This window comes from Sander vitreus, chromosome 8 (assembly GCF_031162955.1).
Source record: "Sander vitreus isolate 19-12246 chromosome 8, sanVit1, whole genome shotgun sequence".
Taxonomy (NCBI): domain Eukaryota; kingdom Metazoa; phylum Chordata; class Actinopteri; order Perciformes; family Percidae; genus Sander; species Sander vitreus.
The window spans coordinates 31,306,357-31,378,445 of NC_135862.1; the positions used below are offsets into that span (position 1 = coordinate 31,306,357).

Consider the following 72,089-nt stretch of genomic DNA (forward strand, 5'->3'; position numbering starts at 1 on the left):
CAACTGCCAAACAAATACAACCCCCCCCTTCATAAACTCTGCCCCCCCCAGATTCAGGAACATATAACTACTGGACGGTACATTCAAATGCTCCATCCAGAACATTTATGTAAGCAATACAATTTTTAAATGTATTCTAAACTTAATGGGCAACCAGTGCGATGATGCTAAAATTGAACCTCCTAGATTTAGTCAATAATCTGGCTTCTGAATTCTGGATAAATTGCAATTGTGAGACTGAATGGGAGTTTAAACAGTTTAAAGGAGTTTAAAAAAGTAAAAAGAGAGTTAGAGTGGTCCAGGCGTGACGATATAAAAGTGTGCATGATTTGTTTTGTCATTAAAATTGAGCATGTGTCTAATCTCGGAATTGTGTTGTAGGTAGGACTGCGAAGATCCAAGACTTAGACAACTTCTCATTCCCTCCCCCCCTTCTGCTAAAGCCCAAAATGGTCTCCTAAGCCCCTCCCGCCACAAGGGAGAATGAATGCATGTGCATGAGCAGTGATTGACTCACAGTTAGACAGTATGTTCACAAGGTAGATCCAAGGTATCTGTAAATATACCTGTGCAAAAATAAGAACTAATAGCAAAAAGATGCAATAGTCGACACATGGAAGGAATTTAACACTTTAAAACGCAATTTTAAAACACATGAATCAACAGGTTTTGCGTGCGTAACAGGAAGTGAGGTAACATCTAATTTGAACCCAAACCACAATCTTTTTCTAAACTTAACTAAGTAATTTTGGTGCCTAAACATAACCAAACTGTGACCATTTCACAATGTTAAAGACGTGTTTCAAAACCGTGACCGATGTTCTCTGGTTTAGATATCAAGTGGTATTTCCGACACCTCTTGGGGTGTTATTATATTATACGCTCCTGTGGGTCGTATTAGAGGGTAGGAACAAACAACGGATATAGTCATATGATTTGAAGGACTTGTTGATATTTTTCATCCGTAGGCTATACAGATGTTCCAGGCTGATAGGCTTTGAAATCCTAAACACATCCTACCAATATACTGTAGCTTTATTCAGTGGTTTACAACTTGTTCCCTGCCCGGCTTGATCCAGATAGAAGTTAAGCTTACCTGAGTTCAAGGCATTAATAATCTAGCTGCTGCTGGCTCCATTAAAGATTTAAAGATTTCAGAAAGTAACATTTGTGATATTGCCCTTTCTGCCTCGCACAACTATCTCAGCCTCCCCTTTGATTAGGCATAGCATGCTGAGATTGAGAGCCAGTTCGTTGCGTGCAAACGAGAGAGTGGGCATCGGCTTGTGGAATAATTGGGACCAGACACCATTTTGCCGACTGCGTCCATGCCTGCTATGTCAATGGCTCCTAAAAAGCTCGTGGTGTAATGTCCCAGTGTTGCAGTCCATCCTCTGCCTCTTTGCTTTTCTCTTTGTGTTCAGTCACCCCCCCACTTCTCAGAGATGTATGACATGTACAAGCAAGCTGAAAGCAGCGATCACGCTCCCCAATAAATAAAAAAGAGGGCAGATATGAAGCAGGGGGCATTAGCTGTTTTCCTCCTGCTTACATTTCTTTGAGACAGTGGGGAAAAACATACTGTACCTTAGGCAACGGTATGACGCAATGAAAATGCATGCTCACATGAACCCACCTTACGAGAGGGTCTCAGGAGGGAAGCCAATGATCAGACAGCGCATCCCACTGATGCCTGGTTAACCCTGATCCCTCTGTGCTTACCTGGCATGTGTGTGTGTGTGTGTGTGTGTGGGTGCACGTTTTGTTCTGGAAGAGTGCCTCTGCCTCCTTGCGAGCTAAGTGTGTGTGTGTGTGTGTGTGTGTGTGTGTGTGTGTGTGTGTGTGTGTGTGTGTGTGTGTGTGTGTGTGTGGGGGGGTGCCGTTTTGTTGTTGTAACTGAGATTTCTCATCTGAGATGTTCTTTTTAGCTGGTGACAAACCCCAGTGTGTCTTTGTACATGAGTGCATCTTGAAGTATGTGTATGCATGTACTAGGCTGTGTGTGTTGCATAAAATGTTATTCACACATTCTCTCCGCAACTTGTTTATAGTTTAATTGTTACTTTAAGTAGCAGATTTCAGTCCATTTTCAGTCTTAACACGTTGAATATTTTGGGTTGGGATCTTTACACTTTCTGGGAAAATGTATATAGCAGTTCTGAAATTAAAGTGATACATAAAAAAATAGGGCTGTCAATCGATTAAAAAATGTAATCGAATAAGTACATACTAACTAGTGATTAATTAATCGAAATGAATCGCATACATTATTAACGGTGCCTGAACCGGTCACACAGGTGACACAGTCAAACTTTACACCGTTTAGCGTTAGCTGTCAGCATTTTAACCGTGTTTAATCCAGCTACTAGCTAGCGGTAGGCTAACGTTAGCTGCTGTCGAGTATAGTGTTAATTAGCGTCACGTGCAGCGGTGTTTGTGTTGCCTGTATCGTCTGTTTCAGAGCATCAGAGAGAAGTGCAGACATATCAGTGGCACCAGATTTCGGTAGCCAGGGTTGGCAGGAAGAAGATTTTTACAAGTAAATGTTCCAATTAATGATCCAGGCAGCAGAGTCTCGTCTCCCTCCTTCATTTTACAGTCAAATGGTGGCTAGAACGGCTCCGGGTCAAACGTCAATATGGAATGGATTAATCTGCGTTATTTTTTCTCAGATTAATTAATCGAAATTAACGCGTTATTTTGACAGCCCTAAAAAAAAAGCTTTACATGGCAGTGAAGCCAGGCCTTATTATCTGCAATAACAACATGTCCTTATACCTAAACCACACAATAGGTTGATTGTCAATGACTCCCAAAACAACATATATCGCGATTGCAGCGTTTGCGGTTTTAAACACGTGAGCGTAACACGTCCACGGTGGCAGGTTTTATCATGTGAACAGTCGCAGTTTTAAACACATAGTTAACGTTGTGAAACAGAACTAGATAGGTTTAGTCAACAGAAATGAGTGGATAGGGTTTGGAAATGATCAGGACTTGGCTTAAAATGAGTCACAGATGCAACTACTTCGAGTCACCAACGTAACTATGTCATAGACTTAGGTCTGTAACAAAGTCAGTTAACCCTTGACTTTTGGTTTCAAACGGTAAATACCAAACCTGCCTTCTTACGCAGAGTTTGTCGCTCTTAGTTTGTCACCTTACTTCCTTGTTTGCTCCCACCCATAATTACTATGGCCACTAGAGGCTGCCGCCTAACAACAAATGTAAATATAGTTTATTAGAAGCTGCTTGTACAATCGACCTATAGGGCCATTTTCAGGGTGAGGACAGTCCGTTAATAAAAGTGGGAACTTTTGAGGTGCTCAGGTACTTTCAGATGCCTGGCAAGCATTTGATGATTTCTGTTGTTGTTGTTGTTCTTGTTGTTGTTCTCCTTTAATACACAATTGCTTTTCAGAAATGAGCAAATAGCACCTCTATTTATCTTTATCTTTATATATATATATATATATATATATACAGTGGGGCAAAAAAGTATTTAGTCAGCCACCAATTGTGCAAGTTCTCCCACTTAAAAAGATGAGAGAAGTCTGTAATTTTCATCATAGGTACACTTCAACTATGAGAGACAAAATGAGAAAAAAAATCCAGAAAATCACATTGTAGGATTTTTAATGAATTTATTTGCAAATTCCTCGGGAAAATAAGTATTTGGTCACCTACAAACAAGCAAGATTACTGGCTCTCACAGACCTGTAACTTCTTCTTTAAGAGGCTCCTCTGTCCGCCACTCGTTACCTGTATTAATGGCACCTGTTTGAACTTGTTATCAGTATAAAAGATACCTGTCCACAACCTCAAACAGTCACACTCCAAACTCCACTATGGCCAAGACCAAAGAGCTGTCAAAGGACACCAGAAACAAAATTGTAGACCTGCACCAGGCTGGGAAGACTGAATCTGCAATAGGTAAGCAGCTTGCTGTAAAGAAATCAACTGTGGGAGAAATTATAAGAAAATGGAAGACATACAAGACCACTAATAATCTCCCTCGATCCAGGACTCCACGCAAGATCTCACCCCGTGGGGTCAAAATGATCACAAGAACGGTGAGCAAAAATCCCAGAACCACACGGGGGGACCTAGTGAATGACCTGTAGAGAGCTGGGACCAAAGTAAAGTAACAAAGGCTACCATCACTAACACACTACGCCGCCAGGGACTCAAATCCTGCAGTGCCCCCTGCTTAAGCCAGTACATGTCCAGGCCTGTCTGGAGTTTGCTAGAGAGCATTTGGATGATCCAGAAGAGGATTGGGAGAATGTCAGATGGTCAGATGAAACCAAAATAGAACTTTTGGTAAAAACTCAACTCGTCGTGTTTGGAGGGGAAAGAATGCTGAGTTGCATCCAAAGAACACCATATCTACTGTGAAGCATGGGGGTGGAAACATCATGCTTTGGGGCTGTTTTTCTGCAAAGAGACCAGGACGACTGATCCGTGTAAAGGAAAGAATGAATGGGGCCATGTATCGTGAGAATTTGAGTGAAAACCTCCTTCCATCAGCGAGGGCATTGAAGATGAAACGTGGCTTGGTCTTTCAGCATGACAATGATCCCAAACACACCGCCCGGGCAATGAAGGAGTGGCTTCATAAGAAGCATTTCAAGGTCCTGGAGTGGCCTAGCCAGTCTCCAGATCTCAACCCCATAGAAGATCTTTGGAGGGAGTTGAAAGTCTGTGTTGCCCAGCGACAGCCCCAAAACATCACTGCTTTAGAGGAGATCATTGCCAACAAAGGGTATATAACAAAGTATTGAGATGAACTTTTGTTATTGACCAAATACTTATTTTCCACCATAATTTGAAAATAAATTCATTAAAAATCCTACAATGTGATTTTTCTGGATTTTTTTCTCATTTTGTCTCTGATAGTTGAAGTGTACCTAAGATGAAAATTACAGGCCTCTCTCATCTTTTTAAGTGGGAGAACTTGCACAATTGGTGGCTGACTAAATACTTTTTTGCCTCACTGTATATACATTAATACATAATGAAAAAAGTGTTATTAATTTTTTTTCCTGTCTTCACAGAGAAACGTTAACTTCTTTTCCCATATACTACAGCCATCAGGCAGGAAGACAGCATGCATGTTCAGTCTGTCCCCAAAACAAACATGTCCTGATCACTGAGGTTCGGTGGCTCACAGCAGCTATACTTAACAGAGGACGTTTGACTCAGCGTATGGGGAGAAGGCTCCGCTTGCTGAGCTCTTTCTTGTGCGCTAGTAGGTGGGGACGATGTGACTACTGTACTGTTGCCAGACAATGGAAGTGCTGCAGGCAGAATTTAGTATTCTTTAATTGGAAAATCGCAGTGGGAGGTGTGATCTAATCGTACGGTATCTGTATGTATGATAAACTGCATATTTAGAAAATGATCTGTTCAAAATTGTTTTTTAAATAGTCAGCCTTAGTAAAAGGAAAAAAAAGTCTTTAGAAAGGCTTTGTGAACAAATGTGGACAGACATATGGTTATTTCTAATTTTGGTGTAGAGTCCCTTCAGCTGTCTTACTGTAAACAGCAGAGGTTACATTCTGGTCTTCCCAAAGGCTTTGCCTCTTTTCTTTAGGTTGCCTTCTCTGTCACAGCATTTTTTTTGTTATAATGAAGAGCGCACAGCTCTACGAAGCTATGTTTCCTTTAGAGTTCCACATCTGCAATTTTGAGAAGCTGTTCATTTTAAAGTGAGGCTCTCTCTGTGACTTAGTTGAGGGACCTCCTTTGTGCTTTAACTCAGAGTCTGTGCTGCTAATGGGAATTGAAACCCAGGTACAGGTCGAATAAATACTGAATGCAAATTAGCCAATTTTCTTGCCCATGGGCTCAGGCGTTGTGCTGTGGCAATGATTCCACCTACATCTATTTTACTTTTCTATAGAACTAATATCAACCAACAACAAAGTCTATTTAAGCCTATATAATGCCATATCATGTATTTCTATCCCCTGTATGTACAGTCAGTATTATGAATAGGCCTGCAAGTAGAAAAATGTATACTTCCTTTCAGCATTCACACCTAATTAGCTTACGAACAGCACACTTTAGTGCAGTGACGACAATAGGACTCTTTCCAGACAATATGCCAACTAACTAAAGCCAAATTCCTCTCCACATTACACTGGCTGTAGATTATTCTGTTATGATTATGATTAGAGGAATGTGTCTGTCGCATTAGCTTTGATTTGATTATTTTCTTTCTGTCCTTCTTTACCCCTCAAAAGATTAACTTTGGTGATCTCAATCCTAAATGTCACAGCAGCAATACGCAGCCTCAGAATCTGAGGCTAGAGAGCATCATAGGCTAGCAGGCAGGCAGGCAGACAGACAGACAGACAGACAGACAGGCGGACAAGCGGACGGACGGACAGACGGCAGTCAGGAAAGAAGATAGGCCTCGTGGTCCAGAGGCAATGAATATACAGTATGCTTGTTGTTTAATCTCTGCTGAGCACAAACCAACACACACACACACACACACACACACACACACACACACACACACACACCGAGACACATGGACAAAGTAGGTGTGTAGTGGCAGCTTGCTCCTGTCTGTCAGTCCAGTTAAACTGCAGTCAGGCTAAAACAATGAGCTCTGTTCCCCCTGTGTGCCTGTGACAACCTCAGACAGCTGCACACGCACGCACGCGTGCGCACACACACACACACACACACACACACACACACACACACACACACACACACACACACACACACACACACACACACACTCACACAAACGCACACACACACACACACACACAAACTGTGGTCGGAAAAAGAGCAATGTGGTCATGAGAAGGAGAGAGGAAATGGTGATTTGAATGTGTGGTGACATATGTATTTAAATGTATGACAGAGAGAGAGAGAGAGGGAGAGAGAGAGAGAGGGAGAGGATGTGGCTCGTCCCCTTTATCCTGCATCTGAGAGAAGTCCTTTTGGCCTGTCATTCACCGTCAGCTTGTATTAGAGGCTGAAGGAACCCTCTGGGAGAGAGACACAGCAACAGAGAGACAGAGAGGAAAACTTCAGGAATGACAGAGGGGAGGGAGGGAGGGAAGGAAGAAGACAAAGACAGGGAGAGAAGAGACAGTAGAAGGTAAGGAGAAAGATACCACGAGAGAAATATCCTGTAAAGAGAGAGGGCGGGGACAGAGACAAGGAGAAGAAATGGTGGGAGGAGTAAAAGTAAAAAAGAAAGAGCAAAAAGGACTGACAGAAAATTAATAAATGGAGTAGAAGTATGTGGTGGCATATCAAAGTGTAGGATCTGGTTGTCTTCCCCTAGGGTTATTATGAGCGTCAAAGACTTCATTTCCTGCATTCTGATACACGTTTATGCACCAATTTATGGTGGGAATACATTTATTTATGCTGTAAGAAGGAAAACACAGATGACATTCAAAATATATCAAAAATATAATGGAATATAAAGCAGTAAGGGGGCGTTTACATCAGGGACCTAAACCCAGATCACAAAAGTTGACCTCAAAGCAAAGAGGACAAAATGAAATAGGCTGCTTATATTTCTGTTAAATGCAAGGGGGTAAGCTTCTCCTCAAAACGCATAGCTCCTATGGCGCCATTTTGATGCTAACAAGCACTCACACCCCGTTAGCATCCCATTGACTGCCATTCATTTTGACGTCACTTTGACAGCGAATAACTTTACATCTGAAGCGTTTAAAGACTTTATTTGTCCATTGTTTATTTCTAAAGAAACACGACAATGTACAAAAGGCTCCATTACCTTGTATCTCACGTTATGGCTCTGTAGCAGACGTTTTTGTAAAAATAGGCTAACGATTGTGTCATAACCACGGGACTTACTGTCGCATAGTAGAGGAATTACCGTACAGTACAGGAGAAGCTCGCAGGCAGTTTCGACTTACATTAGCTGTTTAAGTTTAATTAATGTGAACTAGCATTTTAGTTAGCAATAATTAGCCTGTGCCTATTGTTATCTCCTTACATATACCTACGCTCTCCGTCTCTGCAACATTGGGAATGATTGAGATTTCTCTTGGCACAGCTACCAGAAGACTTCCAACTTTCAGACAGGTCGCTCACGTCACATCTACGTCGTCTCTCTCAGTTGGAGGCTGCGCAGTAACGCTCAGCTATCACCGTAAATGTGCAGTGAAGGGAGGATACTGGTGTAATGGCGTCAGGGTAGGCGTAACATTTGGGCCCAGTCGCTACGCACACACTACCCACTGCGCTCAGCGAGGAGCAGGCCAATTAAAGATGAGAAAAGTCTCTCTGCATGTTCTGCAGTGTTAGTTTAGTTTGCTGTCAAATTACTTGACCCAGTATTTGTGAATACAAATATCTGACGTGAAAGTTCTGTCACAAAACTATGCGTATCATTGCACATTTTGAACCCTCCTGTTGTCCTATATCATTTTTTTTCAATTTATTTTTTAAATAACGTGGATTGTTCCATACAACGCTCTTGACAAGTAAAAAATTGTTAAAAGAATGTTGAAAAAATTGAGAGAAATGTCAGAAAAAGTTTCAAAAAAGCGCAGCATTTTGAATTTTAAACTTTGACCCAGAAAAAGTAAAAGTTGCATGGTCGACGGGAAGACAACACAAGGGTTCAGTGGGTATATGGAAATCCTGGAGATTTCTTAGTGGGTATACTGCGTATACCTGCGCAACACGTAGACTACACCACTGCCTAACCCTTACCCTATCGAGGGTAACTGTAAAACTGAAAATGTCCCTACAGTGCTATTGCTGATGGTTAGATTTAGTCAATAACATTAATGGAGAGTATACTACAGAGCCTAAAAAAACAGTTACATAACATTTATTGTGGCTCTACGGGGAACTTTTTTAAGACCGAGAAAATAACTCAAGTTACATCACTTAATAAACTCGTTTTCGGGCTTTGACACTACACATTTGCAACTGAAAATCTGTGTGGAGGTTCGAAAGACATGGGTGTTAAAGCTAATAAAGATGCGGTTGAGTTGCATCATGGGAAGTGAGGGATACAGTGTTTCTGCAGCTCGACCCAAGGAACCAAAAGTCAGGATATTTCGCACCTTCTGCTGCATCAAATTTCACCATTATTATAGTAAAATACTGATTCATGGGAATACTCCTTTAAAAAAGACCTGTCATGTTTGTGTGTCTCTGATGGTTTGGTTCCCAGTGGGGCTCATTTGGCACACTTTCTGCATTGCTGCACCTCCCTGTGGTATCTTTTTTTACGGCTGCCACCATTTACTAAGTACATCACATCACATCACATCACTTTCTTCAGGAGGCATTTGCACACCCTGGAGAGGTTTCATCTCCCCTTGCTGGTTACAAAGCAATTTACAGTAACAAGTCCGTTTTCAGCCTGTATTTTACTTGAATGATGACGATAATGATGATAGTGGTGATGATGATGATGTTGACGAGCAGAACACGTCTTGATTGTGGACTGTGCTTATGATGTGTGCGCGTCTTATATAGATCCGCCTTCATAAGGAGTGCTGCTGCTTGGTTTACCTGTAAGATACCAGAGGGGAGAGAGAGAGAGAGAGAGGGAGAGAGAGAGAGAGAGAGAGAGAGAGAGAGAGAGAGAGGACAGAAATAATATAGACTATGACTATAGATATAGATAGATAGATAGATAGATAGATAGAGAGATCGAATATGTGTAGGCAAGGGGAGGGAAAACAAGGAAAGGAGAGAGCAAGAGAGAGAGAGAGAGAGAGAGAGAGAGAGAGAGAGAGCGAGAGAGCGAGAGAGAGAGAGAGAGAGAAAGAGAGAGAGGTGCTTGATAAAGTGGTGGGGCGGGGAGGGGGGCGGTCGGCACGCAGTGATTGGAAAATATCGAAGACGCGCACGCGCTAATCCGATGATGGCTCTCAGTTACCAGGGGGAGGGGTCTGTATAGACCCCCCAAAAAAAAAAAAAAGAAGTAGGACCAGGGCGGGAGCATCTTGCGCCCGCGCGCCGCGTCCCTTCCTCTCGAGCCTTTTGTGTTTGAAACTCTCATATCTCACATATCAATAATTCAAGCGCGCGCGAGAGAGAGAGCAGACGGAGCTCTCCCCCCCCCCCCCCCACCCCGCGCGCTATGAGTTCTACTGCCTCGTCACTCGTCCAGGGCCCCTTCGCACCGCGCGCGACTCCCGCTTCTTGTGTTTCCAAGTGACAGAAAACCTACCGAGAAGTGAAGAAAAAGAGGAAAGGAGCAGGTGAACACTGGCGACTCGAGCGGAGATAACGGTGGTAACAAACTGATTTTTCAAAAAAAAAAAAAAAAAGAGGAGAAGCCTAAAAACAAACCGCCTGTTTTCCCCTCAAAGAGACCGCGAGGGATAAACTGTTTTCAGAGGGCTAATTAAATCCAAGAAAACGGAGTGGCATCTAGTTCATCTGGGGAACACGCGGGGAAACTCTTCCTACCTTACTTTTTTAAAAAGGGGAATAGACCCGCGGCTTCACAAGGTGTGAATACGACCGAAGAAGTTCGCCGTTCTGGTCCGGTATGTTGGCGTTTTGCCTGCTGAGTGCCGTGTGGCTCGCGGCGAGCCCGGCCCACGCTCAGAACGAGACGGAACCAATCGTCCTGGAGGGGAAGTGCCTAGTGGTGTGCGACTCCAACCCGGCCGCGGACCCCACAGGCACGGCGCTCGGCATCTCGGTGCGCTCGGGCAGCGCCAAAGTGGCGTTCTCCGCAGTCCGGAACACCAACCACGAACCGTCCGAGATGAGCAACCGGACCATGGTCATCTACTTCGACCGGGTAGGAGAAATAAATAGGCTATCTATTCTGTTCTATTATATTCTATAGGCCTAGCAACAACAACAAAAATGAATTAAGCAAAGTAAGTTTAAGATTGTTTTCAGTCAGTCTTGTCAGTTTTTTTTTTTTTTTTTAAAGAAACACCAGAACCAAACAAAAAAATTGGCCGTTTTTTTTCTTCCTGCGCCATTGGCTATAAATGACCTTCCGAAGACCAAATAAAAGGCTATGTGCAATGAGGGCGGAACTTTTTTCCCGGAGCATATTGTGTAAAAAATAATATTAAAAACGTCATAAAACCAGGAATCAATGGATAGGCTACAGTGGCTAGATATAGCTTAATCGCGCAGCTGCATCTCGTGCACCTGTGGTAATGGACTGACCGTGGTAACTAAAAGTAGAGCGGAATTGAGGCTTTTTTTTTATAAGCAATTACATGGCCAAAGTGGTTGGGAAAGTAAAGCCTGGTAGGAAAGTTGAATATTTTAACTTTCTGAGCTGACAATATGAAATATGGCAACTGACATCTCGCCAAATAATTTAGTAATGGCAGGTCGCGAGGGCGAGGTCCTACACGCCTGCCGTTAAAGGTTAATTCTCTCTCAAACTGCCGTTCAATTACACGCCATAGTCCGCCTCCAACCATAAAACCAGACATTTGGCCGCAGAAATGTATAATTAAAAATTACATTTAAAAGATTGATTGAGTTCCCTTGCATTTCCCATGAAGTTTGGAAGTTCTGACAAGAGGGAAAAGCCTAGATAAAAGCAGAGTTATTCCACTACATCAGTGAATCTGAATATGTGTTCCGGACCCTTTAGAGTCCCCTATCAAAGATTAAGTGAGATATTAATTTTAATCGGCTATCCTAGAAATTATTCCTAAACAAAAAATGTAAAAGGTGGGCTAAATAGGTTTAATTCTCTCCAAGTAAATTAAGACAGGTCAATACAAAGTGAATAATATATTTTTGTTTGTTACATGAAAACATTTGTGATTTTCTGCTTTTTAAGATGCAGACTATGCCTTTGGTTGTGAAAGCTGTTTGTCAGGATGTTCTTGTAATAAATTATTTATGCACCTCTGTGATCCTGCAGTGTGTGCAAATACTATGAAAGACATAAGCTGGGATTTTATCAATGGAATTTTGTCCTTTCTTTCTTTCTTTCTTTCTTTTAGGTTATAGTAAATATTGGGAATAACTTTGATGAGGAGAGAAGTAATTTCATCGCGCCGCGCAAAGGGATTTACAGTTTTAACTTCCACGTAGTGAAAGTCTACAACCGCCAAACTATACAGGTAGCGCCATTTTGTGTGTTTGTCATGTTTGTCTATGTGTGTGTCTGTGTGCGCGGACCACACCACGCACCCCCTAATATGCTGTTTTTCCCTCACAAAAGTTGAATATCAGCCGCACGGGAAGTCATTTTGTTCATGTTTGAGATGCCTTTCCCGGGAGACAACGATGAAGGCGGGCGTTAACAGATGAAAGCTAGTCGCCCGCCGCCCATCGGCCAAATCATACATAATCAATACATGCAGAGAGGACAGAGTCGAATCAAGTGCGTGTAGCCAGCAGGAGGACGGAGTGCTGTGGTGAGCCGTTTGCTCCAGCTGCTGCATTTTCAGCACCATGGACAGCGCCGTTTCTCTCTCAGTCTCTTCTTATGGAAAAGAGGCAGCAGGCTGACTTAGATTTTTGATTATTCAAAAGATTAAAAACATTAAGTACATTTTGAACAGAGCAAACAGAGACAGACATTTTAATTTTCTCTCTCACACACAACACACTCACATGGGTTTTATGTAGAAATAATAATACAGTTTTCACACTGCCTGCAGCATGCCCCATCACAACTCTCCTTTCATCCTCTTAACAGCTCGTGTTCACGATGCCTTAGACGCAGTCTCCATATTCTTTTGATGTGTCAAGTGATACTTGAAGTACTTCAGCCCATTTCCAGCATTTAACATGCACGTGATGATGCTTTACAAGCCACACAGCGTTAATTACAATGTATCTCTTGCAAATTAAACTGTTGTGTAATTATGCTCTTGGCTCCCCGGGGCTTTGGCATTATGTTTTTGCTACTTATGCTTTGTTATTGGAGTCTTGAATTAATTAGCATGGCAGCTGCAGTAACCACAACAACAACAACAAGGAGGGCGGGCGGGCGGGCGGGCTGGCGGGCGGGCGATATGCGAAGGGGGAAAAGCTATGTCAAGCTCGGCGCATACTCCCAGTCATCTTTGTGTGACTGAATGCAAATAGACCGTGGCTGGCTAACATGGCACTGAGGTAATTAAGTCTGTCATACCATGCAGAACACAATGGTGATAATGCCTGCCACATTACCATTAGTACTGTTATCTGTGCCAATTTGCTGTGTTCTCAATATGAAACTACAGCAAAGCTATGATATATTGTGGTGGACTAAAAAGGAAAACAGATAAACTGTCATTTTGATAAACTGACTTTTACAACCAGACTATTTAAGCTAGAGAACAGTACTTTAGTTTAAATCCTCTAAAGCCCTTTACGCTTTTACATAATATTTCAAAAGGGATTTAGAAACTATAGGTTTGTTCTTTGTTCTGTCACGTTTCTGGCATGAAACAGGTGTAGGTTGTCCTCTCTCCTCCAAGCATCCAACCTGTGTGCTGCTCACCCTCAACCTTTTCCACTCATCCTCCCATCCACCCAGCGCATCTGCTGTGTTGAAAACTCCCACTGTTTGATTGCCTTAGAGGCAGCTACTGTGGTGCATGCAAGAGATGAGAGACAGCAAGGAAAGGAGAGCGGTAGGGATGTAAGGGGTGGGATAGAGAGGAAAGGATGAGAGTGAATGTAAAACGGTGACACGGGAGAAGAAAAGATGGAACGAGGGACAGAGGGGAAGGAAGTGAGACGGAGAAGAATAAAAAGAAAGTGAATAGAAAACGGGGGAACAGAAATAAAGAGTTTACATGGAGAGCTGAAAAGGTTGATTATTGATCAGTGGATGCTGGGTAGATGTACAAAGGGAAGAAAAAACAGTTAGCTACATCTCTCCTCAGTCCTTTCCTGTGCACAGATCTGCCTATCTATCTGTAAGGGGTGTGAAAAGTGATGTGGGTGTCAAAAAGCAGCTACAAACCTATCTCTCTCTTTGCCCAGCAATTAAATATTGCAAACGAAATACAGTATACTAAATAATAAAGTAGTATAATAAAGGGAACTCCATCAAACTCATTCTCAGCTATGCCTAATACTTCCACTAATGGTTAGCTTACTTGCGTTCTTTTTTCCCCTTCTTAAATCACTTACAATATACATACCAAACACTTCCGTTTGTTACAGGGTTTCATTTTGGGTGCAGATGTTTACATTTCCTACATGTGACACTACTTCTCTAGTTGCAATAAAATTGAAACAGATTAATTCTATATCCCTCGGTGAACATGTTGTACCTGGAGCTTGGAACAGCGAGCTCACAGATCAGAAAGACAAACAGATGAGACGCTGGTAGGATATCAACACTCAATGTGAGGTGCTCTCTAAATAGATGGGTGGGCTTTTAAATCACACGTTTGTTTTTGACTGTTTTTTGAAGACCATTATATACTGTCTATGATAGTGGTGTAATAAAAAGTCGATACACTAGAGTATCGCAATATTTTATTTTGCAATACTGTATCAATTTTCAAAAAGGAAATATTGATATTTTTATTATTATTATTATTTTTTTGTAAACGTTCAAAAATGTTCATGTAAGACAGTGGTTCACGTTTATGTTGTGTTTAAACCCCGTACCGCTAGATGGCTATGCTGAGACGCACCACTAGTGTCCTCGCCTAACAGTGTCTGACTTTTTGCTAGAAGCTAACAATGTAGCTATGGCTGAACTTTGGCCTACTTTAGCATATAAACATTAGCTCACTAAGAACCTGGGAACCAATATCCCAAACTGGCAGTTTGATTTTCTGTTTACTGAATTGTTTACCTAAAGTAAACTTCTTTGACTTCTATGAACATCATGTCTTTTTTTAAATATTAGTAAAAATATATTGCAATATATTGAATCGTGACCCATGTGTCGTGATACGTATCGTATCGCCAGATTCTTGCCCATACACAGCCCCAGTCTATTATATTAAGGTATTAGACAGGGGTTAATGTGCCTCCTGTTAAAGAAATGCGTGGCAACTTGAACAGAATCAAAACATAAGCCAGCAGTTTTTACTATTACTAATCGCTGTTATAAAGGGGCGGGGCTAGAAGGGGGGCGCAGGGGTGGCACTGGCCGCCCCTGAAATATGACAGTTTCCAGTGGATCAAAGTGCTGTCACTTGGCTGCCTGTTCTGCCTGTTTTCCCAGCCCTTGTCACATGACCAATTAATGTTTCTATGATGACTATCCACATTTCTGATACTATGGAACTAGCACTGGAATTGTTGTTTTTTTAAACTGAGCCTACAGAAAATCTGTATTGAATTTGTTTGTTTTATTTAGCAGAATTACACTGTGTTGTTCTGTCCTATTCAATATTTACTATATTTCTAATGCTGTGTTCTGATGAAATGAATACCCCCCGGCCTTACCCCCCTTACTGATTATTGCCCCCCCCCCCATCCCAATGCCACCCCACTTAAAAAATCCTGGAATCGCTGCTGCTGTTATGTTGATATTAGTATTGTTTAGGCATTCCACAGAGCATTGGATCTCAATGTCAGAGAAGATAATTCAAAGAAAAAATATATTAGGCCAGGAAATGTAAAGGGAATGGAGAAAAAATATATTTATTGCAGTTTACTGTGGTTTTACAGTATGAATATGTGATTGTTTTATAGCAGTAGTTTTGAACACCTTGGCATTCAGAAATGGCATTCATGAAGCCTTGGGTCACAGCAGCTCTGTAGTGGTTAAAGCTACACAAGGAGCACATCTAAAATGCCTTGTGTGTGTGTGTGTGTGTGTGTGTGTGTGTGTGTGTGTGTGTGTGTTAGGCCTTTCTGTGACTATCATTTTCCCATTGAGAGAAGAAAACCTAGAGGCGCTGCTTCAAGCTGTTGATAGCACACTGCTGATAGGAGATTTTACCTTTTATGTACTGCTCTATGGGTTATGAGAACTTATTTCACATTTAGACCCAGAGCGGCTGCACCTGTCGGCAACAGAGTGGAATCCTTTTAACTCTTTTAGTACCAGTTTGTGCTTTGGTTTCCAATACACACATTTTTATCCTCCAACTTGGGTCACCGGTCACCATTGTGGTAATGAGATATTTCACTCCTGAGAAATATACCAAACATGCTCCGTTTTCAAAGGCTGTGCAGTTCATTCAGAACAGCAAATACTCCCCCTGTAAATTGTTGTGCATACTAAGGCAAGAAGATTGTTAGTAATACTAACATGGTCTAATATAATGTCAATTTACGACAATTATTCCACGCTGAAATGGTGTGTATAAATGTGTGTTAAGCATCAGAGTTCTTGTTAACTATGTCATAATCTACTGATTAAACTCGTTATAATGCAGTTCATTTCGGTAGATATCGATCCTAGACTGTTAACAGCTGCCTAAAGAGTTTTGCTTGTAAACGATGATCATTCTGACGGCAAAAATATACGTACTAAAATATTACTAAATGGAGCACAGATCGTTTTTGTTACATACATTTTTTTTACAGCATACAAACAACTGAAAGGTCTAGAAATACAAGTGACTAGCTACATAATTATATACTTTTTTTTAATTAGCTATAATGAATGTTGTGTGTCATATGAAGCCGCTCTCTGTAAAATGGTTGCAGTGCTGTCACAAAGTGCTTACCCATAAGCACCACTTCATTAAAGTGTTGATGAATTCTGTTTTGAAAACACATACACTTTTTAAAGATTGATACGTGAGATGAAACTCAGCAGAAGCCACATCCCTTCTAGACATCCTTAAATATCATCAAACTGTTTATTTATTATAGTCGGATTCCCTATGCAGCTGTCCACTACAGCCTGCTTAACGCTGGCTAAACACAAACATGTCAAAAAATGTGGGATTCTTTCAATAAATTGTTCCAAAAACAATGGTTCCATACAATGTTCTTTGGTGTAAAATAAATGATCAGTTCAATACTTTCAATTAATTTGGGTATTTATTAGATTTTATAGCATTTGAAAAAAAAATTGATAGGTTGAAAAAAGTGACAAAAATGCTTCAAAAAACGCGGAAATAAAAGAAGAAAAACGTTAAAAAAATCGACAGAGACATCAGAAAAAGTGACAAACATGGAATAAAGTGACAAAAATGCTTCAAAAACTTATAATAAAATAAAATGTAATGTAATGTAATAAAAAATAAAGACACTGGAAAAAGTGACAAAAAAACTTGGCGGAAAAAAAAGCTTCAAAACGTCAAAAAAGCCACAAAAGTGTCGAAAAAGACGACCAAAACGTGTAAAAAAATAATGACCCAAAATTGACCAATAGCTGCGTGGTCGACAGGAAGACAACACGAGGGTTAATAAAATAGTCAAATATATACTCTTTATGTTGCCCTTTAAGACTATATCAAAATTGTATCAGTAAGATTTGTTACATTGTTAGTACTGCGTTAAAAGTAACATATGATGTGCCAAACAGAAAAGGAAAGATCAGAGCAGTGGTTCCCCCACAGCCCTGTCTTCATCAATTCTCAATGTATGTTCCTTATGTATAACAGTATTCAATTTATAAAAGTGGATATTTTTAATTAATAATAATTCATACAATCTATAATAAGATTGGTTTGGTCAGCAATCACACTACTACTAGCCTAGTAGGCTACTACTATTTGGAGTGAAGCTGAATGTTTATCCATTTCTTTTGGCTTGTAGCTATTTTAACCGTTTCTCCATTAGTTTTAGCTTATCATTCAAACTGTTTAATCATTACTTTTAACTAGTTATTTCTACCGTTATTCATTACTTTTAGCTAAACGTCTGGGCTCGCCTGCTAACTAGTTTTCACACGCTCTTATTTAAGTGCAACATGTAGTGTTCAGGTGTTACAGTTGACTTAGTCTCGCATTGCCAGACCTTCCTCCACAGCACTGCTAAGGAAGGTCTGGCTAGTCCACACAGCATTCCGGGATGGGAGAGCAACGTGCTCTGGTTTATTGGCATTCCTTTAAACCAGTTACAATCGTCTTGGGCGGTGCTAAGCGCCGGACGGAGCCACGGTGCGGCTGCAAAATAGCCTCAGGAAGGAACTTATTTTGGTGGAACATGTGTACGTTCAAAAGTTTATTTTAGTCGTGTAACAGAAAACTCAGATTGGACAGATAGTCTAGCTAGCTGTCTGGATTTACCCTGCAGAGATCTGAGGAGCAGTTAACCATAGTCCTCAGAAATCCACCGGAGTTTAAAATTCTAACACAAAGAAAGCGGAAGGAAACGGACATCCAGCGGGAATATCCGGTGGCACCTGAACAATCCCGGAAATGAAACGTCGTCATAATTTCTATTTTTCAATTTAGTTGAGCTACATAAAAATCTTTCCACGTACCCCCTGGCAACTGCAGAAGTACCCCCTGGGGTACAAGTAATCCTGGTTGGGAATCACTGATGAGGACAGAATTCCTGTTTTTACTGTGAAAAAAGGCAACGTATGTTTCAATTACAGCTATAGACTGGGACTGTGATCAGTGTAATAAAGTGACACATAATTGATTGATTCGAAAAAGTGGATTTAGTGACAAAAACACAACATCCCCAATCATTCATGTAGAAAAGTCGGTGTCTTTTAACGCTTTAGGCATAATCTGTGGTCACCTCAATATTACTCATAAGACCAACTGCGCCTCAGAAATTGCACAAAGTGAGAATGTAAGAAATACTAATACTAATGTGTCACCACACTATGTACCACAGCTGAGTGTTTGAGGGAAGTGAGTGGCCAGCAGCGTGGTGATGTGTTGCACACGAAAACTCGTGAATAGAATGAGCAGCATTAATTGTGCAATGAGTGCTACTGGCTCAGACAGTGTTCCTCTTACACAGTGGAGATGCGGGGAAATGAGAGGCAAGTCAAAGCCACATAAATACACACCTTATCTGTTCCTGTGTTCTCTTGCCTTTGAAAATGCTGAAAGGAGAAAGCGGGAGGAAAAAGACTGGATAATGACGGTGGTTTGTAACTTATAGAGACAGTATAGTCTGGGAGTTGTCAGGCCTCACACACAGACACTGTATTTTAGATGAATTAATTGGGAATTTGTATTTTAGCTGCTTGTGTGTGAGCTTGTTTTAAGGACGAATACAGTATAGATAGTTCTTCTGTGCGAAGGTAGAGTCATTTTTAACCGTGTTAGCAACATGGCTTTAGGGATGGCAGTGTTGTCCTGTCAGTCGTACTGGGTGGATTAAATGTTAAGATAAGATGAGATAAGATTTTTATTGTCCTGAAGGAAATTTGTCTTGGACAAACAAATAGTATCTGCTGTTTAAAGAATTCAACACAACATAGTGCAGACATACATACATACATACAAATATACAAGTACACAGACACAGACTGTTGCATCACTCTGCATGGACATGCTCATGTTGCATGCAGAGACTGCCACTAGCCAACAAAATTGCACACTGCCCGTTTTCATTTCATAATACTCATCATAATAGGTGCAGTAAGGGTACGCCGCCTTATCAACATAACATCCTCGTTAAAGAAAAGTAAAAATTGTGTGATTAAAGGAACACGCCGACTTATTAGGACTTTAGCTTATTCACCGTATCCCCCAGAGTTAGATAAGTCCATACACACCCTTCTCATCTCCGTGCGTGTTGTAACTCTGTCTGACACACCCACCCCTAGCCTAGCTTAGCCCAGATCCTAGAGGTAACTGGCTCCAACTAGCCTGAGGTCACATGAGACACAGCCATCTTCTAACCGGTATCCAATATACTGGGAACTATATTCTCAGAAGGCGAAGCACTGCTACTTCTGCTACTTGGGCGGAGTGATTTGCTCGCAGCACCTGATGAGCCCCTTGGTGAGGAGCAGAGAGTTCGCCTGGAGTTCGCTCAGAGTTGGAGTAATAATCACTCCGCCAAAGTAGCAGTGCTTCACCTTCTGAGAATATAGTTCCCAGTATGTATATGGTTAGAAGATGGCTGTGTCTCATGTGACCTTGGTATTTGTAAAGTCCCAATAAGTCGGCATGTTCCTTTAAGATAGTGTTTAGGCTGGCTTGCCATTCAGGGCTTTGATGGACGGGGGGACAAATGAGTTCTGCACGGGGCACTCTGAAGCGTCTGCCTGAAGGGAGAAGCTGGTAATCATTGTGGAGGACATGTGTGGGTTCTGACATTAACTTCTGGGCCTGCCTGAGGGTAGTATTTTCTATTGTCTGTATGTTGTACGGACATTCATGGTCTCCAGAGTAGGGCTGAGCGATTTGGGGTAAAAATGTAATTGCAATTTTTCTGCCAGATATTGCGATTACGATTTGATTTGCAAGTTAGGTTAGCTAAAGTTCAATATTCACTGTGTAACAGATAACAGTCATGGAGCATTATTATATGAGACACCATTAAAACTACTGCTCTATATTCTTATGCAAGGATTAGAACATGGATATGAATTGCCAGCAATGAGTGTTTTTCTTTTAATAAGCATGGAACATTGAATCTGTGATATGTAAATTATTCCAGCATTTATCTTATGAACTAACAGAAAATATAATAATGAAAAGAGGAATAAAAAATGGTAAACCAAACATTCAACTAAATATTGCACATTCGATTAATCGCAGTCTTCACGATTAGCTAATCGCATTCTTTTAAATCGTGATTTTGATCCTCAGCCCTACTCCAGAGGATGAAGCCTACTGACTTTGTCGATTGCTTGACTTTTCAGGCAATCAACTTTTTTCGCAGCTCAAAGTTGTCACTTATCTGACTGGGGACCTGTGTTGCATGTTGAACTCCTCCCTCTCTCCTTGTTCCCTGTCTGTCTCTTCACTACCATCCAGTATAAGCTGAAAATGCGCAAAAATAGTATTAAAGAAATTATGATTTTTTTTTTTTTGCCATATTAGCACTGTATCATCCTTGTTGGGCCTTGTTAGCAAAGGATAACTGAGGATAGTTATATTGGCCAAGAAGGTGCATGTGAGAAGACACTTTAAGAAGTAGGGATGCACCGATATGAACATTTTGTTTTCTTTTTTTCGTCCAGACCGCGGACAATGCTGAATCTTTACTTGAGCATGTAAATCCTGTGCTGTGTGTGCTGTGCCAAAAAAAATGAAAAATCACACAACATATAATATATATAATAATCATAGGTTGTTGACATTGGCCGATGTATAAAAAATAACTAACATCGGCCGATACTGATGTGATTGCCGATATATCGTGCATCCCTAGCATGAAGACTCATTGAAACCTGATAAAAGTAATACTCCACAGGGTTGACCTTTAGCTCACCCAGTAAGAGCGTTCACCCCATGTTGGGTGAGTCCTGCAGCGGCGCAGGGTTCAAATCTGACCTGCTGCCCTTTGTTGCGTGTCATCCCCCCTTTCTGGTCTATCCACTGTCAATAAAGGGAAAAGCCCCCAAAAAATTGTCTTAAAAAAAGTAATACTCCACAGCAGTTCCAGTGTAGAGCTGGGCAACATATCTATATTGTAATATGAGACTAGATACCGTCTTAGTTTTTGGATATTGTAATGCCTTACATTAAAGTGATGTACCTTTCTGAACTTGTAGCTGGTCTATTATTTGCCTTTAGTCATGATATTCGCTTTACTGATGATTATTTATAAAAAATGTCATTGTGTAAATATTTTGTGAAAGCACCAATAGTCAACCCTACAATATTGTCCTCATATTGATATTGAGGTATTTGGTCAAAAATATTGTGATATTTGATTTATCTCCATATGGCCCAGCCCTACATCATGTGACATTACCAATTCAATCTTTGCAAACATGTTTTATGTGCCTTTCTCAGTGAAGTGGTAGTCACTGATGGTCAACCAACACCAATAGGAATCCAGGAATGAATGGTTCCTTTGGGTTACTTTTTAAAAAGTATTCCAAAAGGTAAAAACTTACCCGTCAGTTCTTATTGGTTCCTTTGTCTACCATGACATTTTAATGGATTTATTAGGGGGTAGATACGGTGGTGTGACTGGTCCATTAAAATCATCTATTGTCAGACGTTGAAGGATCTGATTAGACAAATGTGTGTTCTTCCTAAGTGAAGTATATCAAGTCAGGGTGTTAAGCAGAGATAGATGCAAAGACAAAGAAATAAATATACTGAATATATTTGTCAAAACATGTTTCTCCCAATGGTGTAGGTGAATTGAATGTCATTTATATGTACATTCATGCATAAATGATCTAGTGGAGGAGCAGTTGTGTGCCTGTACACTGTGGTTTAATTCTAACAGAGATGAAGCTTCTCTTCTTCTGTTTTTATAATGTATGTCATTGTCTGCACACACACAGACACACACACACACACACACACACACACACACACACACACACACACACACACACACACACACACACACACACACACACACACACACACACACACACACACACGCACAGTAAGAGTCCGCAGATGCTTGCTTTCATTTATCCAACCAGCCTGTGCTCAGTCTCATTCAGTTTGGCAGAACATTATAGAAAGCATAAAAGAGAGGAGCTGTGAGAGAAAGTATTCTTTGAATATGTATTGTCTTTTAATTGAACAAGATTATTACAAAAGTGAGTCATTACGACAAAAAGCCTACATTTACATTTCTTGCCAACTGCTCTTTTGACCTAAAGTAACATTTAACTTAATCACTCGGCTTAGATCAATAATTCAACATAAAATACTTGCTAAAAGTTACACGCTAGACACTTTAGGAAGACAATGCAATAAGTCTTCCTGAAGTGTCTCAGGTGACTATTGTATTGCTTGTAAAAGTTAGTGGAAACCTCATTTGAGTCAGCTTTCATAATGAGTAGTAGTAAAAACATGGTGCTGACATCAGGCTTTCAGAAAGCCTAACAATGTATAAACAGGCATGCCCCTTAAAGGTTGTGCATTTAGTGTAAAAAGCATAGAGAAGTCTTTCAGGTGATCTGTAACACAAATCACACCTGTCCATATATGTGTGCTGCATCACTAGCTGTGTTGGTAAGACAGAGCTGGACTGAACATCTACAGTTTTGCTGAAGAGATCTTATCATCCCGCAATATCCGGAGAAAATCCTGTTTTTAGTAGTCTTTCATCAGATTGTCCCTTCAGTTCTGATTGGCCCTCATTTAATAAGCAAGTCCAACGCTGATCTAAGCTGTGTTCAACAAGTCAGTGTTTATCTCTCAGTCTTTGTGGTACCTCAACCTCTTGCTTGGACAACAGTTATGCTCAGTTCAATGAGCTACATTTTGTGTTGCCTGACAGTAATATGGTATTTAAGTGACTTCTAGTTAGGGCTACCACGATATTGGAAAAAAACTGACATTGTTTATATATTTTTCCTGCGATATATTTTGCGATATAAAAAAAATACTGTAATTTTTACAAGATGACAAAAAAAAAACTCTATTTTGGAAATAAATCATTCTCGACTACTGGGGTGATTTTGTAGGGGAGTGCATCTACCTAGAAAGTAAAAATGAAAAAGTAACTATTTTTATGTGACCCATCCTTTCTTGAACTTTTATGCTTCACAAACATAAAAGCAAGAGAGCGATGTGACTACTCTTCTAAAGTGATTTTGCAGAGGGAAATGAGGTAGTTAAATACACTGGTTGACTCACATGGCACCATTGTTTTCATATAATACTATCAATCCAGGCTGAAGTCAATGATATTAATAATGCATGCATGTTGCTTCCTCTAAATTTTAGGTTGTGGTCGACTAGCGGGGCCTGCTTGGTTTGTTTGATAAATTGATCAACATTGATAGTGATTGGTGGTTGCCTGTGCATGCAGAGCCTGCATGTCACGCACTAGCAACACACTCTGTGTATCCAAGAACCCTTAAATCAGTGTCAATTGCATTATATCAGACGCAGACTTCTGTTTTTAGCTTTGCAGCTCCGAACCGTAACGTAAGTTGGGACAGACCCCTTGATTCTTAAGGCTAACTATATTAGCTTTAGCCTGGCTTTCTGGCAACTCTGCGGTGAAAAATGGCCAGGCGACATAAAACTGACTGCTGTAGGGTCACTACCCATGATAAAGCATGTGCATCACTGTGTCTGTGGCAGCTGCCCCTTACGGTACTTTTCTACGCACGGGAGAGCCTCACTTTCCATAACAAAACCCTGTCGGACTAACGTTGCGTCACATACACACGTTGCCCACATGGCCACCTGTCTGAAAGGGGAAGGGTCGGCCGGTAACAATCATGTCAAAGAAGAAAGGCTAAAGTTTACTTTTCTATCAAGTAGCAAAAAAGTTGTAGCGTTAACATCGCACGTCCTGCGATGTGACTTGCACGCATGGCGATGTAGACGATGAAGCAAAACATCATGCAGCCCTACTTCTGGTGCCGGTCAGGTTCGTCAGACATAAGGGGAAATACTGTATGAAAGGAATAGTTGTGATTTTCTGTGATTGCAAAGCTGGCGAAATGTTATAAAACCTTGTGAACAGCTGCTGGTAAAAGTATTTGCACCAGTATTGGACAGGCTGTTAAGTTCGCTACATCCTGTCTGGTAGTAGTCCACCTAAAAAAAAATTGGGTAACACTTTACTTGAAGGTATCTACATAAGAGTGACATGACACTGTCATGAACACATGACACTGTCATGACACAGTCATGCCACATGAACCCTAACCCTAACTCTAACCCTAACTTGTCATGACAAAAACCGAATGACACTTACTAAAAGAAGTGTTATGTCATAAACGTTAATGACTTGTTTATAATGTGTATGACATGTTCATGACAGTGTCATTGTCACTCTTATGTAGATACCTTCAAGTAAAGTGTAACCAAAAATTGTGTGGATTTCAGGGATTAGGGAACATGGGCTTTAGTTGGTCAGCCTGGCCAAGTGATTTCAATGTACCAGACAGTGGCCCAGAATTGCCATACCTACCCAGCTATTCATCGTTCATTATTCATTGTCAGGTCTTATATATACTATAACTGCAGTCCATTTATCATTTCATATGGTCAGAGTGGTTGGTTCTGATAAAGGAGTTGGACGGAGCTTAGATGACAGTACAATTACAACTGATGACTCTTAAAATATTATTGTATTGATTTTCTACGGAGGGCCATGACGGTTCCCCAGTGCTCAAGCACATACAAGTGCAGACAGTCCAACTGCCAGTGTTAAAGTAAGTCAATGGGTCAACACAAAGGTATCAATAATGGAAAACATCTCTCCGTGCTTCCAGTCAACTGCTGAAACAAAAGCCACACAGCAAGAGGCACACACATGATCAATGTATGTAAAAAAAAAAATGCTATGTTTACTGCCTGGTTGTTTAAGACTACCTATGCAAATTAAAGCCACAGTCTGTCAGTTAGAATAGCTGGAGTGCGGTGTGTGTGTGTGTGTGTGTGTGTGTGTGTCTGTCTACAGACTGTCAGACTACAGATGAGCCAGAGGCCAACGTTTTGTACAAGTTATAAAGCAGTGATGTAACAAAGACAATATTATGCTGAACATTATTTTATAATGATTCATTTTATTATTTGATTCATTTTATTATTTGATTCATTTTCTTCTCAGTTGAGTAAGTATGAAGCACTGTCTTTTTGTATTTGTCTGAAATAATGAACTGCTCTAGGTTTTTTTGGTGTGTTCGATGTAAATGCTATTTAGGGCCATCTAATCTTGTTGAAGTTCTCAAATGACTTATCTTAATACATTTCCTCTTTTGGTGTGTTTTGACATTTGGCAGCTGATCAGGCAGTTGCATGTTTTAAAGACTAAGTATGATAGGTGAAAGCTTTGTCTGGTGGTTTCCTCAAACTAATGATGTTCCTTGAGGCAATACTGATGAGTTATATTGTAAGATGTTTTTGTGCCCTGGTCCATAATGTTAAGAGATGCTACTTTTAAATCTTGCTAGCTTTTCAACATCACCAACCCTGCCTTAAACTAACATCTTTTTAAAACAGGATTTCTTTTCACAATAGAGCTTGTTTTTTACACAGGTGGTAGTAGGGCTGGGCAACATATCGATATTGACATTATATCGGCATCGTTATACTGTATGAGACTAGCTGTCATCCTAAGTTTGGGATATTGTAATATTGTGATATGAAACAAGTGTTGTCTTGTGTTTTACAGTAAAGTGATTTCATTTTTCTGAACTTACTATCTGTTTTATTATTTGCCTTTACCCACTTAGTCATTGTATCCACATTATTGGTGATATCGGCATCGATGTATTTGGACTAAAACATTGTGATATTTGATTTATTTCCATATCGCCAAAGCTCTAGGTGGTACCAATAATATTAACAATGGCTCTATTCCATTGAAGTGTGCCAGTAAGCCATGGCAGTGTGACAGTGAGCCATCGTGAACAAATACCAGGAAAAAAGAATGAGTCCTGAAGCAGGACTCATTCTTTTTTATTTAAACCTGTGCTTTCCCTTCTGTGACATGTCAACATGTCTTCCATGATAAAGGCCTATACACCTACCTATACACTGCTACACTGGATGGTACTGAATGGAAAGCATACCAGTCTGTACTGGTACAGGTACTGGTATGCTTCAAACCAGGAGTCTTAAACATTTTTCAAGCCAAGGACCCCTCAACTGAAAGAGAGATGGAGCAGGGACCCCCTACTACATATTTTTTAGAAAATGAAGTTGTAAATTACGTAAACTGGGCCTACAATTACATGTAGGGTGGCCTAAAACCTTTATATATGCAATACCTTTTTAAGCTATTAAAATAGCCTAATAATTGTTGACATGATTTTATAAATCATGTTTTAATGTTAAACATACATGTGGCTCAGTGAATCTTTAGGATTAACTGGATCTGTGGATGGCTACCTATAGGCCAGTAATCCTATCATCAGTGGGGATTTATATTTGCTAATAATATGTTGAATGCATGTAAAGACTTTTTCATTTTTTTACTTTCAAAAATGAACAATAATAATTATAAAAATATAACAATAATCTGGGATATGTTTTCATGCTAATCGAATGTGTCTCTAGCTTGAAACAAGCTAGCGCAAACTGCTGATTAGCTTATAAAGCTAGTCTTCGGGGCAGAGGGTAAAGTAAAAAGAAATCGCTGTTTCTATACCACTAACAAGGCTCAAAATAGCACCACACTTCCATGGTGGCATAATAATAATAAACAGTAAGACTGCATGACCGCGGTGTTCCATGCATCCTTATAAAAGTGTTTCTCACTGCTGTGCGCTTTGGCCAGTTAGAGTGAAAAGTGAGTCAAAAAAGTGTTTTCAAATGAACTCTTTAAAACGGATGTATTGAGGGAAACATAAAGATTAAAACCTGCCACACTCTGCTAGCAGAGGTAAAGAGGCTGCAGTGATCTCTGCATCACTGATGGAGGATAAGGTCACTAGAAGACTGAAGAAACACGTCTTTTGTTTGCAGTAGCACTCTCTGCAATTGGACTGTAAGATATGGAGCTTGCAGGGAATCTGTTGTAATGCCAGTGATGTACACAACACTTGTCTGAAATGATGATGGCTGTATAAAATATAAATAAATGGCAGATCCTGACTGGAGCTGCCTTGAAAAAAAATGTACTTTTTATTATGTACTTACTAATGCTGTTATGTAATAGTTATTCTCAGTCCCCTTATATTTTCTTTATTCTCACCGCAATGGTAATGTAAAATCTCAGTAATTACAGAGCATCTCACTTCCAACAGACATAATGCACACAAACATCCTATTAATATATTCAGGATATTCAGGCATTATAACATGTCTTCCATTTATGGACTAATTCCATCTCAAACGAGAAAAAATGCTTATTAAAAATGGTTACAAAACAATGGACCGCTGAGAGTTGCAGGGTGGTAATTGCGTTTCTGGATTGTATTTCTAGGAAGCACCTACTGTGGGTTTCCAAAAGGTGGGTTTTCTGCACAGAACAGAAATCTGAAAATCAAAAAGCTTGTAGAAACGACTAAATAGACACACCAAGTTGACCTAAATAAAATCTCCTGGCCAGCACAGATGTTCCGGATTCTAATAATGAGAGAGCCTTAGAGCAGCAAAAGCTTTTTTCCTCCCAAAATGCAAAGCGTGTTGCTAGAAATTATGACTTTCCACATTGAAACTGTTGGCAGCAGGTGACTAGCTGTGTAAAGAAGCACCACTACTATCCTGTGCACAATAGTGCTTTATTGATCACTATTTGCCAGCAGTCCTGTCAATCAAAGAGCCTAGGAACCCTATATAACCAGGGGGTTGTGTCACTTTATTACACTGATCCTAGTCCCAGTCTATAGCTGTAAAAAGAAATTCTGTCCTCTAGTATAGTTCTTATTCTGTTCATTGGAGCTGCTGATGATGAGTAAAGATCCTGCTGATACTAGCTCAAACATTGCATGTTTCAACAATAAATTATTGTTAACGTAACATTAAAGGGTTGGTAAGCCTTTATTGTGAAACAACAATAGAAGGTGGCGACTAGTCAGGTTAGTTTTTAGAAGTTTACAATCTGTACAAACAGTAATTTTGTACTATTTTGTTACATAAGGCCTCTGTGTCACTTTGACTTTGGTGTTGCCATATGGTATAAGACTATTATATACTATATATGTGTTATACTATATGATCTATGTATTTTACATCCATTGATTGCGTCTTTGTTTTCCCCCATATATTAAATATAATATATTTAATAATAATTCCTGTTAGAGGTTTGTGTTTGTATGATCTCCTGAATGACCCTGGAGTAATTTTGCTACAACTTCCACTATAGGAAGCCTGGACAGACGCACCATTATGCACGTATTCATCTCCAGGTCCACGTCTGTGAAGAGAGAGATGGTTGAGGAAAAAAAGTGAGAGGGAATGAGATCAGGAAAGAGAGGTGACATGTAAGAGATCGGAGTAGGGAATGCAAAGGAAACGATCTAACCATGTGAGAAAAGGGAGATGAATCTCTAATGAAAGTAGAGAAAGAGAGACAGACAAAAAGAAAAATACTAGGACAAAAAAACTATCATTGTCATGTCAAGACGGTCGACTGGACAGGAATTGATGATGCAATAGCAGGATGTCATCATGTTCGTTGGCATTAAGTGCTGCACTGACACAACAGAGAACTTCTTTTTTCTTTCAATCGTATCCTCTCTCCCCTTCAACCTTCTCCTGCCATTTCACCCCTTTTTCTATCTCTTTTTTTCCCTCTTTTAATGTATCTTATCTCTGCCACCTCATTCTGTGTCTCTCTCTCCGTTACTCAGCCAGTTAATTGGTGCTTGTGCATTTATGAATGCAGATCGATCCAGGCCTGACACAATGCACAACCCTATTATCATGCTTTTATATTTATGGCTGGTAATTGTAAGGGTGTAGTTGACTGAGTGTGTGTGTGTGTGTGTGTGTGTGTGTGTGTGTGTGTGTGTGTGTGTGTGTGTGTGTGTGTGTGATTGACTGAGGAGGTGGCAGACAGCCCAGGCACAACCACATGTTCTTTATTCATACAGGTGTGTGTGTGTGTGTGTGTGTGTGTGTGTGTGTGTGTGTGTGTGTGTGTGTGTGTGTGTGTGCATGCATGTGTGTGCGTGTGTGTGCGTGCGTGCGTGCTTGCGTGTGTGTGTGTGACCACAGTCTCATCCTTCCAAAGCCACTGTCACAGCTTTATTAGAGCTATACATCACTGGTACACATCACACACTGACCCAGTGTGTGTGTGTGTGTGTGTGCGTGTGTGAGAGAGAAAGATATAGTAATATACGATAGAAAGAGAGATTTGTGTCCCTTTGTTTTCTGTTAATGCTCTGCCAATTTTACATGTTGACAATAATGTCATCCTAGCAATGTTCTATATCGCTTAGATATGAATGAAAGCTGTCACACACACGATTATGGAGTCTAATCAGGAGATGCAAAGTTATAAATGCGGAATTTTGAGCACAGCAGTCATTTTGAAGCAGCAGCTTTAACTTAAAAAGCCTTGTGAGCTACTCTACTTTTGAACGGAAAAAAATGACTGGACTTTGGTACAAGGCCTAAACTAAAGAACTGCTGTACGTGCTCCCTTCACCATATTTAACAGAGCCGCAGTGCAGTAAACAATCTTTTGTCTTTTATATGATACATAAAGTCCTGACATGCTTCTTACATGCCGAAAGCCTAAATTCACACAAGCACCGTGGCTCTGTCTGTCAACAGTCCCGTTATGTCTTAAAGGTGCTGTAGGTAGGATTGTGAAGATCCAGGACTTAGCCGAAATATGTGAACATCAACAACTTCTCAGTCCCTCCCCCCTTTCCGCTGAAGACCAAAACTGTCTCCTAAGCCCCTCCCCCCCCCACAAGGGGGAATGAATGCGTGTGCATGAGCAGTGATTGACATGCAGTTAGACACCCCCCCTGGCCCTGATTGGTGCATCTCAACAGGGAGCGATGGATTTTTGCAAATCACACTACAGGCTGTAGGTGGTGCCAGAGGAACTGGATTTTTTTTTTAAATGACCTGCTTCATGTAGTTCTACTGGAACACAGGGTCAGTTTCAACAAATATGACAGAAAGTTAGTTTTATAAGTCTAACCTACTGCACCTTTAACAGAGCTGGCCCAAGCAATGTTACAGATTCCAGTTCTGACTGGCACTTAAGCAATATAAGCAAGACAACGAGGGAGCGTGTTTAAACGGTGACGAAAAGAAAGAGGGATTGTGTGTGTGAGTAGTGTGTGTTATGTGTGTGCAGGGACAATATGTGTGTCTGGGGAAGGGGGGGAGGTTTGTAAGTGTGAGTTTCACATGGCTGAATGGTTGGGTAGGTGACAGGGTGGATTTTGTCTGCATGGTTTGTGTGAGTGCTGTGCTTGTGTATGTATCCGAGCATAACAGAGTGAGGGATGCTGGTTTCTTTTTTTCGGCCATCCCTGTCTCAGTTTGGAAGCATTACATGCACACTGGACAGGAACCATGTCTCCCCCTCCCTCTGCCTGTCTCCCTCTTCTGTCTGCCTTTCCCTCACTCGTTTAATCCCGCCCTCCTATCATCTATCTATCTATCTATCTATCTATCTATCTATCTATCTATCTGTCTGTCTATCTATCTATCTATCTATCTATCTATCTATCTATCTATCTACAGTATCTATCTATCTATCTATCTATCTATCTATCTATTTATCTAGCTACAGTATCTATCTATCTATCTATCTATCTACAGTATCTATCTATCTATCTATCTATCTATCTATCTATTTATCTAGCTACAGTATCTATCTATCTATCTACAGTATCTATCTATCTATCTATCTATCTATCTATCTATCTATCTATTTATCTAGCTACAGTATCTATCTATCTATCTATCTATCTATCTAGCTACAGTATCTATCTATCTATCTATCTATCTATCTATCTATCTATCTATCTATCTATCTATCTATCTATGCCAGTGCTCTTTCTCTTTCCCCCTCTCCTCCCTTCCCTTTTTGTGATATGATGATCTGGAGGTATGATATGATGATCTGGAGGTTAATGAGGCTAACTTGAAGGCTGTGGTTGCACCTCTCTTTACATACATTGTTCTTTTTAGTGTCCGTCATCTGTATTGTAGGAATATTGTGCTCAGCTTGACATTTTGGGTGGGGGAGGAAGTAGTTGATATTTTTAGACTGGCCTGCTTTACTGTAAGTCGTTCTGCTTGATTTGTTGCAAGAAAAGGGGTGGATGTAAAATACAAATACATGTACTGTATATATGAATCAGTTTTTTTTAACTTAATAGTTACGTAATGACCGCTAAAGGTTGTAAAGAAATTAGATAAACTAGAAATCATTTAAAACACATCCCAAACCCACCCTCCATCTCTTTCACACTTGCTACATTGCCCCTGAAAAGCCTCCACAAAAGAAGTGCCATTTGTTTTAACTGTGCACTCGTTTCCTTCCCTCACCTCTCGAGTGTTATCCGCAGCGATGTCAGTTATTGATGATGGCCGCACCGCAGGACGAGATCCACATCTGGTGTTTTGAATGTGTTGAAGTGATTTGCTCTCGTTTTCTTCGCTGATTGAAGATCCTCGTAAACAGCGCTAATAAATAATAAATCAAGATAGATCCTAATGAAGCAGTGTTTTTTACTGTAAGACGCCTTCATGGATTATTGCAGTTACATTAAAATTGGTGCACTCAGCTGAATTGTCCAGGGAAATTATCGGTTATCCTCAAAGACGTCAATATTGTGCCGCCCTGCAATATATAGTGCAGGAGCTGGTGATAAAAACCAATTGATTTAAACCACTTATTTACACTGCAACTGCTTTGTCAATTACATTATCCACACATTAGCATGTTCAGTCGAGATATTCCTTCAGTTAGGGCTGTGCAATTAATCAAATATTTGACCTCGATTTTGGCTCCTAACGATCACAAAAAAACAAGGCCAAACTCACTCAGCCAATAGTCAGCGAGGTCCTGTTTGTGGTATCTGGTTGCATTAAAAATCAAAGTGAGTAAAGACGGCGGAGGGAAAGACGCTGCGTTCGGTGAGCAAGAAGAATTTCCCAGTTCAAGGTGTTTTCACTGTTGATTTTTTACCTTCAGTCCTTAAATTCACTTTGAAGCTACAAGTACAATCTGAAACTTGCTGACTTTGGTGACCTCTTCTCGTCCATGAGTAGTGGTTTTTGTCACTGTCTTAAAGGCTGTGACTAGTCTGCTCCACACTGCAAAGAGAAGACGGATATGAAGCAGAAGAGGGAGTAAGAAACTGTCAAACTGAAAAGTGGAATGTGAATAAACATGTAGAAATATGAGAGTTATTTCCCCCACAGTATAAGATGTGTTCAGCAGGAGCCAAGTTCAGGTCAGGCAGCCAAAACGAAGCTCTCTCATGGCTCGGCTACTGTACATAAAGATACTGCACATAAATAGTAGGTAGGGTATATAATAGTCTATATCAACGACGTTTCACTTCCAGGATTGTTCAGGTGCCGCCGGAAATTCCACCGGATGTCCCTCATTCGGTCGGATGTCCGTTACTTTCCTCTTTCTTTGTGTTGGCATTCTAAACTTGGGTGGATGAGGACTATGGTTAACTGCTCCTCAGATCTCTGCAGGGTAAATCCAGACAGCTAGCTAGACCATCTGTCCAATCTGAGTTTTCTGTTGTATGACTAAAAAAACTTTTGAATCTGACCATTGCGATTGGTTTTAAGAAATGCCAATAAACCAAAGAACGTTTCTATTCCCATCCCGGAATGCTGTGTGGACTAGCCAGACCCTCCTCCGCAGCACTGTGGATGAAGGTCTGGCTATGCGAGACTAGGTATATAATAATATATAAAATACAGCAAAACCTCTTTTATAGAATCCGTTGCTTACGTAAAGGAACAGTTGACCCCCAAATCAAAAATGCATATGGTCCCTCTTACCTGTAGTGCTATGTATCAATCTAGATGGTTTTGGACAACTCACACCAAAACCACCTAGATTGATAAATAGCACTATGGGGAAAAGGAACAATATGTATTTTTGTTTTTGTGTTTTGAACTGTCCCTTTAAGTAACTACATTTATTTTGCTATGACCTGTGCTGTGTTTCCACCCTGATAATTAAAAAAAAATAGTTTAAGTACAGTCTGAGTGTTTTCATCAAATTCACAGGCTGGCTGTTCAGAGCAACACACACACACACACACACACACACACACACACACACACACACACACACACACACACACACACACACACACACACACACACACACACACACACACACACACAATCACACACATTCAGTCTAAGTCACTATGTTCAGTTCGCTATTAAGAGGAGTGCTGGACCAAGAGAGCTCTTGACTCTGACAGGCTCTCCATCTCCTACACACACACACACACACACACACACACACACACACACACACACACACACACACACACACACACACACACATCCTCTCCCTCTCCTGACCATCAGGTAAAATGAGGTGGATAAGTGTATAATTATGGGATGTTTATGACTGTGTTCCATCACTTAGCAACAGTTTTACTATTACTTACTTCCAGGGGGAATGGAAATATTTTGATGTATTAAGAGTTGTGTCTGAACTGAGCTGCACTGTGGGATGATGGAACTTGAAAACCCTGCATGCTGTATAAATAATGTAAAGAAACAAATGCATTGCCCACATACACTGGGTGAAGTCTGAAAGCATTGCCCATCTAAATTGTTTTAAATCACAGCTTGTTGTCTTTTATAAAATGGCAATAACACACTACTGCACAGAGATTGTTTTTTTTTAAAGCTTTGTTGTGAGGCAGATCTATGAGTAACATCTTTAAGATGGACGTCGGTATGGAACATCAGGGTTTGTAATGGATGTATCTTTGTAGTGGAGACAAGAGTTGTAGGAGTTGTTAGCTTTGCTGTCATTGCTGTTTAGAAAATCACATAAATGTCCCACAAGCCAATGTTTAAAGCGGAAACAGCAGAAAGATTCCAGGTCGTGGACACAGCATTATAAACACCTGTACTATCTAATGCAATCCATCCATCCATGTATGCAATCCGATACAATGAGACAACGTCCTCTCAGGAAGAACAACAGCATCAGCTGTGTCAGGCAACATTTGAAGTGACAAAGCCCTTTAGTGTGGTAACTACGATGGGAGCTCTGTTATCATAGAGCATAGAGAGGAGATCACTGTGGATGGATTTGTCAACAAATCTTCAGACTGAAACACAGGAGTCCGAGTTACAGTAACATAGTTTTTTTTCTTTAGCAAGACTGTGGTCTCCTTTCCTAATAGTGTTAATTTCGTCAGACGAGACGAAACTAAATATGTTCGTCAACAACCTTTTTTTCCATGACTAAGACGATGACGAGACTGCGCCAATGTCCAAAACGCTGACTAAGACTAAATTAACATGCATTATTGTTGACGAAAAAAGACGAGACTAAAATTTTTTGCATAAAATAAAAACTAAGATGAAATCTCTCTTCATTTTCATCTACAATCGTCTCTACTTTTTCATCATGCGATAGACTATTCAGCTGTTACTAGGGTTGGGTACCAATACCCCGTGCTAATACGGCATTGACCGGACCGAATAGCAACGCGGATTACGGTGCCACTTAAATGCCTGCGTTTCTCTCTGATGCTCCTAAACGGACGTTAGAGGCAACCGAAACATCACTGCACGGGACACTAGTTAACACTACACTTGGCATCAGGTAACGTTAGCCTACTGTTAGCTAGCAGCTGGAATAAACACGGTTAAAATGCTGACAGCTAAACGGTGTAAAAGTTTGTCTGTAATTCACTGTGTAGGATTCCAACTAGAGCCCGACCGATATATCGGCGGGCTGATATTATTGGCGGGCTATCGGTGGGCCAATATTATCGGCTGATATTTTCCAAACTATTGGTATTGGCATTTATTCATTCATCAGAATCATTTATAATGACAAATGACAAATTATTCTGATAATTGAATATTAAAAAAATAAAATAAAAATGGACGAAACACCCTTCAACCATGTTATGAGTGTTGGCGTTGCATAGTTTGTCCACCAGAGGGCACTCTACAACATCCCTGTTGGCAACACTCTTTGATTTATTTTGTTGTTATTGTCTTTGTTCAAAGGACTTTAAGTTTCATATTTCAAGTTTGTATTTTTATACATTTTATTTATCAGAACTTTAATATATTTTGATGTTCTTCTGTTGAGACAATAAAACAAACTATTACTTTTAAACTGCATTATCATATCATATATTTTAGTGAGGACTCATAAATAACTACAAATAACTAATGTTAAGGAAATCAGTTTTTTCTGCATTTCTGGATATTATTTAAAAAAACATATCGGCCGATATATCGGAATATCGGATTTTTAAATCATCAAATATTTGTATCGGTATCGGCCTTAAAATTCCTTTATCGGTCGGGCTCTAATTCCAACACTGAGATGTACGACTTGTTGTCTGAAAAACAACACATATGTTGCGTTCACTTGAAAGTCGCCTCGCCAGCCTCGTGCAGCATTCAAAGTTATTGTAAAATACCCTTTTCCCATCCAGTGGTTGTTTTTGTCGTTTAACAGGAATTTACTGGTGAAATAAGGAAGATGCTCGATATTTATATAACTTTATATAATTAATTTTTATACAACTATTTGACTGAAATGGTTATAGAAATAAACTCAGAAATAATTTATTTAAAAAAAGACTAATTATTAATTAATTACTAATAATTTGACTAAGATATACTGAGTTTTCTTTTGACTAAAACTAGACTAAAATGACGAGACTTTTAGTCAACTAAAAGTTGACTAAAAAAAGATATGTGAATGACTAAATATGTAAATACTAAAACTAACAAGGACATTTGGCACGAGACTAAGACTAAATTAAAAATAGGTGACAAAATTAACACTATTTCCTAAACATAACCATGACGACAAAGGTCCCCTAACCTCAACGAAGTACAGTTGTCATTTTTATCCAACCCCCGATGTTTCCTCGACTTTAACTAAGCACTAATTTGAACCCAAACCATGATCTTTTCATAAACTTAAACAAGGTTTTTTTTGTGCCAACACCTAACCAAACCTTAGTGTTACAGCCCTGCCTCCTAAAAATGAGGTTCCCATACAACTAAATTGCATTCCCTGTTAACATCCACCGGGTCACCGGCAATTACTGATACTGACATGTTACATAATAAGCATTTAAACACAAAAGTTCAAAACTTTTGTCAGTATGGACATGCTGTACATAGTTTGATTGGTATCATTGTCTGTAACTCAATCATTCAGTTAATTTTACTGAAACCATAAGCACCAAAGCATTATTCATAATCTTAGTGCTCATGCTATTGAAATAAAAGAAGAAAAAAAAGGACAAAATGATGACGCTTCCCTACTTCTAGGCTGTCCTAAACGTTCAATCCACGTCCATTCCTGTCTTATTCATATTCCTCTAGTCCGTAAGTGTCCACAGATCAAAAGGATAACAAGGGTTTTTCAAAAGAATTAATCCAGGTTATGAATGCTAATTGTCTGCTAACTGTCTAACTTCATTTGCCGATCTCGTAATATATTTCTCCTTGCCCTGCACCATGTTGCTGTTGGTATGTTTGTTTTCTTCAGGTTGCTGCCTACACAATGAAACTATCACCACCTTTTTCTGTTTAGTTTTCACCCCGGGACAGCCCCCGACGTCCAGCAAGCGCTCCCACTGTGGAGCGTCTGTCAATACACTGCGTCATCTCTCTGAGTAGCCATCTTAGAAAAAGCTGTCATTGGCTATCAACACGTCAATCATGGAAATTGTAGCCAATCACATTCCCTTTCTAACGGTATATAGCATTATAGGAACATCTAATGGGAGCCAGTCCAAATTCAAATTCAAATCCAAATTGTTTGAATGAATGTAAAAAGGTATTGTAAGTCATTTTAAGTCTTTAGTATGTTTTTTCTAATAGCATAGAAGTGAGTAAAAGCATTTAGCAAAATGTTGTCACTTGGAGAGGTTTTGGAGAGGTTTTGGCACACCAGTGACACCTGTAATACCAAATACTGAAAACTCCCTAGCTCCCATTCGGTTAGGACTAGAGTTCTGAAACTGTATAGAGGTCTTGTTGACAAGGTGTAGAAGGTATCTGTATGTGTATGTTTTAGTTTTTTTTCTCCAAAACTTAAGTTTTTTTGAACTGCTGTAGTGTGTGTTGTGTTTTAATCACATGCTAATCAAGCACCTTTTCAGAAACTAGAATAATTTAGGTTTCAAATGAAGCCTTATACATGGATTTTGGCCTTGCAGTTCTTCTGTTATCAGCTTTTCCCTTTGGGAAAGGGAAATAGATGAAAATCAAGCAAAAAGAGGTGAATTTGAACAGGTTAAAGGCAAGGCAAGGCAAGGCAAGGCAAGGCAGGTTATTTGTATAGCACAATACAACAATAGAAACACATTGTATGTGCTTTGGTCCATGACCATTCAGTGCTTTATAGACCAACAACAACATTTTAAAATCTATCCTATGACCCACAGGAACCCAGTGTGGAGATTTAAGGAACAGTGTAATATGGTCCGATTTTCTGATGTTACCTTTCAATTATGTTTTGAGGGAAACATATTTTATCCCGTATTACATTTGTTTTTGACGTATCACAAATAAATTTATAATCAAAGTCCGCATAGGAAGAAGGTTGAGGTGGATGAGTGGATCAAACAAACACAGGACTATAACCCAAAAGGCTGCTGTTCATTTCCCGTGTGAAACCAAAAGTCAACATTGACTAATTTTAAATGATGTACCAAACGTACTTATTTGAACCCTAGCCATGACCTTGTCCTAAATCTAACCAAGTAGATGTGTTTCAATTCACAACGATAACCACATGTTTGAAACAAACCTAATCTGCGGCAACATAAGTTTTCCTCAAAACGAACAGAAATTGAGAATTCAGTGCAGTTGAACAGTACGGGAACGTCATTTTTTTAGGAGACAGGGTTGAGTGTTGTCACTAGAGCTGCAAAGATGAATTGATTAATTGATAAGTTGTCAGCTATTAACTTAATCGCCAATTTTTTTTTTTCTTAGATCAATTTTTTATTATTTTTTAGCACAATTTATCATTCAGACATACAGAACACATTCCACAATATGTGCCAGGTAATGTCGGATGGTGCATAGAACAGATAAACAAATTGAACAAGAACAAAAACCCTCTCCCATCTCCCACCCTCTGCGGTTTCGGGGGAAAACAAAAGAAACAAACCAACAAACAGAAATCACACCTTGCCTAGTCGCTCTCTAGTTCTTGTGGCGTTGAGGTCATTAGGTCTGACATTTGTGCTGCTGCTCCCATAGGTTGATAGTTGATGATTTGGCTTTGTTAATCCTTGCTGTAGAGAGGTCAAGCATACTTATGTCTAGAAAATACGCCAACCACTGTTTTATACAAAGCGACTGGGGGAGGGGGGGGAGCTATCATTTTCTTGGTTGCAGTTGAGCTAGCCAAATCTTCCTCTGTCTCTCATCGCCAACTATTTTGATATTCAATTCATTGGTTTGAGTCATTTTTGAAAAGAAAAGAAATTCTCTGATTCCAGCTTCCTAAATGTGAATATTTTCTAGTTTATTCACTCCTCTGTGTCAGTAAACTGAATATCTTTGTGTTGTGGCCAAAACAAAGACATTTGAGGACGTCATCTCGGGCTTTGGGAAACACAGATCAATGTATAATTGATAATCGTTAGTTATAGCTCTAGTTATCACATCATAATATTTTTCAACAGTGATTTGTACCGATTTTGGAAGGCAAAGAGAAATGATGTTGTCTTAGTAAATGGCAAACGGACTGCATTTATACAGCACTTCACAAATATGCCTCTCATTCACCCATTCACACTAATACACCAACCATGCGATCAGAGGACGAGCCACTCTCCCTCATGAGCCACAGCCGCTCCTGCTGAAAAGCACGTCAGATCAGAAAACACTGTGTGTCTATGTGTTGTTCTAGAGAGCACATGCAAACAACCCTTTATAAATAGTCTTTACAATTGTCAATAAACATCTTCCTTCCTCTCTGTATAGTGTGTACACCAGTCTGATGGGATTTGGGACACTTGTGTAGATGTTTAGCTGCTTTACTGTATTGTATTCTCTTTCAGACATATTTGTCAGATCAGTGATCCATCACACATAGTTTTTGCTTTTTGGCACTATTTACCCTTCTTACACCATTTATCACATTTAAAAGGGAATAGGAGCCTCAGTTTACAAAGCAAGATGACATAACTGACTCACAAATGGTGTGCATATCTTCCTCTTCCTTATGCTAAATCAGTCGGTGTGCAACAATCTCTAGAAATGCAGTAGAACACAAACCCTGTGTTGTTTTTTCTTATCAAGGTACAGCGGGTTTGCTCACTGGAAGGCGAGTAATCTCACAGGTTTTACAAAGTGTGATCCTGCATAAAGTGACATTTCTCCAAAATTCATTTCACTTTGTTTTAGTCCTGCATCGGTGCCAGGGGTAGCATAAAACCATCTCTTAGAGAAGCATACGGAGGGAACCAAATACAGGGAGTGCTTGTTTTTCTGCTGTTGCTCAAAAAAAGAGAAGTGATGAAAGACACTGGTGTTGTCTGGTGTTTATGTTGGCTGGCCTGGGAAGGGACGCGTCACTGACAGCTACGTCTCTTTGTAAGAAGATGTTTTTCCCCATTGAAACATTTGTTGAGTTAGACACAGTGTGTGTGTGTGTGTGTGTGTGTGTGTGCATGCGTGCGTGCGTGCGTGTCTACATGCCTGCGTGCGTGTGTCTTTCAAAGTCATTGTTAAATCTTCTCCAAGTGGTTTTTGAAAAAGTGCACACGGTATATCTATTGATAACGTGCTGACTGCACAGCACAAAGCTGCTCCACACAAATAACATATTCTGCTGTATTATCATAACCACATGCATTGCTGCACATATTTCTAAATTCTTGCAGCTCAACTAGGAAGTCTAAAAATATCCCTACATTTCCCTGCATGTGTGGGAGAGTGTCTGACTGTGTTCGAAACCGTTCCCTCATTCCCTCACTCACTATTCCCCTGTTCCCTGTTCATTAAATAGTGAACTATATAGGGAACGACCAAACGAACACCCACTGAAAATATCGTTGCGTCAGTAGATGCACCCGTTGTTCGTGTGACGGAGGCGGGCGCGCCCAGCATCATGTAAACAAACCGTAACAAAAAATACTTTTAATATGTCCCTGAAACAAACAGATTGCTCCAGAGAATAGTCAAAGGTTGTATAGATGTTGCCTGTTACATTTCCACTGTTTAGAAACCAAAGTCCGCTCCATTTTTCCTTTTCAGTTTTCGCGGGTGCTTCTGCTTCTTCTTCTCCTCGGGGAAAACACGGCCGTGTTGCATTGTGGGATACGGGAGTAACATGTTGGGTACATCGTACGTACACTCAAATTAGCAGTGCACTGTGGGTATTTTGTAGTGGACTATGTAGTATGTGAAGTTTACCGTGGAGAATTCAAACACTACTACAAAATGGCGAACGCGCTATATAGTGCACTATTTCCGTGATAGGGAACAATTTCGAACACAGCTTCTGTCTGATTTTTTCCCCCTTTTCACTCTTTAAACTGTCGGTTCTCTTCCGCCTCATCCAGGTGAGCCTGATGCACAACGGCTGGCCGGTGATTTCAGCGTTTGCCGGTGACCAGGATGTGACGCGCGAGGCGGCCAGTAATGGTGTTCTGATCCAGATGGAGAAGGGAGACCGGGTCTACCTCAAACTGGAGAGAGGAAACCTCATGGGAGGATGGAAATACTCCACCTTCTCCGGCTTCCTGGTGTTCCCCGTGTAGAGGAAGAGGAAGAGGGAGAGGAAGAAGAGGAGCAGGGGGTGGAATCGAAAGGAGGAGGAGCTGGTGGAAGATGGGAAGTGCGACGATGACGGGAGGGAAAAGGCAGACGGAGGAAGAAGAGGGGCGTGGGGAAAAGAAAAGGGACGTGAATAAGATGGTGGAAAAGAAGAGGGATTGTGACAACGGACTCTGTTTGGGAAGCTGCAGAGGGAGGAGGGAGATGTTAGAGAGATGTAAGAGCATGGCACAGAATGATTATACAATGGTAAAAATGAGAGAAGAAATGATGAAGCCAGTACATGAAAGTGTATGGCCAGCTTCTTCACTTCCCTTCCTCCTTTCATCTATCCTTTCAACCATTCTTTCCTCCCTCCGTTTTATTCAGTGGCTTGACTGCAGCTTTGGACAGCCAAAACCTTTTTTATTCTCTGCTGAAAGACGCAATTGATCATCTATATGTTCCAGAGTGTTCTAATGCCGGAGTGCACCCCCCACCACCACCACCACCACCACCCTTCCTCCACATTCATTCATTCATTCATTCATTCATTCATTTATGCATCAATCTCTATCAACACAAGCTATAAGGAATGTTTCTTGAAGAACTGCTCCCCACATCTCCCATTTACTGTGGACATATTTCCAGGTTTTTTTTCATGCTCGACATAAATTGCACTGATTTTGGATCAGCCCAAAGCCAAACTAGAATTTTTATAGGGGAAACACAAAACTCTGGTCCCAAAATCAGGTGCTACATTTACGTTTCCCGTAAAGCTGTGTTTTATAGTTATTATAATAATTATTGGATTTAAAAATAAAAATCCTTCACCTCACGACTCATGTGGGGTACATAACTGTAGAGTTTCCTACACATAATCCAGGCAGCAATTGAGTTTCTGCATGAAATGTAGTCAGGAAAACAAAAGAGTAGTATAGACATGTAGGAGCCAGGAGGAGACAGGGTTGCTGTCTGACTTCAATCAGGAAATTAGAAGATTTTAAAAGAATACCCTACAAGCTAGCACAATCTTTCCAAAAGTACTATAGAATTCTTTTTTTTACATTTCCACTGTAATGAAAATGTATTAAAGTATTAAAGGGTAACTTTGTTTTTTTTCAACCTGGACTCAATTTTCGCATGTTTTCATGTGTACGTGACTGATGGTAGCAACAATCTCTGAAATTGGTCCAGTATTAAGCAACACCGCTGCAGTGGGCAGCGGCGAAACAAGGTACGATTTAAGTGATTAGGCAATTGCGCACCTTCAATTTACGTCCACTAAAAGTGCTTGTTTTGCCACTGATATGCTCAAACTTTTATTCCAAGTGTCTGACAAAATTATGGAAAGGATCCCTACAGAGGCTGACCTTTTTGTTAAAGAGTAAGATCCTCTTTTTAACACAAAAGCATCCCATTGCTTGCTGCAAACCCACCAGACTCCATTTACATAAACCGTAATTTTATCATCGCGATCACGGAAGGCTTGTATCATGTGGCTTTCCACACAAACAAACGTACACGTGTCATTAGTATGAGATTTTAACTGCATCGGGCTCGGGTCGGGCTCGGACATAAATATCTTAATGCCTGTCGGACTCGGGTCGGGTTCGGTTACTGCTCTGTCGGACGCGTGCCGGGACAGAAAAACGCGACCCGATCCGCACTCTAGTAGGGATCCTTTCCATAATGTTGTCACTGAGACACTTAAAATAACAACCTGAGTCTGTCAGTGGCAAAGCAGCACTTTTAATGGACGAAATTGACAATGCCCTACTGCAGTCCGTTCTCGCTCTGTACTGGACTGCCAAAGATGTTGTGTTCAGATTAGTCAGTTAGACACCAATGCATGGGGAAATAGGCTTAACCATGATTCTCTAGCGACTAAAATGGACCTAAGATGGGTATTGATAGTCCTTCTGTGTTTTTTTTATCATCTCTCTGGCAGCCACACAAACATTTTAATGAACCTCCATCATGTCCTACCATCCTTTGTTCATCCTCCATCACCGCTGTTTTTTTTCACATTTTGTACCCTGCCCGCTCCAAGATCCTCTTCTCTTTTCGACTATGCTGTTTACCCACAATTTTTTTTTATCTCTTCCTTTTTTTTGTGAACTGTTATCCCCTCACTCATCTCTCTCTCTCTCTCTCTCTCTCTCTCTCTCTCTCTCTCTCTCTCTCTCTCTCTCTCTCTCTTCCTTCTCCTCAACGGTCCATCTCCCTCTCCTTCCTCATGTCTGTACTTTATCTGCTGCTGTACTCGTTTGCCTCCCAGCACGGATCCTTCCTTGCTTTTCTTCAATGTCGGACTTTGGACACTGAAACCAACTTACAACCACAAACTTTATTGCTTATGTATATATATATAAACATATATACAGTATAATGTATATATATACATACATATATATGTTTATATATATACATATATATATATATAAATTTACACAGTATATATATAAATGGATATATAAATATGTCGAAATCTAAGCCACCATTTCTATTCTACTGGTATTATGATGATAATAATGATAATACTAATACTGAAAATTGAATCTGGTTGATGACTATAATATCTGTATTTCCGTACTTCAGTGTTATATAAAAGAAAAAATATTCTAAGAGAAACTTACTAGTGATTGTGTGTGGAAATCTGAGGCTGCCGTTCTGCTCTTCTGATTAAAAACATGCTTCTTGTTTTTGTTTTGGGTCAAACCAAGTTGTGGCTAAAAAGCTGAGACTAGTTATGTAAAAAAATCTACAGTTAAAAAGGACTTTTATTTATTTATTATTATTATTATTATTAATAATATCAATCGATCGGTCAAATCAATTTATCTACTGTTTTCTTATTTATTTGCTCTGATGAAATCAATAAAATTTAAATGGTACTTTTATTTTTCTTAAACCTACTTTAAGCCTGGCCTGGCAGTTTATTTGGTTGAAGCTGGTATGACTTCTGAAAGCAAACACACACACACACACACACACACACACACACACACACACACACACACACACACACACACACACACACACACACACACACACACACACACACACACAGCCACGTGTGTGTTGATGTGTCTTTCTTGTTACAGTCTGCTCCGTTCTACACGTCTCCATGGAACTGTACTCTTATCACTTCTACACTGCATCTCTTTATCTTTCTCTTTCTGAATCCAATCGATTTGGGTTCTGGGTTTTGTTAGCACCGTCTTTGTCCCTCTTTCTCTACTCCCGGTCCATCTAAACTTATTCTCTCATTCCTCCTTTTCCATTTGTTTCCGTTTTATTTTCTTTGGATGCTCATCCCTCTCTCTTTCTCCACTCTGTTGGTTTTTGAAGGTTTTGTGATTCGTTTCTCTCCAGACTCTAATGAGCTCCGGGGGGGGAAATTAGTCTTGGAATAACAAGCAAACATCAACATCATCTCCCCTCATCCTCCAGCTCCCTCCCTCCTTCTCCTCTTCCCCCTGCATCTGACTTAATTCCTTCTCTTTATGTTTTGCTTTCCTCTGCTTGATTCTCCTTCCTGTCCTTCCTCCTTCCTTCACACATCGTCTCTCAACATCTCTCTGTTGCCTCTCTCTGACTTGCTGTCCAGTCTCAATGGCACTTTGTTTTTTTCTACATTTTCTTTTTCCCTCAGCTTTCCTCTTTCCTTTTTCTTTCAACTGCCAAATACTGTATTGGCATAAATATAAGACAACAATTTTACTCTTAATAACGTTGGAAAAACTGTAAGTCGTCTTACTTTCCTTACTTACTTTTATTTTTGGTCAAAAGGCCGCAAGCTGCGGTGCCCTGTTAGCTCAGCTGGTTGAGCATGTGCCCCATATTCTAAGGCTCAGTCCTTACCTCAGCGGTCCAAGTTCGAGTCCAACCTGTGGCCCTTTGCTGCAAACTAATTTAAGAAAAAGGAAAATAAGTTTGCAAGTCCTCCAAACTAAACAACAAAAGAGGTTGTTTGCATAGTCATTGGCTTCTAAAGGACTCGTATACATTTTCTTCTGCCACCTTTATGTTTAATGTTTGCTTGGTTAAGGTAGAAATAGTTCTACCTTCCTGGGAGGTAGATGAGAAGATTAGTACCGTAAATATGAAGCTACACAGCCAGCAACCAATTAGCTTAGCTTAGTTTAAAGGAACACGCCGACTTATTGGGACTTCAGCTTATCCCCCAGAGTTAGATAAGTTCATACACACCCTTCTCATCTCCGTGCGTGTCGTAACTCTGTCTGACGCACCCACCGCTAGCCTAGCTTAGCACAGATCCTGGAGGTAACCTGCTCTATCTAGCCTACTGCTTCGAATAAGTGACAAAATAACGCCAACATTTTCCTATTTACATGTTGTGATTTGTACAGCCATCTTCTAACCGTATATAAACTGGGAACTATATTCTCAGAAGGCGAAGCACTGCTACTTCTGCTACTTGGGCGGAGTGATTTGCTCGCAGCACCTGATGAGCCCCTTGGTGAGGAGCAGAGAGTTCGCCTGGAGTTCGCTCAGAGTTGGAGTAATAATCACTCCGCCAAAGTAGCAGTGCTTCGCCTTCTGAGAATATAGTTCCCAGTATGTTTACGGTTAGAAGATGGTTGTGTCTCATGTGACCTTGTTATTTGTACACGCTGTGACTATACAAATCACAACATCTAAATAGGAAAATGTTGGCGTTATTTTGTCACTTATTCTGAGCAGTAGGCTAGATGGAGCCGGTGACCTCCAGGATCTGTGCTAAGCTAGACTAGCGGTGGGTGCGTCAGACAGAGTTAGGACACACACGGAGATGAGAAGGGTATGTATGGACTTATCTAACTCTGGGGGATACGGTGAATAAGCTAAAGTCCCAATAAGTCGGCGTGTTCCTTTAAAGGCTTGGAAGCGTTTCGGTACCTTTAATGTTTACTAATTAGCTCGTTGTATCTCCTTTTTTTAATCCTAGAAATTCTAGCCGTTTCCCCCTGTTTTTAGTCGTTATGCTAAACTAACAGGCTGCAGGCTGTAGACTTACGTACATATACCGGACACACATGGGAGTGGAATTTCTGTAATCAAGAAAGTGAATAAGTGTATTTCCTAAAATGTCAAACTATTCTTATAGATGTTACCAAAACAACAATAATGTCATTTTTCTGGTGAGGACATTCTCTCGAGGACATAAAAAATGTACTTGATATTTGACATTTTGGCACGATAACTTACTTCAAAGGAACATTTGTCACTTGTATATGTCCAATCAGTACTGATGGTATATGTAGTCCACTGAAGACATGAATACCCTATTGCGGGCTACATTGACTGAGAAAGCGAGCTCTAATGCTCGCGGAGTCGTGGCAGCCGTGCCTATGTGTACCAAGATGCATTGCGCGCGAGTTGCAAGTTCGCTTATCTGTCTTAAACAAACTAAACTCACCAAATGTCAAGAAAATAATATTTTTACACATTAACAAAAGAATTTTTTTTTTCAACATTCTTTTACCAATTTTTGTCTTCAAATACTATAAAATTAAATAAAACACCAAAATTCAATAATAATAGTAAACAGATTATTTATTTCCATGTGGAGAGCGTTTTTTTTGGACAATTTGGTGAAAGTAAAACCCAAATTTCTGTTGTAGAAACTTTTTGAAAATGGGTCAAATTTGACCTGAAGACAACAGGAGGGTATATTTTTTTAATTTCAGTGAACCTGTGACAATATGACTGTAACCCACGTGTCAGGAGCATTGTACCAAATTAACCAATATGCACACTATACCTTCTTTCAACTGACTGGGAAGGAAAAAGACCACCTTCACCGCCTAATGATGATGAATAGTTCCATTCATTAAACCATGGTTACAAGCGTAAACATTCTCAACAGGTTCTCACTCCCATCTCGTAAAATACGGACGCTTGGTCAGGTGCCTTTGGCGTTGTTATTGACGCTAAAAGTCTCCTTTAGCGTCATATAACGCGCTTTAACTAAACGTCCTTGGTCGGGACTATTGCCGTCCCTTTTGACGCAGTTATGTTAAGGAAAGGTTGTGCGTGGGCTTACGTTTCTGTGATACGCGGGAAGAACGGGACGGTTGAGTTTAGGAAAAGGTTGTGGGTGGGCTTATGCTTCCATGACACGCGGGAATAACGGGATGGTTAAAGAAGAAAGCGCCTTTAGGAAAAGTGACAAGTGGGACACGAACCCCGGTCTCTTGGGTGAAAGTCCTGTGTTTGACCCACCTGCCACCCCAACCAACCTCCCTACGTGGAATTTCGGCCTTACATACTACTCGCTAAACCCCGTGTAGCTGTGTGCTCTTCCCGGTACGTTATACAAACACGCTGAAGGATGCCTTTTTCGTCGCTTCAGACGCTGACGGCCACTGAAAGCCACTCTCCAACATACATCCGTATTTTACGAGTTCGGAGTGAGAACAGGTTGACTTTCTTTGTTGGTGCTGTCGGGTGGAGTAAGTCCCTGTGTTAGAAAAGTTATGTTTGCTATAGTCTTTGCTTCATTTTAGTGTTAAACTATTTGCATGAAGTCTGTGTGCAACTATTTCTGTTTCTTATGAGATAATCATGAGAGCCACTGACCTTGTGAAAAGCGCAGAATGCCCCTGAGGGCAGAGGAGAGGAGGAGACGCCAGGCCTGACCGTATCTCTTTTGTAATATTACTCCCTGATTCTTATAAAAAAGACACTGTTCAGTCACTTTCTGTACTTATGCTGGAGTGCTGTAAACCGACTCTACTTGCTGCAAGTAAACAAACTTTTAAGAGAACTCCAGTGATTTGGTCCATTCTTTGATAAATAATTATCCTAACACCCTGGAACCTTTGACTGATCATCTAAACGTCATGCGAGTTGCCAAGTCACAGCAAAAACGTACGACTCTATGATCGCTAATCTGACACACAGTGACCATTTCAAAACACAAAAATAAAAACATGTCACGTAGTCTTTACACTATTGAACTTGCATACATTTGTTATGCCTTTGTATATATGTCAATAGTTTCAAAAGTTGCTAAATAAAAGTCTTATCCAAAAAAAGTGCTGCATAAAGAACGAGGATAGATGTGTTTTAAAATCTCTGCTCTTTTCATATTCATATGGGGGGGGGGCTTGTTTAACTGTATTCGTGGAGTCCAAAAGCCAGGAGTCCGGTATACTTGTGGGGTCCCGACAGCTTTGTGGGGCCAAAATGCTGGACCCCACAAGTTTAAAGGGCTGTTTGAGGGTTAAGACTTGGTTGTAGTATTAGGGATATAATTAGGTTATGGTTAGGGTGAGGGTAAGGGAATGCATTATGTCAATGACGGGTCCCCACAAAGATAGTGCCACAAACCTGTGTGTGTGTGTGTGTGTGTGTGTGTGTGTGTGTGTGTGTGTGTGTGTATGAGAGAGAGCGAATTTGTGTTTGTGTGTGTTCATTTTCCTCACAGCAGCAGGTCCAGAGGCCTTGTCCTCCAGCGGTAATCTGATTGTGGCAGAGCGAGGGAGACATAATTGTCTGCAGTAGGTCACCGCATAGCAGACACAGTGTGTGTGTGTGTGTGTGTGTGTGTGTGTGTGTGTGTGTGTTTCTCCTCTTGCCTCCCCTGTCTGTCCTCTCCTGTCTCTCCTCTCAATGTCAAGAGAAAGCTGACAGTTGGGTCTGATGCAGCATTATATTTTCAGCTCTATGGAAATGTGCTCGCACTTATTTACAGTTGCCAAGAGCACGCCCACACACATTTCCTGCTGCTCCCCCCGCCATCTCACTCCAGCCAGATGGGCATGAGGGCAGATAGACAGTCAACAAGACAGACCAATAGAGAGCAAGTCAAACTGAGATGGAAAAAAAACGAACAGAGCATTAATCGTTCTGTCCCAGTGACAGATAACCTTTGACCTCTACCCAACTCACCCATTCCTCAGGAGACACACACAAACAAACACTGGACGCACACACACACACACGCACACACACACACAAACGCAGACACTGGACGCACACACACACACAATCACAGACACATCCATGGTAGCTGGATCTTTACCATTTTAACATCATCTGACACCGAGTCCCTAAGGCCCTGCCCTTCGTCTCACCCCTTGTCACTCAAACGGCACTTTCAGACAGAGAGACAAAAACACACAAATTCTCCAGGGTAAATGTTTCAATACTTGTATTTCATATCAGAAAAGCGAAAACATTAGGAAAACAAGATTAGGGCCAGAAAAATAAAAAATAAAGTCAGAACTCTGAGGAAAAAAATCTGAATTCTATCTTTTAAAAATGTAATGTAACGACTCCGACTTTAAACTTAGAAATCCATTTTTCCCATGTGGCCCTAATCCTCTTTTGTAGTATAGTTAAAGAACTGGAAATTGTAAAAATCCCACGTTGGCTGAAAACAGTATACATTGTAACAAAGTATTAGAAGGCTATTAGTTGTAACAAATCTGTAGCACGGCAGTGACAGTTATACGACAGTTATACCATGAAATAATCTGACTTTGGTTCCCACATGCACATTTCATGGAAAAAGTCTAAACATTTTACACTGGCCCCTGAATCAAGGTGAAGGATGACGGTGTGACACCAGCAACCTGGGTTAGTTTAGTCTCCTACAGTATTTATGGTCAAATATCGCAAATATAATACAATCCTGACCCAACTTTAAACAAGCAGCTTTAGTTGCTACTGTAGCTCAGTGTTACTTTACTTGGACGGAGGCTGTTTACATTCACATTTATCTGCTGAAAGAAGGAACGTTTTTCTGTGTTCACTTCGGATTCGGCCGAATATTGGGCTTTTTGACAGGGTTCGGTTTCTGCCAAACCACCGAACTGAACCCTACGCTTGCACTGCACGCGCTACGCTAGTCGATGTTGATTACAGGAAGGTGTTTGCGTAGGTGGACCGTTCAATGCAGTAGGCTGTGAGAAAGTTAAAATGGAACTTGTGAGCAGAAAAACTGTTGTTTTGTGTGTGTGGACGTTGTTTACTTCATTAATGTGTTTACTGTGTTAATGGCCTGAGGATGGGAGTAGGAGTCGGTTTCGGATTCGGCAGAATCTTAACCAGTGGATTCGGTATTCGGCCGAACCCCAAAAATCGGGATTCTGTGCATCCCTACTTTCAATCTCAGTTAACTCATGTGATAAGGCTCCCAGCATGATTTGTAACATCACAATTAGTTTTGGAGCCAATCGTGGTCCAATATACATCTTATACAGTACAATAGTGATGTGGAGACATCAAGTCTCCGGTGCACATGTTGAGGATGGACTGTAATTTTAAAAAGGTTTTAATTCATTAAGGGGAAACACTACAGGCAAAACCATCATTTTTCAATTTTGAGGTTTTGGGCGTAGTCTTCTTTCAGACTGTTGGGAAAAAAACATCCACAAGATACATTTAGATGTTTATTTTCCTTCACTTTGTCTATTTGTGCATTTAAAATGTCCTAAATTCACCAAGAGATAGCATCATTTGCATATTTAAACATAATATTTCAGAGAACGTGTTACATAAATCTTAATGTAAGTAATCAGCTGGGGAAGTTTCATGTTGATATCTGTTAGTTACATATTTTTACCCTATTCACCTGTGATGTCTTGGAATTAATGATCGATATCTTTAAAGGCTGTTTTCTCCAAATGGGTTTTTCTCATACTCTGAGCCAAAAATCTCCACTTCAGCACTTACATACACCAAACTTTCCAATTTCATTCCTACCTATATTCTGAAAGTTGTTTTTTTTTAAAGATTTTATACCTAAAAACGTAGCGAAAATGGATTTTTTTATGGTTGTTTACACCATAATTCGGATATTTGGAGTGATACAAACTAAAAAGAGATATCCAATATTCCCTTGTGTGAAACCTTTGACTCTAATATGTCAACAAAATGAAACATGACTTTTGAACCTGGCTTTATCCAATGTTCAGATTTCTATGTATGCAAATTAGCATATATTGAATAAGATAATGCTTCATTTGCATATTTCAAACATACAATTTCCAATAAAACTTGTAATACAAAAGATATTTGTCTTAATGTCAGTAATCAACTGGGGAGGTTTCATGGTGAAATCTATTATTAGTTGTTTTTTTCCCCCAATTAATTCTTTTGTGTGTGAAAAAATCATACAAGGCACATATTTTTCCGAGTATTTTATGTCTTAAATACACAAATAGTTACATATTTAGGATTTTAAAAAGTGTATGTTGGGTTGTAGTGCAATATCCACAAACCTCTGCTCTGAAATGAAATGGTTCCTGGTCGCTGAGCAACAACCCAAACATCTCTGCCTCCCCTGTCAGTCATTCTGCGACACAGTGCACCCTTTTTCAGTGACATCGTCATGAGTGGATTTATTTTATGGATATTTCATGACATTGTATATTCACAATCATGAAAAAAATGACTACACTGAGTTAAAATTCAATACACTGGCAGGTGCTACATAATTTACCAAGAGAACGGACAAATGCGACATGCTGGACTCTTCACTGAGTACTGTGTGGCTGTAGTGTCGCGAGCGGAACCTGGCTGTGTTGATTTGTGTTATGAGCTGAGGGCGATGGGAGAGTTCAGGTGAGAGAGCAGAACACGGAGTTACAGAAAGACACATAACACAGTGATGATGTTTAGAGAGGAGCACATGCTGTATGTAGCAATGACTTCCAAACACTCTAAGGGCTCCATATTTGTTTTTAATGAGACAAAAGTTCTCATACTTGATTCTGACCTGGCCACAAGTCGAATAACTTCCTACCCGAATGACTTCCATACACATACCTATCAGATCCAGCCAGATATTACTGTAAGACCACACTAAACCTATTGCCGCACATTAGATTTCTGTGTATTCCCAACCGAGACAGCTGTGTGTGTGTGTGTGTGTGTGTGTGTGTGTGTGTGTGTGTGTGCGTGTGTGTGCGTGTGAGTGTGTGTGTCTGAAAGGTGCAGACAGGTATTACCATTGTAGCCTGTTATACTGTAGCTCATGCCTCCATACAGTACAAATCCACTGTCATTCCCAAACTATTGCAGTTACTTTATGGGCAGGGCCCCGTTTCCTGATTGTGATCAATCTTAGAAGTTCATCATTTTTCTCAGAGTGTTTTCTTGCATTCCTACATGCGTTTCCCAAAGCGATGCTTTTATCACAAGCACACCTTTAACCCTGTGAGACCCACAGCTTCTAAGTGTTGGGCTGTCTCTGGTGCTAAGATAATGCTAAGTACACTTTAAGGTTGACTATTTAGGCTATCTGTAAGCTGTGTCATATATCATAAAGACAAACATCACAAAGTGTTGCACACCGCACAACAAAATGTTTTATACTTGGAATTTTACAAATGTGTTTATTTCTGTGATAGATGTGCTGCATATGAGCGTGTCACAAAAAACTACTCATTAAAAGAAGTAATTTACTGCTGGAAATTGCAGTTAATAGAACTGGGCTGTCTATGCTACATGGCCAGTGAAAACAGCAAAAAATGGGCTGTGGTATTCCCTTTTGCTCAAAACTACAACTTCCAGAATGCACTGCGCTGCACCACACAAATAAACGCTCTCGTTGGTGGGTGACGGAATAGAGACAGAGCGATTCTGTTAAAAGCATACTTTGTAAGCCACTCCCACCAGAGAGGAAAGCAACTCTCCACTCTCCATTGACTTGTATTGTCAATTTCGTCTGCCAGCAAACAACAACAAAAAAGCCTAAAAGCTGCTGTGTGGTGATAATCACTACCAACAGGGTAAATAACCCATGACTTCAGTTTTTATAGCATGCCATAAAAACATTAATCAGTGTTTACTCCACTATGACAAGCTGAGAAATAACTTCTAGTTGATAATCATCTGTGACTGTATCTTGTTTGAAGTCTCCTGTAGAGTTAGCCAACCAGACAAACAATTACCATTTCAGAGTCACACTAAAAAGTAGGGTTGCACGATATTGACAAAATGTGATATTGCGATATAGATATTAATTTCGATATTTTTAAACAGATGTAAAATTACAAAAGGTACGGGAAAACGCATCAAAATGGATTCATAACAAATGAACCAAGTTTTCTTACAACACTAGGTTTATTTCAACTGACGGTTGTACTGGACTGGTCCAACATGAATAAATAAATAGGGACCATGTCTACAGAACAGGACATGTTTTACTGGATGGACAGTATGAAATATATAAATAAAGAGAACAGGACACAACTTTTCTTTCGCTTCTCTGATTCGTTCCGTTTTGTTGTCTCTGTCTATTTCTTCACTCACACTGTCACTCTGTTGAAATACGCACGTCACGTGGTCCGCTCCAGAGGGTTTGTCACGTAGTGGACCCGTGTGCTGACGTGCACTAACATGTGCAAGTGGCACGGTAACTGGCCAATGAAACATGATCATTGTAGCGTTTCAAGCGGGATATAAATCAAACACAACTAAGCCACACAGCCGGACAACGGACAGGATGCAGCGCTCCACAATATAAACAAAATATTGCAAATATTGCAACCCTTTTCGATATAATATCTAATATAATATATAAGTGCTGTTGTGACATTACTGGATCAATGGATCAACCTTACTACTGATATACCAATTTGCCCTTTTACTAGCATTTGTTCATATTGCATGTGCACATGCAGGGGCGACGGACGTTTTGGAGGCCCTTCTCTCCCTTCACAATATGCGACGGCAACATTAATTCAGAACACCCCGTCAATGGACAGCGACAAATGATGAATGGAGTGCCCTCCTAATTAGTAAACAGAATATGAAACTCATCAATATAGGACAGTACTTCAACAATACTATGTGTCAAGACAAAGCTAGGTTATTAGCCAAGTAGGCCTGTATGCACAGCAGCAACACCAGAAGATCAGGCTTCTCAATTCGAAACCTGCAAACATAACAAGCATATTTGTATCAATTTTGTGTACGTTGTTTTCCTGTATCATGTTCCAGCTTTTAGGTGTTTAAAAAAGATTAGATATTTTTCAGTGTAAGTACTGTATGTCAGTATTGAGTAATAGACATCTACACGTTGTCGTCTGGCTTGTTTGATGTGTAGTGCTGTCCATGGTGCTGATCGTGCAACTGTAACGATCAATGGTGGAGGAAGTATTCAGATCCTTTACTTAAGTAAAAGTACTAATACCACACTGTAAAAACACTCTGTTACAAGTAAAAAGTCCTGCATTGAAAATGTCTCTTAAGTAAAATGATGTAAGTATCATCAGAAAAATTAACTTAAAGTATTAAAAGTCAAAGAACTTAATGCAGACTCACATTTTAGAAACTGGAAACGATCCAAACAGTTCTGAAAATCAACTAAGTGATTAATTGGCTAATCATTTCAGCTGGACTTGTAGCCTGTATATTGTTGGGTAGTCATTTCTATTAAAACATCAGATTTTATAAACTACATGTGTTTTATGTGCAACAATCTTAATTCGTAAAGTAACTAGTAACTAAAGCTGTCAGATGAATGTAGTGAAGTAAAAGGTACAATATTTTTCTCTGAGATGTAGTGGAGTAGAAGTAGAAAGTGGCACGAAAACAAAAGACCCAAGGAAAGTACAAGTACCTCAAATGTGTACTTAGTTACAATGTTACCACGATGTGGCTGTGTGTAACTGACTTTGGTCTCGGAATGTTTGTGTACCAATTGTAAGGTTTAATAGTGAGGTGAGACACAACGCTAGCATACTTTGTCATTCTTATAAATAATAAGCTGCAATAATGATAATAATAATACATTTTATTTTAGGGCACATAGGGTGAGCAGACATGTAGGAGGCAAGATTAAAAAAAACAATCTTGTGGGGCTAAAGGGGAATCGACACAATTACAATTATATATATTATATTATATAATATACAGTCCATCCATCCATCCATCTTCATCCGCTTATCCGGGGTCGGGTCGCGGGGGTAGCAGCTCCAGCAGGGGACCCCCAAACTTCCCTTTCCCGGGCCACATTAACCAGCTCCGACTGGGGGGATCCCGAGGCGTTCCCAGGCCAGGTTAGAGATATAATCCCTCCACCTAGTCCTGGGTCTCCCCGAGGCCTCCTCCCAGCTGGACGTGCCTGGAACACCTCCCTAGGGAGGCGCCCAGGGGGCATCCTTACCAGATGCCCGAACCACCTCAACTGGCTCCTTTCGGCGTAAAGGAGCAGCGGCTCTACTCCGAGCTCCTCACGGATAACTGAGCTTCTCACCCTATCTCTAAGGGAGACGCCAGCTACCCTCCTGAGGAAACCCATTTCGGCCGCTTGTACCCTGGATCTTGTTCTTTCGGTCATGACCCAGCCTTCATGACCATAGGTGAGGGTAGGAACAAAAAACTGACCGGTAGATTGAGAGCTTTGCCTTCTGGCTCAGCTCTCTTTTCGTCTAACGGTGCGATAAATTGAATGTAATACCGCACCTGCTGTGCCGATTCTCCGACCAATCTCCCGCTCCATTGTCCCCTCACTCGCGAACAAGACCCCAAGGTACTTGAACTCCTTCACTTGGGGGTAAGGACTCATTCCCTACCTGGAGAAGGCACTCCATCGGTTTCCTGCTGAGAACCATGGCCTCCGATTTAGAGGTGCTGATCCTCATCCCAGCCGCTTCACACTCGGCTGCGAACCGATCCAGTGAGTGCTGAAGGTCACAGGCCGATGATGCCATCAGGACCACATCATCTGCAAAAAGCAGCGATGAGATCCCCAGCCCACCGAACTGCAACCCCTCTCCACCCCGACTACGCCTCGATATCCTGTCCATAAATACTACAAACAGGATTGGTGACAAAGCGCAGCCCTGGCGGAGGCCAACTCTCACCTGAAAGCGAGTCCGACTTACTGCCGAGAACCCGGACACAGCTCTCGCTTTGGTCGTACAGAGAGTGGATGGCCCTGAGAAGGGACCCCCTCACCCCGTACTCCGCAGCACCTCCCACAGTATCTCCCGGGGCACCCGGTCATACGCCTTCTCCAGATCCACAAAACACATGTAGACTGGTTGGGCATACTCCCAGGCTCCCTCCAGGATCCTTGCAGAGTAAAGATCTGGTCCGTTGTTCCACGACCAGGGACGGAATCCGCATTGTTCCTCTTCAACCTGAGATTCGACTATCGACCGAACCCTCCTTTCCAGCACCTTGGAGTAGACTTTACCGGGAGGCTGAGAAGTGTGATACCCCTGTAATTGGCACACACCCTCTGGTCCCCCCTTTTTTAAAAGGGGAACCACCACCCCGGTCTGCCACTCCTTAGGCACCGTCCCAGACTTCCACACAATGTTGAAGAGGCGTGTCAACCAAGACAACCCCTCCACACCCAGAGCTTTAAGCATTTCTGGACGGATCTCATCAATTCCTGGGGCTTTGCCACTGTGGAGTTGTTTAACTACCTCAGCAACCTCCACCAGGGAAATTGATGCCAATCCCCCCCTCATCCTCCAGCTCTGCCTCTACCATAGAGGGCGTATTAGTCGGATTTAGGAGTTCCTCAAAGTGCTCCTTCCACCGCCCTATTACCTCCTCAGTTGAGGTCAACAGCGTCCCATCCTTACTGTACACAGCTTGGATGGTTCCCCGCTTCCCCCTCCTGAGGTGGCGAACGGTTTTCAGAAGTACCTTGGTGCCGACCGAAAGTCCTTCTCCATGTCTTCTCCGAACTTCTCCCACACACGCTGCTTTGCCTCTTTCACGGCAGAGGCTGCAGCCCTTCGGGCCCTTCGGTACCTTGCAACTGCCTCCGGAGTCGTCTGGGATAACATATCCCGGAAAGACTCCTTCTTCAATCGGACGGCTTCCCTGACCACCGGTGTCCACCACGGTGTTCGCGGGTTACCGCCCCTTGAGGCACCCTAAGACCCTAAGACCACAGCTCCTCACCGCAGCTTCAGCAATGGAAACTTTGAACATTGTCCACTCGGGTTCAATGCCCCCAGCCTCCACAGGGATGCACGAAAAGCTCCGCCCGGAGGTGTGAGTTGAAAGTCTGTCGGACAGGGGCCTCCTCAGACGTTCCCAATTTACCCGCACTACCCGTTTGGGCTTACCAGGTCTGTCAGAGTCTTCCCCCACCCCTGACCCAACTCACCACCAGATGGTGATCGGTTGACAGCTCCGCCCCTCTCTTCACCCGAGTGTCCAAAACATATGGCCTCAGATCAGATGAAAAGCGATTATAAAATCGATCATTGACCTTTGGCCTAGGGTGCTCTGGTACCAAGTACACTTATGAGCATCCTATGTTCGAACATGGTGTTCGTTATAGACAATCCATGACTAGCACAGAAGTCCAACAACAAACAACCACTCTGGTTTAGATCAGGGAGGCCATTCCTCCCAATCACGCCTCTCCATGTGTCTCCATCATTACCCACATGCGCGTTGAAGTCCCCCCAGCAGAACTATGGAGTCCCCGACTGGAGCCCCATGCAGGACTCCACTCAAGGTCTCCAAGAAGGCCGAATACTCTGAACTCTTGTTTGGTGCATATGCACAAACAACAGTCAGAGTTTTTCCCCCCACAACCCGCAGGCGTAGGGAGGCGACCCTCTCGTCCACCGGGTTAAACTCCAACGTAGCGGCGCTCAGCCGGGGGCTTGTGAGTATCCCCACACCCGCCCGGCGCCTCACACCCTGGGCAACTCCGGAGAAGAAAAGAGTCCAACCCCTATCCAGGAGTATGGTTCCAGAACCAAGACTGTGCGTAGAGGTAAGCCCCACCAGATCTAACCGGTAGCGCTCCACCTCCCGCACAAGTTCCGGCTCCTTCCCCCCACAGAGAGGTGACATTCCACGTCCCCAGAGCCAGCCTCTGCTGCCCGGGTCTGGTCCGTCGAGGCCCCTGACCTTCACTGCCACCCATGTGGCAGCGCACCCGACCCCAGCGGTTCCTCCCACAGGTGGTGGGCCCATGGGATGGAGGGATGTCCGCCACGTAGCTTTTTCGGGCTGTGCCCTGACCGGGCTCCGTGGCAAACCCGGCCACCAGACGCTCGCTGACGAGCCCTTTATCTGGGCCTGGCTCCAGACGGGGGCCCCGGGCTTCCTCCGGGCAGGGTCACTTCATCCCTTCCTCGATTTTTTCATAGGATTTTTGATTCCTATAATATACAGTAAATAAGCATATTATTTCACAGTAGTCATTTAACATATACACCCACATAACATTGAACTATTTAATAACAATCCATTGTTGCATTAAAAAGTCTGAAAAATTGTCAGGGCCCACCCAGAAAAACCAAATGCCCCGGCCAATTATTGAATATGAGTGCGCTGATCATCATAGCTATGCACAGGAAACCTCTGTGACTTCCCTGACCCAATAATGTTCATGGCAGCAGTGGTACAGATATTCAATCTTATAATTTATAACATAAATATAAAAATGGTATGCTCATGTTTCATGAGGCTCCTGGAGACCCTATGCATTAAGGCACCATTGCATATAGAGTAGGCTACAGTATTTCAGTTTTCATTATTAGATCCTGGCATATATCTCCAAATGTCGCACTAAAACTAAGAAGATATAATAAAAACTAATAAGATAATAAGCAACCTATCAGACGACAAGCTTCAGGCTTGTCGTCTGATAGGTTGCTTATTTCAGCATTCAGGTTTTCACCTTCAAACCTACATTTGGTGCATGTCATTTGTTCTCCCTTTCATGAAAGTTTGTTTTGTTTGTTGTGTGAATAAAGCTGCATTAGTCTGAACTCATTGTACTCAGCATTTGTTAAAAGTCTTCATCTCATTTCCAGATATTGCACCATATCACAAATAATATCAACCCAAATAAAAACACCAATTTTGATTTCACTAGCAAGGACCACACCACAACAATATGTCATTTAAAGATTTAATGAATGCTTGAGCATATTGAATGATACGAGCATAGGAATAGATTTGGATAGGGGGGTGAGATTGAAAAGACGTCGTCTGGTTGGTTGGTCCGGGAGGATGTACTGGAGACCGGGTGGAGTGAGAGTCAGTGTGGGGGTTCCGTCTAAGGTGGTTTCACCCGAGCTGATTTCACTGAGCTGAATGCACTGGACTGAGTAGGAAGGGCTGAGGGTAGGAGGGATGAGGGGATGAAGGGATGAGGGTAGGAGGGATGAGGGGATGAAGGGATGAGGGTAGGAGGGGCGAGGGTAGGAGGGATGAAGGGATGAGGATAGGAGGGATGAGGGGATGAAGGGTTGAGGGTAGGAGGGGCGAGGGTAGGAGGGATTAGGGGATGAATGGATGAGGGCAGGAGAGATGAGGGGATGAAGGGATGAAGGGATGAGGGTAGGAGGGATGAGGGTACGAGGGACGAGAGTAGTAGGGATGAGGGGATAAATAGATGAGAGTAGGAGGGACGAGGGGATGAGGGTAGGAGGGACGAGCTGATGAAGGGATGAGGGTAGGAGGGATGAGGGGCTGAAGGGATGAGGGTAGGAGGGACGAGGGTAGGATGGACGAGGCGATGAAGGGATGAGGGAGGAGATGAGTGGGTCAGTGTAGGGATGAATCGAGGCAGGGATCGGGGGTAAGTGAATGGATGAAGGGATGAGGGTAGGTGGGAAGAGGGGATGAAGGGATGAGGTAGGTGAGAAGTAGAGGTATCAAAGGGGAAAGGAGGGTGGGTCGAGGATGCGGAGACAAACAGCACTGAGTGGGTTGGCTTGGAATATAAAGGCTGGTCAGTGATTGGTTGAGGCGTGGCCCTGCTCCCGCACCTAAGTTAATTAATTAAGTAAATGTGCTGTCACCGGTTACCACGTCAGGTTTGGGATGTTTGTTAATCGAGGAATAAAGTGCATCCTCTTTGCTTGCGTGGCCTGAACTTTCCTCTTGCTGGAACCATGATAGCCATGCTGCCAAAACAAGTGAAACGAGTCCGAGATTTGAATGTTACAGCACGCTCTCGGGCAATTACAGACAATCCGTGTGATCCCTGTCTCTAGCTGTTCTTCATCTTCTTCTTCAAGCTAAGTCTAGAAATATTTATTTGAACTGGCTTTCTGCCTTAACAGTGTGCTGGGTTTTTAGGTTTTGTAGTCTGTAGGTAGCATTATCAATAACCAGCTGCCAGCCCCTCTAACTGAAGAGCTGGCAGAAACCTCACGTGAAGAGCTGAGCAGACGTGAGAAATATACAGATGGAGGAGACTGGACAGAGTGAGCGGTGTGCATGTGTGTGAGGACTCCCACCTGTGTTTAACAGCTCTCGGTCCTGTGTTTGTCTGCCAATGACCGCGTCAAAAAGCAGGGGGATCAGTGCACAAAGAAACACCTCTCCTCTGTGTTCCCGGCTGCTGTTACACTACAGGGTGGCTGCAGCAGGTGGATCCCACAGGAACACAGCAGTGGTAGTCTGGATGGACGACAGTTCATTTACTGGATTGTTCATTTACTCATCCGGCAGGGTAGAGAGAGAAAGAGCCAAATCCAGGAAGCTGGGCCTTTTTGTTTCTTTTGGAGCCCAGGGGCTCCAAATCAGGCAACATCAGCTAGCACCTTGGAAACAGTTATGCATAGGGTTAGAGCAAGCAGACACACACAGCTAGAATGCCCCCCGACCCATAGCATCAGGGGTCATTATAGGGATCAACTGCATACTGCCACTAACCCCAAGTACATAAATAAACAAATTAAGTAAATTACCTTTATGGCAAAAACTATAACAAAATATATACAAAGAACTTTCCTTCGTGTATATGTTCTTCAATTTGTTATGATCCATTAAAGTTAGGCATGATACTAAATATTTAATCCCCACCACTTAAGATCTTTTTTGTACGGAAATCTGGAAAAAAAATGTTGTATGGTTTCTCTCGCAGCCAATCACCGCTGCCATTCTCTATCTCTATCTATCTATCTCAATTTATATAGTAACACTGTATGTATATTAGCCAGTTCCGTATGATTGAGAGTCTCTTTTCTTTTTTTTGCTCTCAATAACCTACTAACAGGAAGGTGACAGCAATCCAAAGAGGAGCGGAACGCCACCTCACATCTGCACCTGGGCAGCAGATACATTTCTGTCCGTCTCGTGAGTAGATCCTTTTCTTTTCTCTGCATTATTCTCGCAAATTCCCTTTTGCGTTTCTTCTACAAACACGTCTTGACTGCTCGGAGGAGATCAGGAAATCAGAGCGATCACCCAAACCTGTGGCTTATATAGCCGTCTGTGTGTCTTGAATAATTTTCTATGTCTGGTGGGGACATTCCCCATACATATGGAATATGTAGCTGGATAGAGAGATAGTCTCAATACGATAGAGAACATCCACAAGATTTTCATTGAGACTGAGACCGGACGACAGTTGATGTAGAGGAGAGAGGAAAAGGAGAAGGAAAAAAAAGTGAGAAAAAAAACTGCAGCAGGAGAGGTTACATCATGAGAGGAGTAAAGAGCAAATGAGAGAGGAGTGTAGAGGAGAGGAGAAGAGGGCTGCAGTAAGAGGCTCTCATATTGGACTAATGTGTTTTGTAGCATCCAGCAGGTGTGTTGCTTGGACGGATGCCAGGGCTGGTCAGCTAACTCTGGGAGAGAGAGAATCACTAACTCCACACACAGAAACACTGATGGTCAATGACTGTGTTTCCATCCAAAGATGGAAATTATGTCAGTATAGTCTGGATCAACGGAAGTACATTTCCATATGTACGGGATCATTTTATTTATAATTCATACTCTTTATTGATCCCCAATGGGGGGATTACAATTTACACTCTGTTGTTATTACACACTACACACAGGCCTGAAATACACACACACACGCTCAGGTCCTTTTACATGTACTAATGGATAGAAGTCAGAGTGAGTGGGCTGCGACTGCTGAACAGGCACCCTGAGCGGTTCGGGGGGGTTTGGTGCCTTGCTCAAGGGGGTGAACTGGCACCTCTCCAGCTACCAGTCCACCTGTGTATTTAAGTCCGTATGGGGACTTGAATCAGTGACCCTCCGGTTCCCAAACCAACTCCCTACGGACTAAGCTACTGCCACCCCCCAGGGATGATCCCCCTGAAGTCAGGTACGTGGATACTTCTTTACGACACACCGGCTTGCCCGGCCACGCCCTATGCTATTTCTTTTAAAGCACCTGTGCTGGCGTGGAATCACTGATAGTTTGAGCGGAACCTTCTCCGAGCGGCCTACAGCTGGAGAGCTAGTCTCTTCACTCAGAGAACCAAGGTTACAACGTAACCGAGCGCTCTCTATCGTATCGAGACTATTTCCCTGGGCAATATTGAGTGTTGAATATTTTCCCCAAACACAATACATGCCCATCTTCTAAAGGCAGAAAAATACCACAGCCACAGTATACTACATACCACATAGTATACTAGCCTGGGAAGGCTAACAGCTGGGTGCTAAACCAACTAACAGCCACTTCTGCCTTTCTGTCAGTGTAATTCTCCCCGAAGCTCTTAATGGAAGAGGGAAACACTGTACGCCGTCAACCAACTAACCCAGTGCCAACACAGACTTTGTTGTTGTTGTCACTCACAGCTCAAATGTAAGCAGAGTGACAGATAACACAACACAACTAGTGGAACATCATGCCTGTTATCTTGAACAGTGATGGGAGCTATGCAACAGGTTTCTCAGCTTCACTTTGTCTCACTTCGCTTTCATGTCGGGGAAATGTAACGTGTGGTTTTGCCAACTTATTTTTTCCTCGGACGCGCGAACCAACAAGCCAGCTGAAGGACTCCAGTATCTGACGACCCGGGGCTTTATCCCGAGGCAGAGAGACGCCGGCCTGGCAGGAAAGTGTCTTTTTCCGTCTGATAGCCGACTTTACAGCCCAGCACACATGTTTTTGGAAACACTCTTTTCCCCAGCTACATGAATCGACAGCAAGCAATACGCCCAAGGGACTGATTGCCCAGGGAGAGATGCCTGCTCGGCCGGAGCCGGGAGGACAAACAGCTGCGGCAACCAGACTCCCGGAGTCCTGAGTATATATATGTATATTGAAGCGATACTGGCGTTAAAGACCAGCTGATCGCTGCCCGATTCTGTGAATGAATGGCCGCATTGCATTGTGGGATATCAGCTTTGAATGCGTCTAGCTCGGATCATATCGTAATGTTCTGTATTACAACATACTGTAATATTTCACTGGTAATAAGACCGAAATAATATTATTAAAATAAAGAAATGAATACCATGATAACATCTAAATAAATGTTGATAGATCTAGCGTTATAGTTTTAAAAATATAAATAAACAAAAAAGCAACCCAGCTTCCCTGGCCGAAATAGACCAAAATAATAACATTAAAAGAAATACATATAAACCATGATAATATCTTGTGAATAATGTTGATTAAAACAGCGGTTATTGAGCTAAAAATACCAATATTAAAACTGTCACAGATTTTGAGTTAAGGGGGCGAGTTTTTTCTTTCGTCGATATCTGACGGTGAGGGATTAACATGAATGTCTATCTGACGGACCCCCAATAACGCAACGGGTACCCCCCTGGCATTGAAACTTAACGCCAGGGGTCATTGACCATGCGTCATACAGTTGACTATTTTGCAGAGGCACAGTCGCTGCGACCAGAGCTTAGCGCCGCCCAAGACCATTGTAATTGGTTAAAAGAAATGCAAACAACCAAGACCGTTTTTTTCTCTCTTATCCCAGAATATATGTGTGGTATAGCCAGACCTTAAGCCACCTTCCCACTGGACCTTGAAATCAGCTCCGATACGGCTGCGAAACGACCGGAAGTCATTCATTTCCTATGGAGATTCGCAGACCGCATGCGAATGGGTCCGAACGAGTGCGGTGCGAAAAAAATTGTGTCCGTTGGTCATCCGGGTGCCTTAAAAAAATTGAACTCTTGCGACAGGCAACGGACGGTTCCTATCCGACAATTCGAGCGGGAAGTTAGCGTTGCCATGGTACTGATAAACAAATTTGAATTCTTAACTTTTAATAAAATAAATAATGATTTCATAGCAATATGTTGTCATGTAATTTTTTTTAATTTTCAGGATTTCCTAACATTATTAGGGCAGTTAATACAATTGCTCGCGTTAGCTAATTGACGCTAACTAGTTAGCGTTAGCTAACCTCAGTTAGCCTGAGCTCGCTAGCTGACTTTAGCTAACGCTAACTAGTTAGCTAGCCTGAGCAAGCACTATTGAATTCATGTTATTCATTCAGCATTCAGAGCAATACTTTTCTCCACGCAGCAGCCATTCTGTTTATATCTCTATAGCCCTCAGATGAGAGGTCATAGAGAATTGGACATTCGGATACTGGCAGAATGAGTCGTTCTCTCCGCTATTTCTTTTCTACTCCCGATTTCTACTATTCCGAATATTATATAATATTCCGTATTACAGAGCTGATATCAAGTGCCAGCGGGAAGGCGGCGTTACTCTACAGCGCTGTGGAGATAGGTCTGGCAATGCGAGACTCCTGTCAGTATGACAAATGAGTTCAATAATAAAAAGAAATTAGCATTAGCATGAACTCTGACGAAATTGTTCAATGCGTGACACGCCATGTTCTGTATTTCCCTCTGAATACTCTCAAAAGTCATGTTTCTTAATAGTAGCAATAATTGTTTGATTTTCAAAACATTTACATAATACAGTGGCTTCTTCCACTTCACATATTGTTTTTACTCTGCATGTAGACACAACCACTGTGCAGTAGTATGGCAATTTTGAATCCTATATCCTTTACCGAGCAAATGCAGAATTTGGGTGCAAAATTAACTTTTTTGTCCACCAGCCAAATAGCTAGTGAATGTTCATATTTTACCAGCCACTCCTTAGATCACCATTGTTTTTTTTGGCTGATAAGTGAATCAAATCTACAGGCCACATTTTTTAATTTTATTTTTAAGATTATTCTTTGGGCATTTTCAGCCTTTATTGTGATAGGATAGCTGAAGACATGAAAGGGGAGAGAGAGGGAGGAACAACGTGCAGCAATGCAGGTCGCAGGTCGGAGCCAAACCCAGGCCTGGCGCGCCGAGGAGCAAACGTCCACATATGGGCGCCCACTCCACCAACTGTGCCACATGCATATTTTGCATTTGACAGGTGGATGGCGATAATTTTGTACCCTGGGTGCAGTCCATATAGACACACAATGCACAAACAAATCATTATTACTGGTAGTTTTCTTTTTTTAGTCTTCTGTTTGTTGCTGCTGTACTGATCTAAGACCTGATAAGGCAGATGGATCGGAGCTGAGACAGGTGAGAAAGAGAAATAGGAAGTAGAGGCAGACATGGGAGTGGGAATAGGAGGGAGGGAGGGCGAAAGAAGGAGAGATGTCGTGCCCACTGGCAACACACTCGCTCATGCAAAGATCTGGCCCTGAATTCAGTGGCAGGAGGGCAGGCTGGGCAGTGTGTATGTGTTCATGTGTGTGTCCCAGCAAGTGAGGGGAAAGAGAAATGAGCGGCGTTGAGACGAAGGGATTGAGATGGAGTAACTAGATGAAGAGGGGACGTAGAGGCAAGACGAGAGGAAGAGAGCGGAAAAGGAGAGAGAAGACAAGGTGAGAAATTTCACAGGATGGAGAAACGCCGGTAGGTAGAGACGCCATATGGCATCGCTTCAGGACGAGGACCGAGATGATTGATGGCATAAGAGGTGCCTTTGTGCGCATTGGGCTCACAGGGTGATCATTACAACACAGTGTCCACTCAGGATGGGATGGATTGTTCCGTATTCAAAATAAATACAAGAAAGATACTGAGTACAACATATATTGTACTTCTGTTTAATCCAGATATGCTAACTATGAAGAGTAGTGATCATTATTCAATTCAACCCACTCCATCATTTTCTCGTTTCGTACCTCTCATGCGACTCATGTCTTATCCGTCCGCACTGTTTCCCTCTCATCATATTTTATGAATTGCATCTCCTCTCTCATGTCCTTGCCTAACATTTTCTCTCTTCTACATTTAAAGGGATGCACCAATCCCACGGCAACTAAGCTCTTTGATCAGTTTACCATTTATGGAAGAGAAGAGTTGCAACCTTTCCTCACTTTGTGTTGTACGTTTAGGCACACACAGAAAGGAAGACATGCCTTCGGACTACAAAATGGGAACTGATGATTGTGTGGAGATTTTATCAGCAAAGCTCAACCTGTCTTTACCTTTTAAAACAATACTTGTAGAAGTGAGTATCAAACACACACACACACACACACACACACACACACACACACACACACACACACACACACACACAGACACACACACAGGGAAACACATACACTTATTTGGCTGCTGTCTGGTTGAATAAAGGATTTTATTCTCTGTGCAGACCAATAGAAGACTCAGGGCATTATTTTACAACAATAGTTCATTTGCTCTGGTCCGATTCAGTTGATGAGTTTGTAAACGTGGAGCGTTTTCCCCTTGGTTCAGTTTTGTTTCACACAGAAAAAAATCAAGGCGTACCAAAATGCATCACGACCAGCGCTTATTGGTCCGATGTGTCTGGGGCGGGAGCAAGAAAGTAAATAAAGGAAGAAGGTCCTGTGTGGACAAGGGGGTAAGCTTCTCCTTGGAATGCATAGCTCCTATGGCGCCATTTTGATGCTAACAAGCTATCACCTCCCGTTAGCATTCCATTGACTGCCATTCATTTTGGCGCCACTTTGACAGCGAATAACTTTACATCTGAAGCGTTTAAAGACTATTTGTCCATTGTTTATTTCTAAAGAAACACGACAATGTATAAAAGACTCCATTACCTTGTATCTCACGTTATGGCTCCGTAGCAGACGTTTTTATAAAAATAGACTAACGATTGTGTCATAACCACGCGACTTACTGTCGCATAGTAGAGGAATTACCGTATAGCAGGCAGTTTGGACTTAAATTAGCTGTTTAAGTTTAATTAATGTTAACTAGCATTTTAGTTAGCAATAATTAGCCTGTGCCTATGTTATCTCCTTACATATACCTACGCTCTCCGTTTCTGCAAGATTCTGAATGATTGAGATTTCTCTTGGCACAGCTACCAGAAGACTTACAACTTTCAGACACGTTGCTCACGTCCCATTTACATCTTGGAGCTCAGTTGGAGGCTGCTCAGTAACGCTCAGCCACCACCGGAAAAGTCCTTCTAATATCCTTCACTGGTATCTGTCCAGAGCAACGGGATCTGTTGGTCCATTTTATATATGTCAATGGTTGTGGACTAGTGCATACAGTTATTTATTGCATCTCCATGGTCAAACCAGCTCATTTCTTTTAAAGTGCCCATATTATGCTCATTTCAGGTTCATAATTGTATTTTGAGGTTGTACCAGAATATGTTTACATGGTTTAATTTTCAAAAAACACCATATTTTTGTTGTACTGCACATTGCTGCAGCTCCTCTTTTCACCCTGTGTTCACATGCGCAGTAGCTAGGTAAGATCACATCATCTAGCTAGCTGTTTGTTTCTACAACTTCAGTAGTACGAGGCAGGATTAGCCGGGAGACTTTGAGGGCACACTTTGCGTGGAATACCTGCAGAACAGGGACATGTAAGTAGTTCTTTTGTAGATTATGGTGAACTAGTGTGAGTTGTAGCAGTGTTTTGCCATTGAGAACGAGCTAGATAGCGAGCTACGGTTAGCCACCTCGTCTCGGCTACTGACGTAGAAAGCCCTGCAGATTTTGACCAGCTCACCCGGAGACTGAAGGCAGAAGACATTTAAAATCCAGTATCTCACTCAAAACAGCATGGATGTTTTTTTTCCAAGTTTGTATGCATGTGGAGCACCAGAGACACAAAATAACACCCCAAATCCCAGAAAAAAGTGTTTTTTTCATAATATGGGCACTTCAAATGATTTTTCAGGCATTGTTTGTTTCAGGCGATGTTACTACGTCTGCTCTGCTCAAAGAGACATCGCTCTGCTCTGCCGCCGTCTTTCTCCAACTTTGGCGGCGGCTGGTTTGACCACGGAAATGCGAGTGATGGCGAGGTTGACTGCAGTCTATATCTGTAAGAGAAATGTTGCAAGCTGCTACAGTTTGATGCTCTGCTGCATTGCAGACTGCAAAGCACACCCGACTACAGGAGACGTTTAGCACAGACTTGCGGAGTACACATACAGTAGTTGGGGCGGTTCGAGCTCGATTAACAGCGTACCGACACCATCTCTTTAAAGAGGTCTTGGTACGCTTGTTGTTTGGGTCGCTTTTGGTGCGCACCCGGGTGTGATTGTCGCATTCACACCTGCCCAAACGAACCGCACCATGGGGGAAAACAAACTTTTAGTGCGATTCAACCTAACTAAATGAGGCAGTTGTGAAAGTGCCCTAAGTTACTTGTAGGAATGATAATCTTCAACATGATCTTGTGTGTGGTAAAGGTTTGCTGACCATCCGACCAGTATGTCAGACTTATCCTGTCAGTTTGTCCCGCCATGAGAGAAGGTAGGCCCTGTTACAAAATGCCAATGATTCATGGCGCCTGGATCCAACCCAGACACTGAGAAAAGTAATTAATGTACTGCCCAAAGGTTGCAATTAGACCTATAATCGTGTTCCTTTGGTCTAAACACCAGTTTTCACTTGTATTGTTGTATTTGATTAATTGGTTACTCTCTAGTACTCTAGTTACCTGGGTCTGTGTTTGTTTGTTTGTCTGTCAGCAGGACTACAGAAAAACTACTGGCCGATTTTCATGAAACTTGGTGGAAGGGTGTAGCATGGCCCAAGGAAGAACCCATTACATGAACATTTACGGGCCAATCCGAATCACATCGGGGAGATACACAAATTATTTTTCGTTTATGTTAGCATTGCAAATTAGGGCATAGGACTGCAACCTCTCTGCTGGGCGTCCTGCTAGCCAGTGTGCATGTGACAGACGGTGCATCCGAGACGCTATTTTGATCAGTCATTCATTGTTTAAGTCAGTTTTCAAGAAAACATTCAACGTTCTCTTTTTTATATCAATATAAATGAAATATCTTTGAGTTTTGGACTGTTACTCAAACGAGAAGGAACATTTGAAAACGTCAGCTTGGCACAAGAGATCACGTGGGTGACTTGGTGTCCTTCTGAGCAAGGGCTCGGGGCTTATAAAACAAGTGATCACCTTTGGGCCTGGTATTCAACAACCTTCTCCGCAGAGGGGGGGGGGGGAGGGGGTGTCTCTCTGGCTGTGCTGGAAAAGCTGGAGAAAAGGGCACAGACCATGTTGCTGTTGGCCAAATTATCTCAACACCACATATTCCTTTTTAGTATTGAAGCTCATGTTGGTAACGCTGAAGGGTCAGTAAAACATTGAGCATTTGAAATAGAGGCCAAAGAGACATTAAACAAATACTTCAGCATGGCAGTAAATATTCTTGTTTGTTATTAAATTTATTATCACTTTTATGTTTTTGGAGTTTTTGGGCCTGGTGCTAAACTAAGCTAAAGACATTCCAGACGCACCAAGATAAAAATGATTATCAGTTCTCTCTACTATGGGTAGGATGCCAAACACATGTATTTCATTCCCTAAAATGTTCATCCTTTTTTTACTGTAACCTGAAAGGGGTTTGAAATGTTTACTCAATGTATGAAAAATAAGAACTCTGTTTGACACCACTTCTCAAAACTTTAGAAATGTGCGAATCCCGAGGAACAAGTGAACTTGACACAGAAGGAGGACAACTGTGTCAACACATGATGCATTGACAGACAGCATCCTGCTGTTTGAGCCATTAAGATCAGCTTCATACACAGAGCATTCCAAATTACTGGAGCTCTGTGCCTCTGTGAGTGTGTGTGTGTGTGTGTGTGTGTGTGTGTGAGTGTGTGTTTCCAGTTGGTACTTTCCTTCCATAACTGCTGATCCATGAATAGCCCAGCTAGCTGCTTCACCACATGTCCTGTCATTGAGTGCCTAATTGGCAAAAAAAACATACATATTGTTGCTGTACACACACAGAGAGATGAATAAGTATGCCTGCACACACACACACACACACACACACACACACACACACACACACACACACACACACACACACACACACACACACACACACACACTAAAAGTGAAAAAAATCAAAACACATTCACACACACTGCAATCCAGCAAAGGGAGAAGAAAACACAATTAGAGGAGAAAAATGTCAGGTCTACTTCACAGTGTGCAGACTTCTCAAGTGCCCCCCCCCCCCCCCCCCTCCCCCCTCCGCCCTCGCTGTGCTGGGAATGGGAATTAACAGGACCGGTAAATAAGGAATGTGTTCCGGGGAGAGTTGCCCTCCGGTCACCACGCTCCTAAATGAAGATGCTTTTAATCTGAAATACTCTTCTTGACACTTGTCAAAGTGAAGTATGAGGTGTGGCTGTTCTATTTGAAGTAACCCATTTGATCGTTTTGCCATCATGGTCTTTTATACCGAATGGAAGTGCAGCGACAGATGAATTATGGGCTTGTTTTTTTCTTCTTCTTCTTTTTTAAGTTGCATCTTGATGTGTTACTTTCTGAAATGACATGTTCTTTATCCCCCCCCAATTAGTGTGATAAATTGAAGCGACAGAAAGAAAACGTGTATAAACTAATGTGCCGGCAAAATTATTTCATTGGCCTGTTTCGAGAACTGCACGGCCTGTAATCCATCTTAATGTGATTTCTTAGTAACCTGTTTTACTTTATTCAACTAATTAAGATAATGTGGCGATAATGAGTCTCACCCGAGTTGATACTAGACGATGACCCCTTCCTCCAAATCAACAGCAAGAAAAAAATGATAATAACCTGCATACTGAGGAAGTCAGTCTGTCTAAACAACATCCATTTTACGCTGAGCTAGCTCCTCTCTCTCTCTCTCTCTCTCTCTCTCTCTTTCTCCCTCGTTCTCTCTCTGTGACTGACTATCATAGCCAATTTTACAGTAAATTACTCCCTAAACAAGCTCAATAGAGACAAGGCCAGCAGCCTGGCACCCGGCGCTCGTGTGTAAACATGATTATATCGAGGGAGCGGATTCACATTTTGGGGCACACATTGACAGCCAATTAGGGCCTGCCTTAGCGCAGCTAATTCTTTCAAATGCAGTATGGTGAGGGGCGACAGACCGGGATGGAGGGAGGGCAGTGGAGGAGGAGGAGGAGGAGGAGGAAGAAGAAGAGGAAGGGATTGATGGAAAGAGAGAGAAGCAATTAAAAGGGAAAACAGGAGTAACAAAACAGATTGGCTTGTAATTACTGTGTATAAGACACCATATTAGTGCTGTTTATTTTTACTCGGACGCACGCGTGTGTGTGTGTGTGTGTGTGTGTGTATGTGTGTGTGAGTATGAAGATGGTGAAATTCAATTATACCTGCCATCAGAGTCTATTGGCTGTCTATAGAGGAGAGGAGATAACTTTATTTATTAACTATTACATACAATCACATCCGTGTGACAGTTTTGAGCCGGAAATACCTATAATTATATACAGGTATAGGATCTCGCTGCTGTGCCGACTCACCATCAAGCAGGCCACCAGGCTATTCGACAATAATTTGAAGAGCTCAATTAGTTCGTCCTCCCACCGCCCCCCCCCCACCGTTTTCCTTCCGTCTCCATAAACAAAAAGTGCATTACACATCGATCCCCGGGAGTTGCCGGGTAACGAAGTGGTGGCTTGTCTTTAATGAACTGTCTTGTGCCAGCGGCTCCTGTTCTGATTCTGATAATTAAGTTAGTCCAAATCAGATTGAGGGGAGTGAGGTTTTTTTACAGCCATTTTCACCCGCCATTTAATTTAGCTGCTCCCTGTTGAGGCCCAGAAGGGACATGGCTTATGCCTTTCCGGGTGATGTCACCAG

General features: G+C 41.6%; 1 protein-coding gene across 1 annotated transcript; it reads left to right on the forward strand.

Moving 5' to 3' along the window:
- The first annotated feature begins 10,522 nt into the window (after positions 1-10,522).
- Positions 10,523-41,296, forward strand: cbln1 (cerebellin 1 precursor). The gene is made up of 3 exons (XM_078256175.1): positions 10,523-10,780; positions 11,961-12,080; positions 41,099-41,296. The coding sequence occupies exons 1-3, from the start codon at positions 10,523-10,525 to the stop codon at positions 41,294-41,296; spliced, it is 576 nt and encodes a 191-aa protein (XP_078112301.1).
- The last annotated feature ends 30,793 nt before the right edge of the window (positions 41,297-72,089 follow it).

Bases quoted from the DNA above. Each gene is read 5' to 3' on its own strand.
- cbln1 (XM_078256175.1), top strand. From the start codon at position 10,523: ATGTTGGCGTTTTGCCTGCTGAGTGCCGTGTGGCTCGCGGCGAGCCCG. The intron at 10,781-11,960 runs GTAGGAGAAATA...TCTTTCTTTTAG, and splicing joins TGGTCATCTACTTCGACCGG to GTTATAGTAAATATTGGGAA. The intron at 12,081-41,098 runs GTAGCGCCATTT...CGCCTCATCCAG, and splicing joins ACAACCGCCAAACTATACAG to GTGAGCCTGATGCACAACGG.